The following is a 70426-nucleotide window of genomic DNA, read 5'->3' as shown; positions in this document are numbered from 1 at the left end:
CATTTCGAGTCTCAAAGACTCGGTTTCCATAGTTTGATCATGTCAGAGGTGGCGTTTTTTCTACGTGGCGTTTACCTAGAAATCGAGGCTTTAAGACGCGACTTATAAGCCAACCCTTTACAAATCAAGTAAAATGTTTTACAAATCGAGTCCTCTCTCACTGCTTTCTCTTTTTTTTCCTTTTCACCATTCTCCCCCTCTCTCCTCTCTTGCTTGATTTGCAATCCATTTTTTTTTTTTTTTAAATCTGGGTTTGCGGATTACATGTAGGTGGTGGTGGTGATGGATCCAGGCGGTAGTGGTTGCTGATCGGTGGTTTTGACGCTTGTTCTTCTTTGGGGTTGCTTTTTTTTTTTTTGGTGGTTGCTGGGGTGTATGTGGTGGTGGAATGATGGGTGGGTCTTGATTTTGGGTAGGTGGGTTGGGAGTGGTAGACGGAGTGGTGGCCGGATCATTTTTGGGTTTGCCATCGTGGGCCTACGTTTTGCTCGCCGTAGATTTGCCGCCGTGGATTTGGGCTAGCTCGTTATGGATCTGGGCTTGCTCGCCAGGGATCTGGGCTTCATCTATTATGATCGGTATCTCTCTCACAGAGTTTTTTGGATTTGGTGAACAACCCGGCGAGGTGAGGTGAGCTCTCTCTCCTATCTGATCTGGGTCTCTAGATTCTTTCTCTTCAATCTAATCTGGGTCTCCTCAGATTCTTTCTCTTCAGTTTTTAGTCAAAATAGAAAAATCTAGAAAAATTGTTTCATTGTTGAATAAATAACGAATGTGTTTCATTGTGCTGGGATTGTTGTGTTTCTGGGATTTCTTAAATGTTTTTTTTTTTGGGTATTTCTGGGAATGGCTTGTACATGAGAGACTTAGACTTAATTTTTTTTTTTTGGCTTATAAATTGAGTTAATCGAGTCTTAGAGACTTGTTTCTAGGTGGATGCCATGTGGAAGAAATGTCAAATCAAAGGTGATCTGAACAATGAAACCGAGTCTCTGAGACTTGATTTATAAGCCCTAAATCGAGTCTTTTAAATTCGAGATGTTAGTAAATTTTTTTTTTTTTTTTGGTAACAGTGTCTACTAATTATATTGTTTGGCAAACAGTGTTAATTTCCAATTTTGGCCAAGACAATGTTCAAAACAACCAAAATCCAAATGTGGGATTTAAAAAAAAATAATATTGATTTTCAAACAATTTTGTTAGTTAGCACGATTTCAAAACTATTTAGGAAACTAACACCTTGAGCGCAATAAACTCAATTTCGGTGTTCTAAATCAAGTACAATGAATTCGATTTAAACATAGAACTTGAGCCTATTGGACTCGATTTCAACATAGCATCGAGGGCTTTTGAATTTATCAAGAGTTTTTGCTTCAGACTGGTTTGTGGGTTTCGAGTTTCTGCACATTCATAGTGTGGAGATTAGCCTTTTTTTTTTTTTTTTTTTAGGTTGGTTTTCCATTAAAACTTTTCATATGTTATGTATTGGCTTGTGATTTATTCTTTTGAGTTTTTACTATGATTCTTTCAATTATTTTATAGTTCCATAAAATAAAATAAAATGTGTGTATGAGTTGTGTTTGATTATAAATGTGGGTTTTTCATATTTTCTTTAATGTGGGTTTTTGATATTGTTGTTCATTTTTACTTGATTTTCGAAAATATAAGCTACCCAGGTAGTTAAATAGGTGCTTTTTTTGGTTTCTGGATTTGGACATTCTAAAACTCTTAGGTGGTGTTCGGAACATGCACTTAAAAACATGTGTTTTATTGTTTGAAAATATGTGTGGAAATATGTGTAGGTGAAAAAGTATGTAGAAATACGTGTAATGTTGTTTAAAAATTGATAATTGTTGTTTGAAATGGTGTACCAAACACCCCCTAAGTGTTTGTAAGTAATGTTTTGAGAGTATTTTTTGATGGGTTAAGCTCTTACTATTTATATATTAAGCTGTCTGTTAGTTGGGAAACTTTTTTTTTTTTTTTTTCTTGATTGGGTTCTGAAAATTGAATGTGCTATCTTGACTATAGATAATGGATTCTAGCCAAAACTGTGTATTGGATAATTGAATTGAGTGTTGTCATAGTTGATCGACAAGAGGAGGATCAAGTAGAACCTACTCATGGAAGTCCAAGCAGATCAAGCACTCCGCAAGGACATGACAAGCAAAATGTAGAAGTACCAAAAGTTGGCATGAAGTTTGATTGTGATGATAGTGCATATGAATTTTACAGAGTATATGCTCAACGGATTGGCTTTAGTGTAAGGAAACAATTTGTAAAGCAAGCAAGGATGGGACAACTTAAAAGGAGAACATTTTGTTGCTCAAAAGAGGGTGAGCGAAGTGTTAACAAACGCTGAGAACATGTATCTTTTCACCACCCAGTTTCATGAGTGGGTTGTTTAGCACAAATGGCTTGTCAACTGCAAAAGGATGGTATGTTAGAAGTTGTTTCTTTTCATGAACAACATAATCACGAGCTTGCTTCTTTGCCAATAAAGCATACGTCAAGATCAAACCTTACTTTACCTAAATGAAATCACTGATTTTTATTTTCTATATTTATTTTCTATTTTTCTATGTCTCTATAATTAGAGAGAAATTAAACCTGCTCAAAAAGCTATTGCAGACAATGTAGAGAGGCCTGGAATATCAGTAAAACAAGCTATTGATTCATTGAGCATGCAAGCTAAGGGTGGTGAAAATCTTGAGTTTGTGAATGTTGACTATAAGAATTCTGTACATAATGAGGGGGATGGCTTTGAAGAAAGGAGATGGTCATGTTGTGATGGAGTACTTTAATAAGATGCAATTAGAAGATCCTTTTTTTTTTTAATTTCAATACAACTTAATGATGATAATCAAATCATGAACATTTTTTGGGCTGATGCTAGATCAATAGTTGATTATGGACATTTTGGAGATGTATGTTTTGACACAATAGAGTGCCTGAGTTGAATATTGTCACTCTACTTCAATACCAGCCTAGATCATTCGTGGTCAATCCGGTTTGGTTTAGAGAGATTGTGGAGGAAGTATAGGAAATGGGATTCAATCCTTCCAGGTTGAAGTTTGCTCTGGTAGTATTTGCATTACGGGCTATGAGCAAATCAACATGGGAAAGAAAGGTTGAAGTTTATAAGAAATGGGGTTTGCCTGAGAATGATATTTTTTTGGCATTTGGAAGGCATCTATGGTGTATGATGGCATCTGAGGAGACGATTATGCGGGTAATGGATTTGCTTGTCAGCAAGATGGGTATGGATTCTTCCCTCTTTATCAAATGCCCAGGACTTGTTTCATTGAGCTTGGAAAAGTGGTCGATTCCTAGGAGTTTTATTTTTCAAGGTTTGTTATCAAAAGGTTTGGTGAAGAAGGACTTCAATATATATCCATTGTTTGAGTGTCCTGAAAGGACATTTGTGTAGAAGTATATTATGCCTCATAAGGAGGAAGATTCTGAGCTATTGAAGCTATACAAGGAAAAAATGGATTCTTCAAAATGAGAAGAGAATAACCTTGTTGGATTACGTACTTTAGTTGAGCTCCAAGATTGCAATTAATCCATTTTCTTTTTACTTGTAATATGAATTCTCTTTTATTTTCTGACCATTGAAGCTTGAGTTCTAGAACGAGATGCATAATCATCTGCTATGCTATTGTGATATGTTATTGCTTTATTTATTGGAATAGCTCTGCAACTAATTCTATTGCTGAACTTTTGTAACTAAAAATATGAATAATCTGTGGAGCTCTTGTTAGTGAATTTTTATTTCTTTCATTTTTTCCCAATAAAAAGGCATCTATCTCCTTGAACATGATCTTTTTATGCAATCGTATTACTTGATGGTGTTGTAATGTTGGTGCATGCAACTGCAAGATAGATTTTGCTTTTTCAATTTGGTTATACTGAGTTTATAATAAAACTATGGTGAAGTCTCACGTCTTATATATTGTGTGCATTCCAAATTACCTAGCTGCATTTTGTATTAAATGTTTATGAGCAAATTCTTTTAGGATTTACAGAGCTGTTACATTGTTTTGATTTTAGAGCACTTACGAGGTGCTTTGAAAAATAGTATCACATTCAATGAAAAACACTCTCTTTACCTCTCTCTCTCTCTCTCTCTCTCTCTGTTTCTCTCTAGAAGAAAAGGTAAATAGAAGATTATAATTTCATTGAATCAGAATCAATTAGAATATACAAAGTAGCTTTGCTTTTATATGTACAAGCAAGCATAAAAGAGAAAAACAGAAAAAAGTAATTTCTAAAACTAATTGATCTGTGAATTAAGGAGTTAGTGGTTGCAAATGCAGAATTAGTTAATGCTCAATGTACACGTGTCTGCATATTGCTGCTCCTTATCAACTAAACTTTGCTGCATCTTATCTTTACTAACCTCTTCCATGTGAACCTCACGTGCCTTAACACTTTTCTTCTTATTTTTCTTCTTCATACTCCCCCTCAAGGTAGCCACTACTGCTCTGCTTGATTGACTACCTTGCACCTCTATTGATTCTGTAGCAGGTTTGTAGATATCTATCATTCCTAACTTTGCTACCAACTTTGAAAAAACTAGAAATCCTAGGGGTTTAGTAAATATGTCTGCATTTTGATTAACCCCTGCAATATGGAAAGTTTTGATGATGCTTCTCTGTATCTTTTCCCTAACCAAATGACAATCTGTTTCAATATGTTTGCTGTACTCATGAAATACAGGATTGACAGCTATGTGAAGAGCTGCTTGATTATCACAATACAATAGTGCTGGCCTTTTGTGCTCTATATGAAGGTCCTTCAACAGCTGCTTCAGCCACACAATCTCACAAGTAGTTGAAGCCATGGCCCTATATTCAGCTTCTGCTGAACTTCTTGAAACAATACCTTCCTTCTTTGACCTCCAAGAGATTAGGGACTCCCCTAGATAGACACAATAGCCTGTTATAGACCTACGAGTGTTTGGACATCCAGCCCAGTCCGCATCATAGAATGCCTTTAAGTGCAATTTTGTATTGCTAGAAAGAAAAAGACCTTGCCTTGGTGATCCTTTGATGTACTGAACAATCCTAAAGGCCGCCTTCAAGCGTGGCTCTCTTGGTTTACTGAGGTATTGGCTGAGCAAGTGTACTGCATATGTTATGTCTGGTCTAGTCATGGTAAGGTACATTAGCCTTCCAATAAGTCTTCTAAATTGTGTAGGATTAGAACCAGCTAAACCAGTGTCTTGCAGAATCTCTAATGCATACTTCCTTTGGTTTAGAGCTATTCCTGTCTTGCTTCTAGCTATTTCTATCCCCAAGAAATATTGGACAGGTCCTAGGTCCTTGAGCTTGAACCTAGTGTCTAGCATGCCCTTCAAATGAGTAATATAGGACTCATCATTTCCTGTCAAGAGTATGTCATCCACATATACCAACAGTGCTACAAAAACAAAACCTTTAGTAAAGGTAAAAAGTGAATAGTCAGCTTTAGATTGAACAAAACCCAATTGCAAGATAGCATTAGAAAGTTTGGCAAACCATTGCCTGGATGCCTGCTTCAAACCATACAAAGATTTGTTTAGTTTGCAAACTAAAAGACCTTGAACACCCTGAACAAACTCCCCCTTACCTTCTGTCTCCCCCTTGTTGTGAAATCCCAATGGAAGGGACATATAAACATCTTCAAGAAAGTCACCATGTAGAAATGCATAGTTGACATCAAGTTGAAGGATGTGCCATTGTTTCACAACAACTAAAGTAAGAACCAACCTCATAGTAATGAACTTAACCACAAGAGAGAATGTCTCATTATAGTCAATGCCTGCCTTCTGTGTATACCCTTTGGCCACTAACCTGGCCTTGTATCTTTCAATGGTGCCATCAGAGTGATATTTCACTTTGTAAACCCATTTTGAACCAATAGCAACCTTACCAGATGGAAGAGGCACAACAGACCAAGTATTGTTAGCTTCAAGAGCTTCAATCTCTGCATGCATGGTAGTCCTCCAATGAGAAAATTTCACAGCTTCATGATAGAAAGCAGGTTCAGAGTTAGGATTGGAAATTGCTAAAGCAAAGGATTGTACTTGGTTGAAAGTTTGGCATAGGTGAGATGACACCTAATGTCATAAGGCTGGCCAGCAGTGGGAACAAGAGAAGAAGACTTACATGAATAGTCTTGTAGGTAAATAGGGGGTTTATGAGATCTGGTAGACCTTCTAAAAGGTGGAGCTATGATGTCAGTAGGATTAGATGGCTAAGCTATGATATCGTTAGAAATAGGAGCTGATTGTGTACTAGAAGAAGGTATATCAGAAACAAAAGAATCATGAAGTTGATTAGGAGTAGAGGCAATATTAGGAGATGTAATAGGTGTATCAGTCTCAGGATGAACAATAGGGGTAGAATCCTGAATTGGAGGAGAGTCATCATACTCAAAATGCTCAGTAGTATCAAATATAGGATCAAATTCACAATCCAAAACAGGTTTAGGAAAAACAAGGAAATCTGAATCTACTTGAACAGAAGCAGAGGCAGAAGGGAAAAATTGTTTCATGAAAAACAACATCCCTTGAAATAAAGGAGGTATTAGTGTCAATATCCAGAACTTTATATCCTTTAATGCCAAATGGATAGCCTAAGAAAACACATTTCTTAGCTCTAGGAGCAAATTTGTGCCTATTATGAGAAAGAGTAGAAGCAAAACACAAACAACCAAAAACCTTTAAGTGAGTATAAGAAGGTGGTTTTTTGAAAAGCATTTCATAAGGGGTTTTGTGATTCAAAGGAGAAGAAGGTAACCTATTGATCAGATAAGCTGCTGTTAACACACAATCACCCCAATTTAAAGGCAGATTGGACTGAAACCTCAATGCTCTTGCTACATTTAAGAGGTGTTGATGCTTCCTCTCAACAACAGAATTTTGTTGTGGAGTTTGAACACAGCTCAACTGATGAATAATTCCTTTTTCTTGATAAAAATATTTCATCACAAATTCAGCTGCATTGTCTGATCTAATGATCTTAACTTTGAGGTCAAATTGTGTTTTCAATCATAGAACAAAAATTTCTTAAAATTGATTGACATTTAGACTTGAACCTTAAAAGATAAAGCCAAGTACATCTAGTGTAATCATCAACTATTGTTAAGAAGAATCTATAACCATAAACTATAGGAATAGAAAAAGGACCCCAAATGTCAACATGAATTAAAGCAAAAGCACAATCCACAACATGCTGACTAGCAGGAAAGGGTAATTCCTTTTGTTTTGCCAAAGGGCAGACCATACAAGGTTCATTGTTATTACAAGAAACAAATAGGCTCATTTTTATTCAATATGTACAATTTCTGATCAGAAGGATGACTCAATCTGATGGGCCAAAGATCAGTTCAAACAGCTGATGCAATGGAAGGTAAAAAAGCAGTAATCTGAGAAGAACACTGTGTTGCAGTGTCTTGAAGAAAGTAAAGTCCTTGAAGTTCTTTACCCAGACCAATCATCTTCCAGTGAAGAAGGTCCTGGATAAAACACATATCACTAAGAAAGATGAAACAACAAGTCAAGGACTTGACCAATTGACTAACAAAAATGAGATTGAAATGAAAAGAAGGAACAACCAAGACATTTTCAAGGATTAAATGTTTTGAGATAATGACAGTGCCAATGTGACTTACTAATGCAGTCTCTCCATTAGGTAATTGAACATAAACAGAATGAACAAAATGATCACTAGCTCTAGTATCCAATATCCAAGCATTAGTAGAAAAAGCTAGTCTATTAACTTTCTGGGAAGAAAAAATGTAATGTGAAAGGTCTAAGATGGAAGCACAAGAGGAGGTTATAACCTTACCTGTGAAATTTGGCATTAGAGGGTGCTGAACCATGGCCTAAGAGTGAAGACCTGTAGCTACCACATTGGCTGCCTGATGAGAACTTCCAACCTGAGATCCATCCCAAGACTGACTGTTCAAGAAAGCCATTAGCTGCTGGCATTGTTCTTGAGTGATAGGGCACTTCATGGCCTAATGCTCCAGTGAACCAGTGGTGGACATGGAACCAGAATTTGACATGACTAATTGATCATTTCCAATGAAATTGGAAACCTGATTTGCTAAAGATGATTTTCCTTTTGGCTTATATCTAGGCGGATGGCCATGTAACTTGTAACATTTGTCAATAATGTGCCCTTGAATGCCACAGTGACTGTAAATTGGCCTTTCCTTTCGATTGCTATACCTATTCCTTGAATTAAGCTTAGCACTTACATTAGAATACAAAGCAACCACTTCAATCTCAGAGGAGGAGGATGAACTAATGTTCTTTTGCATTTCCTCAAGAAGAACCATAGAATACACCTTATTTAGATCAGGCATTGGATTAGCCATGAGGACTTGAGTTCGAATTGCAGCATAGTTCTCATTCAGTCCCATTAAGAACTTCATCACACAATCTTTCTCAAATTTTTCAGTCAAAATCCTCATTGCTGCACAAGAACATTCAGGCAAAGGATCACAATTCATCAATTCATCAGAAAGTGTCTTGAAGTTAGTGAAGTAATCACTCACCAAAAATATTGTTCTGAGAATTGTGAAAAATTGCCTTCTACAGTGAGTAGATCCTGGCAGCATTGCCTTGAGCAAATCTGTGCTTCAGATCCAACTAGACCTGCCTAGCAGTCTCGTTGTACATCACACTAGATTTGATGTTCTTGTTCACAGAGTTGTATATCCAAGAAAGAACCATTGTGTTCGCAAGAGTCCAAGATTTGTACAGTGGAGAATTGGCTTCTAGTTTGCTGATAACACCATTGATGAACTCAATTTTGTTCTTGGTAGTGAGAGCAATAACCATTGCTCGTGACTAGGATGGATAATTGACACGTCCAATCAAAAGCTCAGTGACCAGAATAGAACTAGGATTATCACCACTCTTCAAGCAGTATGGATTAGGATTCAATTCATTAGAATCCGAAGAATCCACTGGATCTGGAACAAGAATCAAAGAAGCTTGATCAGCGGAAGCCACTGGATCTAGAATGCACTGCTTTCAGATGGCTACAAGAAAGAGCAGCACCAAGTGCATCGATTTCTTTTGTTATACAGAAGAAAAAAAAGTTTTGCAAAAGTACCTGCTTTGTAAACTGTTTATCTTAATGCCTAGAGTCAAAACCATCTCAACCAAGTGGACAAATACAGCAACCAGCTTTCTCGGGGTGAAAGTAAGTTGGGAGAGGGTTTTAAATTCATATTTGCAAATTACTCAATCTTTCAAGAGGTCTAGCTGGACCATGTTTTGCCATCACATACTTTGGCTTTCAATTGGACAGTTTTTAATTACACCATCTTACGCTCTTACTGAGATATTGCTGCTAGGCAAGTTTTTAGTTGGCCCTTTTATAAGATATTAACCCCATCTTTTCTATATAGCTAAATTTTATTTCGAGTGGAAAACTTTGCACAGTTCAAACCCTTGTTGGAACACCTGCATAATGCAACTCAAGCATGCCGATCTGCCTGAAATAGTAATGAAGAGCATGGGAGTCTTTGGTTGTGGCTGAAAACCTAGAGCTCGAAGAAGAGTCATTCTAAGGGCTTCGGTTTTATCCAAAGATTTCAGTATGACTGCTATGTTTGAGGGTAATGAAAACTTGTTCAAGTTTGTGAATTATTAAATAGGAAGTTCCGCATCTGCAGAATGTAAAACATGGATATTACAAAATTGGGAGCTAGTTAAGAGCGAAGTGCATATTGCAACAATTTCATAATGATCACAGTAAACCCAAATTTGTTTGCATTTACTTATTGTTACTTAAAAATCCCTTTGAATTCTTCATCCTCAACTTGCTTTAGTCCAAGTCTGACTGCAGCTAATAGAGAGAAATTTGTGCTAAATAAGTTAGCATGTACAAAAACAATGCTGTGATTTTTCTGAACTAATGAAGTACTTACTTCTATTCAGACAATTGTTAAGAGGGAGAGATCCTTGGATACAGCTGTTAAGAATTGTTTAAATCATGGATCCAAGTGCTTTATGTTTCCTTTGTTATGTTTCCCAAATGCAAATAATTTATGTGATTGTTTACTTGGTCTAATTGTTTTGATTGTATTGCATGATCTTAGCTATAGTAAATGCTGACATTTTGGATCCTCAATTTCTTCTCATGATTGAACTTTAATTTTTAACAATGTAATGACCAACTAATTATTGATATCTCTATTGTGTACATTTTTTTCGAAAATTTGTTTACATTGAATATATAGAATTTTTTATATTATTTAAAAATTGTGTACATTGATTGTAAAAAATTGTATACATTCTTTGAAAGCTTATGTACATTGAATGTAACATTCTTTGAAAAATTGTATACCTTGAATGTATATATTTGAAAATTTGAATATACAAAGTTTTGTACATTCTTTAAAAAATTTGGTAGTTGAATATGCATAATTGTGTACATTTTTTGAAAAATTGTTTATGTCAAATATACAAACTCATGTAATTTTTTTGAAAATTTATGTATAATAAATGTACCAAATTGTGAATATTCATTGAAAAATTATATGCACTAAATGTAAGAAAATTAAAACTTGTGTACATTTTATGAAAAAAAATGTATACGTTGAATTTACAACATTATGTATATTTTTTGAAACTTGAGTATGTTGAATGTACAAAATTTTGTCAATTCTTTGAGAAAATGTGTATATTGAATATATAATATTGAAATTTTTTGAAATATTATATACGTTGAAAAAACAAAATGATGTAAATTATTTGAAAATTTAAGTACTTAAAATGTATAGTATTGTGTGCATTCTTTGAAAAATAATGTGAATTAAATATTTAAAATTGTGTACATTGAATTTATATAATTGTATATATTTTTGAAAAATTGTGTCTATTAATTATAATTGTGTACGTTATATTAAATACTGTGTACATAATATTTATAGAATTGAAAAATTATATATTGAATTGTGCACATTCTTTAAAATTTTTTGTAAATTGAATATATAACATTATACACATTATTTGAAAATTTGAGTAAGTTTAAAGTACTATATTGTGTATATTTTTTGAAAACTTGTGTACATAATAATATACATTTTTTTGAATAATTGTGTACATTGAATATATTGAATTGCGTTTTTTTTTTTTTTTAATTTTGTGTTAATTTCATATACAAAACTGAAAATTTGAGTATTTCTTTGAATTTTTTATTTATTTTAAAAAGGACTTAATTACACCCTTTAAGTTTAACATGTCTTCAATTTTGTCCTTTAAAGTTTTGTTTTTTGTTTTTTTTTTTTCCAATTCCATTCTTTAGTTTTTTTTTTTAAATATTTAATATTTGAGGGAGAAGAGATTTAAATCCTTAGATGTCACAATTTTAGTCCCATTTGTTGGACTACATAGCTCTTGACTCAAGTATACTGCCCAAATCTATATAGTTTTTTTTCCCCCACTTTTAAAAGTCTAAAAAATCAATTAATTATAAATAACATAACAAATTATATAAATAGACAAAGAATTAGAGAATCCATTCAAACTCAAGATTGAGAGTTCTTTACGTAGGGCCAAAATTGGGAATTATGCCCATTTTCCTAACTATATAGTTAGTAAGCACAGTTTCAAAAGTATATATTTTTCTAACATCTCGAGTTTCAAAAACTCGATTTTGGGCTATAAATCGAGTCTCAAAGACTCGGTTTTCATGGTTTGATCATGTCTGATGTGACATTTTTTCCACATGGCGTCCACCTAAAAATCGAGTCTTTAAGACTCGATTTATAACCCTTAAAACACTAGAGAAAAAAAAAAAAAAAAAACCCAGAGACAGAAACATGGGTTGTAGTAAGTCGAAGATGGAGATCGGAGTGGGTGGCTTTAGATCGGCATGGGACCATGGGTGGGTGGGTTTCAAGTCAGCGTGGGTGGCTTCAGCTCGGCGTGGGCCGTGTGTGGTCGTGGGGCCGATATGGCGAGAACTTGGTTTGTCACATCTCGAATCTAGCGGTGTTGTCCGACAAAGGAGGAGGAAGAGAGCTCGGTTGATGACAGCGAGGAGGAGGAATTGCGGCGGACTTGGCGGAGAGCTTCGACGAGCTTTGTGGAGTAGTTTCTTTGCTTCGATTCGGATCTCCATTTGATCGTCTCGGGTTTTGGATCCAATTCCGGATCTCGCGTCTCAATTTTTCTACACTTTATTCACTTCAACTCTTCTTTTTCTAGACTTAAAATTTTTTTTGGCTTATAAATCGAGTCTTAAAGACTTGATTTCCAGGTGGATGCTACGTGAAAGAAATGCCAAATTAGAACACTAAAATTGAGTCTTTAAAACTCAATTTATAGGCTTAAAATCGAGTCTTTTAGACTCGAGATATTAGTAAAAAAATATAATTTTGTAAAAGTGCTTAGTAATTATATCGTTTAGAAATTAGTGTAAATCCCCAATTTTGGCCTTTACGTGGCATAGGTCACAAACGACGTCAGTTCTGCGTGTTCTTAGTCAAAAAAACATAAACCTCTTTTCAATTCCACAGGAGGGTTTTAGTTAAAATTACTCCCAGCTCCATTTTTTTCAGTTTTTCTACTACCTGTGGAGTTCAAAAATTCAGTCAGGCACAGAAGTCATTGCTTCTACACAACTAAACAGGTGCGTTTTTCAATCCCCATGTTTAATTGTCTCTACAAAACCATTCTAAATGGTGAGAAACACATTACTAGTAGATCTCCAACACCAATTCACAAACTGGGTTTTCTTCAAAACCCATCTTTATCCTTGAAATACTATGTCTCCAGCACTTCAAATCAGCAACCATTTGCTGTCGCTTACCTCATAAACTCACTTGGGTTCACACCAGAAGCTGCTTTATCAGCTTCCAAATATGTTCATTTCGAAACCCCAGAAAAAGCAGATGCTGTGGTTAAGTTTTTGAAGAACCATGGGTTCTCTCAAACCCAGATCTCGAACCTTGTTAGAAGACGCCCAGGACTGCTCAAATGTAATCCTGAGAAAACCCTTTTGCCCAAAATGGAATTCTTTTCTTCTAAAGGGATTCCAAGTCCTGACCTGGCAAAAATGTTTAGTGGGTTCCCTGATCTTTTTAGAAGAAGCTTAGAGAAACAAATTATCCCTTCCTTTGATTTGTTTAAAAGTTTGCTTCAGTCTGAGGATAAGACTCTTCAAGCTATACAGCGATGTTCGGGTATGTTTACATATTATCTTGAAACTTATGTGGTGCCCAATATTAATACATTGAGAGAGAGCGGAGTGCCTGAGTCGTTTATCATTTCTATACTTCAAAAACAGCCAAGAGCATTCAGGGTTAATCCTGTTCAGTTTAGAGAGGCTGTGGAGGAAGTAAAAGAAATGGGATTTAATCCTTCGACGATGAAGTTTGCCAAGGCAGTACATGCTGTGCGGTCAATGAGCAAATCGACATGGGAAAGGAAGCTCAATGTTTATAAGAAATGGGGTTGGACTGAGGATGAGGTTTCTATGGCATTTAGAAGCCATCCATGGTGTATGACTGTGTCTGAGGAAAAGCTTACGAGGGTAATGGATTTTCTTGTCAACAAGATGGGTATGGAGTCTTCCCTCATTAAGAAACACTCGATACTTTTTTCTTTGAGCTTGGAAAAGAGATTGATTCCTAGGGGTTTGGTTCTTCAAGTTTTGCTATCAAAAGGTTTGGTGAAGAAGAATTTTAAAATGCATGCGTATTTTGAGTGCCCTGAAAAGACATTTTTGCAGAAGTTTGTTATGCTTCATGAGGAGGAGGCTTCTGAGCTGTTGAAGCTATACAAATGATCATTGGATTCTTCAAAATGAGAAGAGAATAACCTTGTTAAATTACTTGCTTTAGTTGAGCTCCAAGATTGCAATTAACCCATATTAATTTTTTATTGTTAATGTGAGTTGTCTTTTATTTGTTTGAACATTCTAGCTCGAGTTCCAAAATGCATAATCATCTGCTAGGCTATTGTGATCTGTTCTTGCTTAATAAATGGGCATAATTCAGCAAGTGGTTACATGGCTGAAATTTTGTAACTAAAATATAATTTATCTGTGGAAATTTTGTCACAGAAATTTAATTCCTTTCATTTTGTAGCTATAAAAAAGACATCTAGCTCCCTGATACATGCTCTTTGTATGCAATTGTATTACTGGATGGTGTTGTAATGTTGCTGCATGCAATTCTGAGACTGATATTGCTAGTTCAAGTTGGTTACACAGAGTATATATTGAAACTATGGTGAAGTCTCATAATTTGTGTGCATTCCAAGATACCTAACAATTTTCTGTTTAACATGTTTGTAAGCAAATTTGCAGAATTTTTTTGTTGTTTTGATTTGCAGAGCTCTCATATGGCGCCTATCTGGAATTCTCTGCATGTTCAGATGGCTACAAGAAAGAGCAGCACAGGGTACATGGATTTCTTTTGTTCTACAGAATTTAAAAAAAAAAAAAAATGCAAAAGTACTTGCTTTATAAGCTGTTTTTCTTAATGGCTCGAGCCAAATTCATGTCAGCCAAGTGGACAAATCCAGCAACCAGCTTTCTTGTGGTGAAAGTAAGTTAGGAGAGTGTTTTGAATTCGTGTTTGCAAGTCACTAAATCTATCATGAGGTCCAGTTGGACCATGTTTTACCATCACACCTTACTCTGACTTTTGATTGGACAATTGTTATTTTAACTCTTACCAGGATTTATGTGGCTAGGCAAGTTGGCATTTGTTTATTTCAACCCTATCTTTTATATACAAGCAAATTTTATTATAACTGAAAAATTGTGTACAATTGAGATCTTTGGAACCAAACTTTGTATTTTAGTTGAAAATGGACCTGCATAATGCAACTCAAACACTCCAACCGACCTGAAATTGTATGAAATGAACGAGTATTGGAGTGTTTGGTTGTGGTCGAGAAGCCACTGCTCAGAGAAGAGACTCATTTTAAGGGCTTTGCTACTCATTCTTGTTCGTGAACTGTCATATAGAAGGTCCTCCCATCTGCAGAATATATACAGATAAAACTTGGATGTTACAAAAGTGGGAGCTGGTTAAGAGGGAAGTGCATAGTGCAGCAATTGCATAATGATCACACAGAGACCTAATTTGTTTGCATTTTTTATTTGTTAGTTACATTTTTCATCCTCAGACTTGCCTTGTTCCAAGTTTGAGTGCAGTTAAGAGAGAAAGAGTGCGCACATGCAAAGGGGGGAGGGGTGGGTTGTTGTGGAGCTGGGGAATTTTTTTGGCTAGAGTAAAGACTTACTGCTGTTAATGCAAAGTGACATGAGTTGTAGATGAAAACAGAAAGGTGTATTACAAGTTGTTCAGATATGAATTTGTGATAAATAATTTAGCAAATACAAAAACAGTATCGTGTGTTCTTGAGCAAGTGACATATATCATGTGGAGTTGTTTTAAAATAAATAAAGTGCTTTCTTGTATTTAGACAATTGTTAAGAGGGAGAGAGACTTCAATGCATCTGTTATAATTGTTTACATCATGGATGTAAGTTCTTTCTGTTTTTCTTATTGTTTACACATTGTTCTTGAACTTCATTTAGTCATGTGTAAGGGTGCAACTAGTTTAGGCTAAAGTTTAAATCCTTTTCTGTTTTGTCTAGAGAAATCCAATTCTAATTTATGTGATTGTGTTGCATGATCCCAGCTATTGTAAATGCTTACATCATGGATCCTCAATTGTTTCTTCTCATGATTGATCTTTCATTTTAACAAGACGTACTGATTATTGCTATCTTGAATACTACCCTGTAACTAATTTTTTGTTTGGCTGTCTGTTTTTTATTTGTAAGTTGCACTCGTATTCAGTGGGTCATGGCCTCATCTTTCGCCTTACTCTTGTTAGGTAAGGAGGGGCCATTTGAGCTTAAGTTATTCTATTCTGCTCCAATTCTACATGGAAGCTGCTGTCGTATATGGCGTGCAATTCATTTTCTAAAAGCCAGCATTTTGTTAAAAATTGTTTGCTCATGTTTGTGAGTGAATTCTCTTAGAAGTGTAACATCTACTTCGATTTATGGAGCTTCTATATGGTGCTAGTTGGGATGGATAGATGTTCCCTGATATTGGTGCTATTTTGGATTGTTATGTCGGATTCATCCCTTTGTGTGTGAACGTATTCATTTTCTTTTTCATTGACAGGTTAAGAGAGGTGGAGAAACGCAGATAACGCTCTCATGTGCATACATTTATTAGCTTGTCGTATTAAATATTTTATGTTATGCATGGAAAAATGTAATATAACTATTTTAAAAGAATGTAATGTAAAATTTATAGGTTAATTATTTTAAAAGAATGTAATGTAAAATTTATAGGTTAAATAGTGACTATATAAAACTTATATAATCAAAAATAGTGAATTTAAAATACGTTATATGTTTCATTACATAAAACTTATATATATACACACACACATGAAGGTATAATCAACATTATGCAATTTATTTAAAATAATAACGTTAAAACAAATGAGTAACTGCTCAAAAGATTACATTTGTATATTCATACCTTCCATTTTTAGGAAGACTTTTACTTAAATTAGTCAGACTAAAGTGAACTGAAATGCTATGTTAATGTGGCTTAATAGGAGTGTAATAATAATAAGTGTTATCCTTAAGATTTTAGATATTACAAATTTGATATATATATATTTTAATAAATTTGGATTTAGAATATGTGCTCTCAATCCAAGCCCATCTTCTCCCATCCATTTTGTAAGTGCACAAAAATGGACTGAAGTGGACCACATAGGACTAAAGTGAATCGAATAGGACTTAAGTTGTCTGAGTAGGACTAAAGTGGACCGAATAGGACCAAAGTCGACCGAATAAGACCAAAGTGGATAGAATACATTGAAGTGGACTGAATAAGAGTAAATGAATAGAATAGGACCAAATTCAACCGATTAAAACCAAAGTCAACCGAATAAGACCAAAATGGATAGAATAGGACCAAAATTGACTAGATAGGACCAAAGTGCACCAAATACAACCAAAGTGGATTGAATAGGACTGACTAAGACCAAAGTGGATAGAATGAACTGAATAAGACTGAAGTGGACCAAATGGACTGAATATGACTAATTTAGACTGAAGTGGACCGAATAGGACCAAATTTAACTAGATAGGATGAAAGTGGACCGAATAGGACCAAAGTGAATTGAATACGAACGAATAGGACCAAAGTGAACAGAATGAATCGAATAGAACTAATGTGGACCAAAGTGGATTGAATAGCACCGAATAAGACCAAAGTGGACAAAATAAGACTAAAGTGAACTGAATAAGACTAAAAGTGGACAAAATGGACCGAATAGAACCAAAGTGGACCAAATTGGACTGAAGTGAATTGAATAGGACTTGAATAAGACCAAAATAAATAGAATAGACCGAAGTGGGTCGTATAGGACCAAAGTGGATCGAAGTAGATTGAATAGGAACCAAAAATGACCCAAGTGACGGAATGGACCAAATAAGCCCAAATTTGAAAAATTGAAATAATGAAATTATAAGTCAATTACAATGACAATTACATTTTGTACTTTTTTAGATCATTGTAAACTAGATTGTTTAACCTAATTAATTAACCAAGTGAATACTTAGGTTTATTATTCAAATCTAGGTTAAAACAAAACAATCATATCATGCAAAGCAGCAGAAATATAAAGAACACAAAGATATGATGACCTAGGAAAACCAAATCGGTAAAAAACCTGAGGAGGATTTAACCTAGCTATCCTCAAGGTAAAAAGAAAATTCACTATGAAAGAATTAAAATTTGTACAATAGAACTTAAACCACTAACATTCTATTGCTACCTTGAGTAGAAAACTTACTACCATGACCCCATGATAGCTTCGAGTCAACGGACTACTTCTTTCCTTGATCTATAGCAACCACAAGTTCTCCTACTTGTGACTTTGAGACTCCATTCAAAGGTTTTGGATCTTCTTGAAAATTCTTTATGCAGCAACTGAAACCACCATCAAGTTCTTGATGCAAATCTTGATCTTGATAGCTCTATGTGTGTGTATAAAAGTAAACACCTCTCGAATCTTACAAAAGATGCAACACACAACTCAACAAAGACCTTAGAGAGCTTTTGGGTACAAAACCCTAGATCTACAAAAAAGGCACAAGATGCACTCTAATCTCTCTGAAAAACCTTATAAAAACGTGCTTATGGTTTCCTTTATATAATAGTAGTGTTTTACTTGAAACTCAATACGTTTAAGTAGAGTTTGGGCTGAAATAGAATTCTAGAGATACATGTTTCGATCGTTTGCCTGTTTCTCGATCGATCGAACCAGACAGTTTCTAAATTCTTCTTTCTACAACTTACTTGTTCTTGAATCTTGACTTGAATCACCTTGAGCACTGTCTAATAATACCTATAGACTCTAAGATCTATATCTAGACAAGTTTTTGTTCACGATTTACCAATTGTTCTAAACTTTTAGAACCTAACAATCTCCCCCTTTGACAATTCATGACAAAACTTACACACAATATGAAATGCTTAAATACAAGAACAACCCAATACAATAAAATGCCCAATTACATCACAAATCCCAATCTAAGACTCCTAACCTAGAAGTTGCAATAAGAAGTAGAAGGTCTTGATCAAAATGTACCTGTCTTTCCTGAAAACACTCAAAAGAACACATCACCGCATGTGTGGAAAGAAAGACATATAAAAAATAATATGATACGTAATATAAAAATAAAAGTAAATTCTAACTCTTCCCCTAAGTTAGATACATAAAAAAGTTTTTATATTCTCCCCCTTTGAAAAACAATTTCAACTCCCCCTAAACAAAACAAATAGGATTCCCACATTCCCACATTTCATCTATTTCTCCCCCCTTTTGTCACGTATTGACAAAGCCAACTCAAACAAAGAGTAAGCAAAAAAAATATGCAACAAAAGTCAAGAGAAAATAGAGAATCAAGGAAACAAATGAAGACCAACAACTTCCCTTATGAACACTTGTTAAGGAAAACAAAACAAGTTTTGGGAAAAACAGTTTTGGGGAAAATTTAGAAGGTGGGGAAAAGTAAAAACACACAAACCTAACCTTTTAAAAAAAATAAGTTGAGGATACGCATAAAGAAAAATATTCTCTCTTTCAATAAATGCAAACTTGACACTATGTAACCCATAAATAGATGGTGTTTGAACTCAAATCAATTAGAGAAAATATTTGAACAATTATTATCCATCATATCTCAAAAAAAATTTCCTCAATTTTCAACATTCACACATCAAGAAAAATAGCATATACTAAAATGTACAAAGACTCAAAAATTAATCAATCAATTTTTAAATCAAGTTGAGTACATAATTTAGCAAAGTGTATGCATGTTATGTGTGAAAACAATGAGAGATACGATTGCAAAATTGCAAGATGGATACAAAAAATAATGCAATGAATGTGAATCCTAAAAATAAATGATGCATGAAAAAAATTTGGTCAAAAACTTAGAAACTGAAAAATTTTCAGTTTTGATTGGTCGAGCATTGATCAAAAACCAATCAAGTCAGGCAGAGAGCAATGATTAAAAATCAAGGGATTTTCAATCGGTCGAAAAACACATTCGATCAATCAAAATTCTGGAAAACTGGATTTTTTGAAAAACTGCAGAAGTTTATACAAAAAACACTCAACCTAAATAATTTCATGAATGAAATACATGAGAATGAGTTTAAAAGTTTTTCAAAAAAAAATATGAGTTTTCTACCCAAAACTTCAAAACAAAGATTTATAATCGTCAAAAACACAATTTTTGCCAACCTTAACCATATTTTGCATCAAACACCATAAAAAACATAATCTTGGATGGCCAAACCAAATTCACACAGAATATCATGTACTAAGTTTAGCAAAGACTAACTTGTGTAGTGTGTGCAATTAGTAAAAGCATGAGATACATGTGAGGTGATAAGTAAATAGTGATCAATCACAATTTTTATAAAATTCATCACATAAGTTTGAGAGTGACTATCACCTAAAGAGTTACATCATAGAGCTCTTACATCTCCTAGAAAACAAGCTTGCAATCATGTAAGTTTCTTATTTTGCCTCATAATGTACACACCAATTTTATTTCCATGTGAATTTATTATAGCCTAATAATGTACACACCAATTTTAGCATTAATCCGAAGCTATACCTTATGTTTTTTTTTTTTTTTTTTTGGTGCATGTGCTACACTTTCTCGAGCACAAAATCTTATGATATGCATTAAGGTGTTCATGATTGGCTAGTAAACAGTGGTGAGATGGTTATTTATGCATTTCTCTTAGGATTTTTTAGTCCTTACAATCAAAAGCATGTGACTTCAAAATCAAGATCATGTGATCAAAAACTATAAACAACTCCCACACAACATGCACTACATAGCTAAAACTAGTAAAGTGCAGAAAAATAAGCTCATCTAAGCTAAAGAAGGTACATAGGCATGTTATGCAAAGATAATAGGCCAACCTCAATTACATATTCATGATGTGTAATGCAAAAGAAATAAAAATCTTTTTGGTTTCAAAAAATCTTTATGACCAAAACTAAAGCACACATTATGCTAAATGAATAAAATGCAAAAATAATGCATGACAGTTCTTAACTAAGTTATAGAGGGTACACAAACAAGAAAGATCAATTTTTTAATTAACCCTTGAGTACATGTACAAACTAGTACATACTCACACAAAATTAGAAATAGCTTAGCACTTATATAACACATACTATTCAAGTCTCTCCACAATGTCAAGCATGTTTTAAATCAAGAGAGAGATATTATAATTGATGTAATCCTTAAAACAAATAAAACAAGACACAAAATAAAATATTTTTGTCTTTTTGAAAATTTTCAATGTTTTTGGATTTAAAAAAAAAAAAAAAAACAAAACAAAACAACCTAAGAAAATAAAACAACAAAAAACTAAAAGAAAACATGTCCACAAATAATTGAAAGAATTAAATCAGGGACAAGTAAGTAACACTCACCTTAGCAAATCTTTTCTCACCCATATAGCACGAGTCTTCGGCTTTATAGGTGAAAATCCATGAGAAGCAGAGTGTATTTGAGAGATTACACCAATCTTCTGAGAAAAACTGAAATCCTGCAAATTCCTTTCACAAGGCAACAAGCTTAAACTTTTCAAAAGAATATGAAACAATTTGTATGGACTTATGGCAGGAGAAATATCATCACATATCCTAGATTGGAATACAACATTTTTAAATTTCAATTTATGACAATTAGGATGAATGTGACCAAAGACACCACAAAAGTGACAAACAGGAACAAATTTAGGAACATCAGTATTCCTAACAGCAAATCTAGTCTCAAATTTTGGTTTTTCCCTCAACAAAGAACAATTTGGTCTAATATGACCAACAACACCACAAAAGTGACAAGTAGGCACAAAAACAGATTTATTATACTCTCTAACGGTAGGTTTAGACATAGGTTTAGAAATTTTAGCGTCTACATCAAAATTTTTACATTTGTCTAACCTAACAAAATAAGCATTTTTCTTTATAATTCCTCTTGAAAGGAGGGATGTAAACTTTCTCAGTTTTAGGCTTAAGAGAAACAGACACTTTTGTTATCCACAGCAAGCTTGGTATTAGTCAAATTTTTAATTTTAGCTTTAGATTTAACTAACTCTTGTTCCAAACTTTTCATCTTCTCATCTTGAGAGGAAATTTGATTTCTCAAAAATTCATTCTTTTTATTAGACTCATCTAATCTAACAACCAATTCCTCTTTTTTAAGATTAGCCAATATTAACTCATCCTTGAATTTCTTAGCAATTTTCAACGATTTAGATAATTTCTTACGAAGAGTTTCACAAGTATTAATAAGATCAACATAAGCAATAGCATCTTCTATATTCAAATTATCACAAACATGAGCAGAAAGACACTTCAAATTATCCATGATAGCAAGGATCAATGATCAACTCTTAGATCAAAAGATCTAACACAAGAGCTAACCCGCTTTAATACCACTTGTACATTTTTAAATCCCTGTAAACTAGATTGTTTAACTTAATTAATTAACTAAGTGAATACTTAGGTTTATTATTCAGATCTAGGTTAAAACAAAACAATCATATCATGCAAAGCAACGGAAATATAAAGAATACAATGATATGATGACCTAGAAAAACCAAACCGGTAAAAAACCCGGAGAGGATTTAACTTAGCTATCCTTAAGGTAAAAACAAAACAAGTGAATGCTTAGGTTTATTATTTAGATCTAGGTTAAAACAAAACAATCATATCATGCAAAACAGCAGAAATATAAAGAACATATAATGATATGATGACCTAGGAAAACCAAATCGGTAAAAAACCTGGGGAGAATTTAATTTAGTTATCTTCAAGGTAAAAAGCAAATCCACTGTGAAAGAATTGAAGCTTGTACAATAGAACTTAGACAACTAACATTCTATTGCTACCTCGAGTAGAAAACTTACTACCACGACCACATGATAGTTCCGAATCCACAAACTACTTCTTTCCTTGATTTGCAGTAACCACAAGTTCTCCTACTTGTGATTTTGAGACTTCACTCAAAGGTTTTGGATCTTCTTGAAAGTTCCTCATGTAGCAACTAAAACCACTATCAAGTTCTTGATGCAAATCTTGATCTTGATAGCTCTATGTATGTGTATGAAGGTAAACACTTTTCAGATCTCACAAAAAATTCAACACACAACTCAACAAAGACCTTAGAGAGCTTTTGAGTACAAAACCCTAGATCTACAAAAGAGGCACAAGATGCACTCTAATCTCTTTAAAAAAACCTTATAAAAATGTGCTTAGGGTTTTCTTTATATAATAGTAGTGTTTTACTTGAAACTCAATACGTTTAAGCAGAGTTTGAGCTGAAATAAAATTCTGCAGATATGTGTTTCAATCGGTCGAACCAGGCAGTTTCTGAATTCTTCTTTTTGTAGCTTACTTGTCCTTGAATTTTGACTTGAATCACCTTGAGTATTGTCTAATAATACCTATAGACTCTAAGATCTATATATAGATAAGTTTATGTTCATGATTTGCCAGTTGTTCTAAACTTTTAGAACCTAACACATTTCTAGTAACATTTTTTATGAAAGCATAAATAGCAGTGAAACCTAAAGTTAAAGTTTAAAAATGAGTTCGACTGGTAGTGAGTTAACTATAAAAGAAGCGGAAAATTCCATATAATATTTCCTAGGATTAGGGAAGATTACATTGCTCAACATCATGTTTTATTTATGTAGAACTAGCCTTTTTTAGTGAGAGATACTAATGCCGATGTTCAGTTGAATGGCCTACATGAGCAAGAGCATCAAGGCAGTGGTCTGTGCTTATCAAAAAAAAAAAAAGATAGTGGCCTATGCAACAAGATATTAAATTAATTTTTGCCTAAAATTTGTTATAGTTACTTAAATATTGTATTTTACACATGAGATTCTCAATTAAATTCAATCATGTGAATTTATTAATAAATGTGGCACATCTTTTTGAAAAGAGAATTAAATTCAACTATATAATTTATTAGTCAAAACAATCCTACCAAAATGATTAAATTTAGAATCTGTTTGGGATCTACTTATTTTGCTAAAATTGAAAATTTTTTTGTTGAAAATACTGTAAATAAAGATAAAAGTCAGTTGAAAAGTACAATATGACCTATGAATAGTATTAAAAAGTACAATAAAAACTATAAATAGTAACAAAAATAAACTAAATAGTAAAATAAATTGATAAAATTAAGCTATGTCAAATACACACTTAATTAGGATAAACTAAAAATGACCGTACCAAGAAATTGTAGTTAAACTTTTATCCTTTAATAATTATTTTTTTTGGGTCAGTGAAAGGTCCATCATGGCCAAGCCCATCTGATCCAAGTCCAGTACATAAATTTGTTTAAATAGCAGTTTTCATGTCTTTCAAAAGACAATGTTCAAAACAACCAAAATCCAAATGAGGGCTTTTGAATTTATCATGGGTTTCTGCCTTGGACTGGTTTGTGGGTTTCGAGTTTTTGCTCATTCATAGTGTGGAGATTAGCCTTTCATGGATGAAGACAGAGAGATCAGCCTTTTTTTCCGAGGTTGGTTTCCATTAAAACTTTTCATATGTTATGTATTGGCTTGTGATTTATTCTTTTGAGTTTTGACTATGATTCTTTCAATTATTTTATAGTTACATAAAATTTTTTTTTGTGAATGAGTCATGTTTGATTATGAATGTGGGTTTTTGATATTGTTGTTCATTTTGACTTGATTTTCGAAAATATATGCAACCCTAAATGGGTGCTTTTTTTGGTTTGTGGATTCAGACATTCTAAATCTCTAGTGTTTGTAAGTAATGTATTGAAAGTATTTTTTGATGGGTTAAGCTCTTACTGTTTATATATTACGCTGTCTGTTAGTTGGAGTACTCTTCCTTTTTTTTTTTTTTTTTTTTGATTGGGTTCTAAATATTGAATGTGCTATCTTGACTATAGATAATGGATTCTAGCAAAAGCTCTGAATTGGAAAATGAATTGAGTGTTGTCATAGTTGATCAACAAGAGGAGGATCAATTAGAACCTACTCATGGAAGTCCAAGCAGATCAAACACTCCGAGTAGACATGACTAGCAAAATGTAGAAGTACCAAAAGTTGGCATGAAGTTTGATTGTGATGATAGCGCTTATGAATTTTACAAAGAGTATGCTCAACGGATTGACTTTAGTGTAAGGAAATAATTTGTAAAGCGAGCAAAGAGGGACAACTTAAAAGGAGAACATTTTGTTGCTTAAAAGAGGGTGAGCGAAATGTTGACAAACGCCGAGAGCAAGTATCTTTTCGCCGCCCAGTATCACGAGTGGGTTGTTTAGCACAAATGACTTGTCAACTCCAAAAGGATGGTATGTTAGATGTTGTTTTTTTCATGAACAACATAATCACGAGCTTGCTTCTTTGCCAATAAAGCATATGTCAAGATCAAAGAGAGAAATTGCACCTGCTCAAAAAGCCATTGCAGATGATGAAGAGAGGCCTGGAATATCAATTACACAAGCCATTGATTCATTGAGCATGCAAGTAGGGGGTGGTGAAAATCTTGAGTTTATGAATGTTGACTATAAGAATTCTGTACATAATGAGGGGGGGACGGCTTTGAAGAAAGGAGATGGTCATGCCGTGATGGAATACTTTTGTAAGATGCAATTAGAAGATCCATCTTTTTTTTATTCAATACAACTTGATGATAATAATCAAATCATGAACATTTTTTGGGCTGATTCTAGATCAATAGTTGATTATGGACATTTTGGAGATGTTATATGTTTTGACACAACTTCTCGGACAAATACATACAGTTGACACTTTGCTTCATTTGTTGGGGTTAATCATCACAAACAAACAATTATCTTTGGTGCAACTTTACTTTATAGTGAAACAATAGAGTCATTTAAATGGTTGTTTGAAAGTTTTTTGAGTGCAATGTCATGGAAGCAACCAAGAACTATACTTACAGATCAGTCTGCTACAATGGCTAAAGCAATAGCTGAGGTATTTCCTGAATCAAATCATCGCTTATGTGTATGGCATATTTATTAGGAGGCCACTGTGCATCTAAGTCATGTATTTGATTCGTTTCAAGAATTTGCAAATGATTTTAGTGATTGTGTGTATGGTTATGAAGATGAAGATGAATGGCTTGTTGCATGGGATAATATGCTTGAGAAATATGCTCTTGTTGATAATAAATGGTTAGGTGGGATATTTGATGTGAAGGAGAAATGGGCTATGGTATATGGTCGACATATGTTCACTGTTGATATGAAAAGCACCCAACGTAGTGAGTCAATGAACAATACGTTGAAGAAATACTTGAATGTTAAACTTGATTTTGTGCGTTTTTCGAAACAATACTCTAGAGTTTTGGCTGATAAGCGACATCAAGAACTACAAGCAGAGTTCAGAATGAGACGAACAAAACCTGTTTTATGAGTTGATTTAGAGATGTTGGGACATGCTGTAGAGTTTTACACCCCAGAAATATTCCCAATGTTTCAAGATGAATATTTGAAGATGGGGGATTGTAAAATTTACCGGGTTAATAAATTTGATACTATCAGAGAATACAAAGTCACATATAGGGAGAGAACTCAAGAGCACCTAGTTAAATATGAAGCCTCAACGACTATTGTGGAATGCAATTGCATGAAGTTCAATTTCATAGGAATTCTATGCGACCATGCCTTGAAAGTTCTTGACAAGAAAAATATTAGGAGACTTCCAGCCCATTATATATTGAAAAGGTGGACAAAAGATGCAAAGGTTGGTTCTATCAAGGACTATCGTGGCATTTATATTAAAGGTAATACTCAAGAATCGATAGGAAAGCGCTACTCTCATTTGAGTAATAAATTTCATGAAATTTCCACACTTGCAGCAGAGAATGAGATGATGTATGAACATACCAAAAGATGTTTTGAAAATTTATTGAAAGATTTGCAAGAGATGAGAAAGAAATGTTATTCCATTAGTATGGAAGGTCGCGTAGAGGTCCATGGTGAAGCTATTCATGCAGATGTATTACAATGTAATAGTGGATTTGACTCCCATAAGGATATAACTTCTCAAGATTATGCTGTTGGACACTACTTTAAAGATTTATATGGTTTAAATCAGGTATACATATTCCTTATGTTTTTTGTTACAACCTAAGCGTTAGTCCCCTCCTCCCCCTCTCCATACATAAACATGTTTGGTGGCATATTTGTAGGTTTCATCACCTCCTGATATTATCCAAGAAGAGCACCATATTGGCAACAACTATAAGTAGGTTGGATTTAGAAACCAGCTTTTTTGGATGGAGATTGGAGACCAAAATGGGTGGCGTTAAGAGTACAAGTTTATTTGACCGAAATTGGAGACTATTTTTGACTGTCAATTGTTAAGTAAGTTGTTAAACTTACTTCTTCTTCTTCTTCTTCTTTGTGTTTGTGTGTGTGTCTATTTCATTTAGATTTGCAATTGTTTTGACAAAATGTTGCATGTGATGTGATCATTTACCACACTTTTTTGTTTTGTCACAAAAGCTGCTAATAGTTTTGTTCTGGGCCAATACAATTGTGCTGGTTGTAACCAAGATTTGAACAAGATTTTCTTTTTCTTTTTTTGGGGGCAGAAAACTATTATATTTATGAATAAATTTTATTTGATGCTTGCCAAACTGAGATAATATCCTATCCTAACTTGCCAAAGTCACAGAAACAGTAATGCCCTTACTTAGCTCATTGAAACTGTCTTTGCATCTCAAGGGTGTGTTTGAATCTGTGTCAATGGTCTTAGATTAGAGATAAACACCTTGAATCCTCAAGGTGGTTTGTATCCCTTGGCTTAACATAGGTTGAGCCTTAAAGCTAGCCTCTACCAATAATTTTATTTTACTCAACAGCTCTTGCTAAGCATCTTTTTCTAAGGGCTAAAACCTACAAGTGAGATGTAATAACATTCACTTCGACAATATAAAAATCGTAAAAGCCCAACTTGTGCCATAAGTGAAGACAAGTTGTAATAATTCCATCTAAATGAATCTTTTAACGGAAATGTTTGTAATCTTGAAGTTATTCTTTTCATATTTTAATTTGATAATTGTAAACGCAAATATCTTTAAAGGTGTGCATAGAAGGTTATAATCAAGAAGTATCTATTATGTGCAAAATCGTTAACTGCTATCAAGGAGTTTTAAATTTTAAGTTTTTCCTTCAATTCTTTTTGTTTAGATCGATGAAGAATAAATAGAAAACACCCCAAGACAGAAAAACCTCATAGCTTCTGAAGGAGAAGGAGAAATGTAAAATAAAATAGAAACTAAACCACTCCACAGATCTGAAGGCCCTTCCAACAATCTACTAGACAACTACCATTCCTATGGCAATATTTTTCCACCTTTTGATTAACATTAGTTCCATTGCTACACAATGGAAATTCTTTAAGCTGGAAGCCTGTCCTTAGAAAAATTATTAGTCTGATAGACCAACAAATTTGATAAACAAGTGAGCTAACCACAGCTGAAGCTTCACATTTTATGACTTGTAGGCACAGATGACTCCTTTTCTGTCCAAGCTCATTTCAAAAATAGTTGTGTTGTATTAAATGACCAAGGGCCTTGATCTAGAACCTTCTATCTAGTCTCAGTGTAATCGAACACATGCACAATTACACCTGTTTCCAGCATGTGACTGAGGACTAGCTCCCTCTTTGCTTCAACAGTGTTCCTAATTAGGCATGAGTATTAATGCATAGGGCTTGGTTCAGAAACATGGACCTCTTTTTGTTCTTCTTTTACGATTTCAACAAACATCCTTGATATCTTCCTGCCATCACTTTCCTTGTTGAGATAAGTACATCCAAATGCAGCAAGAATCCAAGCACGGAGTAGGAAAACCCCAAGCATAACCACAAGCATTGAGGGTCAATTCTTTCAGTTTAGAGAGGTTGTGGAGAAAGTAAAGGAAATAGAATTCAATCCTTTTGATGATGAAGTTTGCCAAGGCAGTACATGTTTTGTGGTCAATGAGCAAACCAACGTGGGAAAGGAAGGTTGATGTTTATAAGAAATGGGGTTGGTCTGAGGTTGAGCATGAGATTTCATTGGCATTTAGAAGGCATCTGTGGCGTATGATGGTGTTAAAGACAAGATTATGAGGGTAATAGATTTTCTTGTCAACGAGATGGGCATGGAGTCTTCCCTCATTATGAAATACTCGGAACTTGGAAAAGTGATTGATTACTAGGGTTTTGGTTTTTCAAGTTTTGTTATCAAAAGGTTTGGTAAAGAAGGATTTTAAAATGTATACGTGTTTTGTTTGTTCTGAAAGACATTTATGCAGAAGTTTGTTATGCCTCATGAGGAAGCTTCTGATCTATTGAAGCTATAGCAAGGAAAATTGGATTTTTCTAAATGAGAAGAGAATAGTTGTTGGATTACTTGCTTTAGTTGAGCTCCAAGATTGAAATTAATCCATATTTTTTTATTGGTAATGTGAGTTCTCTTTAATTTGTTTAACCATCAAAACTCGAGTTCCAAAATGCGATGCATAATCATCTGCTAGGCTATTGTGATCTGTTCTTGCTTTATACATGGGCATAAGTCTGCAACTAGTTCCATTGCTGAACTTTTGTAACTAAAATATGATTTATCTGTGGAACTTTTGTCACTGAAATTTGATTTCTTTCATCTTGTTGCCATAAAAAGGGCATCTAGCTCTACATGATCTTTCTATGCATTTGTTACTTGATGGTGTTGCAGTGTTGGTGCATGCAATTTTGAGACTGATATTGCTAGTTCAAGTTAGTTATACTGATGATATATTGATACCATGGTGAAGTCTCACATATTGTGTGCATTCTAACATAAATAATATTCTGTTTAGCATGTTTGTGAGCAAATTCTCTCAAGATTAGCAGAATTTTTACATTTTTTTGATTTGTAGAGCTCTTATATGGTGCCTATCTGGAATGCACTGCATGTTCAGATGGCTACAAGAAAGAGCAGCACAAAGTGCATAGATTTCTTTTGTTCTACAGAAGAAAATAATTGGAAAAATACTTGCTTTCTAAGCTGTTCATCTTAATGGCTTGAGTCAAATTCATGTCAACCAAGTGGACAAATCCAGCTACCAGATTTCTTGTAAGTTGGAAGAGGGATTTAAATTTGCGTTTACAAGTCACTTAATATATCATGAGGCCTAGTTGGACCATGTTCTGCCATCACATCTTACTTTGACTTTCAATTGGACAGTTGTTATTTTAACTCTCTTAGCAGGTTTTGTGCAACTAGCAAGTTGGCATTTTTCCCTTTAATTAAATTTCAACCCCATCTTTTATATACAGCTAAATTTTATTATGAGTGAAAAATTCTGCCCAATTGAGATCCTTTTAGAACAATACTTTGTGTTTTACTTGAAAATGGACTTGTATCAACTCTAACATGCCAAGCATGTAATAGTATGAAATGAACGAGTATGGGAGTTTGGTTGTGGCTAAAAGCCCACAGCTCAGAGAAGAGAGTGATTTTAAGGGCTTTGGTTTTATCCTAATTCTGGTATCAAATGCTTTAGTAATAGAGATTTCAGTATGACTACTATGTTAGAGGGTGATGAAGACCTGTTCTTTTTCAAGTTTGTGAACTATTAAATAGGAAGTCTCGCATCTGCAGAATGTATACAGATAAAACTTGGATATTACAACAGTGGGAGTTGGTTAAGAGGGATGTGCATCATGCAGCAATTGCATAATGATTACACAGTGAACCCTAATCTGTTTGCATTTCCTTATTTGTTACTTAAAATCCCTTTGAATTTTTCATCCTCTACTTGCTTTAGTCCAAGTCTGAGTGCAGCTGAGACAGAGAAGACTTACAGCTGTTAACACAAAGTGTGACACAAGTCATTTATAACACAATCCAGAAGTAGTTTAGGTGAAACAAAATGGTGTATTATGAGTTATTCAGATAAGAGTTTGTGCTAATAAATTTACCATGTACAGAAACAGTGCTATGTGTGCTTGAGCAAGTGATATGTATCCCGCTACTTGTTTCTAAGAAAAATAAGGTGCTAACTCGTATCGAAACAATTATTAAAGAAGAGGAGAGCCTTGGTTGCGGCTGTTATAATTGTTAAATCATGGATCCAAGTGTTTTACGTTGCTCATATAGTGTTAGTTGAACCCATTGTTCTTGGACTTACTTTAGTCATGTCCAAGGTTGCAATTAATTTTGGTTAATGTTCAAATCCTTTATTTTTGAAAAAAAAAAAAATTACATTATAATTTATGTGATTGTTTACTTGTTCCCATTGTTCTTATTGTGTTGAATGATCCCAGCTATTGTAATTTTATGTAGTTACTCTTGTAGAAGCTCAGTGATGTATTGTTTGTTCAATTTGTCTCTCTTTTCTATTTTGTTGGTAATTTACACTGGCATTTGGTGGGTCACAACATCACCTTCGATCTTAATCTTATAAGAGAAGGAGATACCGTTTGAGTAAAAGTAATTGTATCACGCTCCTATTTTGTATGGAATATGCTGTGAGGTCTTGTATATGGAGTGCAATCCTTTCTATAAGACAGAATTTTGTTTTCTCATGTTTGTGAGTGAACCCTCTTAGAATTGTAACATCTCCTTTGATTTATGGAGCTTCTATACGGTGCTAGTTGGGCCAAATAGTTCTTCCCTCATATTGTTGCTGTTTGGATTGCTTATAATGTGAGGTTCATCCCTTTGCGTGTACGTATGTCCATGTTATGCTTTTTTTGTTTCTCTTTGCTGGGGTGGTGAGAGGGGGAGAAATGCAGGTAACTATCTCATTTGATTAAGGGAAATGACTCTTACACACAAACTTACATGCACTTTTTAAACTAAAATCGTAAAGTGACTTGATGTCATAATTTCAGTTTAAAATGCTTGTGTGTAATAAACATAACTCATTGATTAATAACTACACCTAAATCCAATTTGTGAAACCAAAGCACAAATATACATGGTGATACTATCGAGTCAATTGGCTTGTTGAGTCTCAAAAACCTATAACCGGCTTGGTGGAAATCAGGAGGAGGGAGCAAAACTCTTTGAATAGGCCTATGAAGAGATAGAATCCACAAGACCTGTGATTGGCCCAACAAATTTCTTACGAAAGGTCGATTGAAAATTGAAATGATAGACCCAATTCCTAACTCACTATAAGATGGGACACAAATAATCTCTTGCACCTCAGGAGCTAAAGTGGATGTCGAGATATTAAGGAATACCAAATATCTAAAAGGGATGGGGTCTAATCTTCTTATTCTTTGCCAAAGGTTTGTTGAAATCTCTTACAATTGGCCAAAAGTTTTGTACTCAATTGACATTTTATAGTGTTAGCAACAAAAACGTTCAAGATTTAAATTCTTCTTCCCAAATATCAAATTATCAAAAAAAAAATTAAAGTGTTTGATTGATTGATAGTGTTTGGCATTAGTCTAAATCTTATAAGTAGTTTTTGTTTTCTATCTTTTTTAAAGAAAATGAAATAGTGAGATTCAACCTTTACACGTCACAAATGTGCTTGGGATATCATTTGAATCCTAAGACGTGTCTTTACTCTTAGACTAAAAATTATATTATACATTTTTAGTTCTCAAATAATCTTTTATTTTTTATATAACAAAAATAATAATAACCCAAAATGGTATAGCAAAACAATCTGGTACCGTACCGAAGTATATTGGACAAATCAAACATATCCCAAACGGAAACGGTAGATTTTTGGGACAGAGGATATCAAAACGGTGCACTTTGGAGAGAAGAGAGAGAAGTAGAGAACCCTAATGCAAAGCTTTGGCCTTCGCGGTTTGGGAATCCTGCTTATTCACCCACAAGCCACAGCGGAGGTCTTCTTCTGAAACCGACTCTATACGGTAGGTGAGTTTTTCTTCCAGTACCGCTTATATGACATGTTGAATTTTCTCTATAAAGCTATTCACCATGCGAGTTGTACTGTTGAAACCCACATAGCGTTATTATTATCATCTGGCAGACTAAGATACATTTCAAGCACTTCAACTTCAAATCAACACTCATTCACTGTCTCATACCTCATAAACTCATGTGGGTTCTCACCAGAAGCTGCTCTATCAGCCTCCAAATATGTTAATTTTGAAAACCCACGTAAAGCAGACTTGGTCATTAGCTTTTTCAAGAACCATGGTTTCTCACAATCCCAAATCGCAAACGTCATCAGAGATCACCCAGGAGTGCTGGTATCAAATCCTCACAAGACCCTTTTGCCCAAATTCGAGTTTTTCCACTCCAAAGGCTTTACAACCTCTGACATTGCCACAGTCTTATCTAGAAATTCACCAATATTGAAACGAAGCTTGAAAAACCACATAATCCCTTCTTATGTTTTCCTTGAGAATTTTCTTGGAACTGATGGGAACACTATTACTGCTGTTACACGTTCTCCGGGAATTCTCACGGTTAAACTCGACACTCATGTGGTTCCTAATATCAATCTTCTGCAAGAAAATGGAGTTCCTGAATCAAATATATGTGCCTTGATTAAAAAATGTCCTAGACTTATTACGGCAGGTGCTATTCGATTTAAAGAGATTGTAGAGGAAGTCAAGGAAATGGGATTCAATCCTTTGGGGTTGAGTTTTATTTTGGCTATTTTTGCAATGAGGGGAATGAAAAAATCCACATGGGAGAGGAAGGTCAATGCTTATAAGAGGTGGGGTTTGTCTGAGGAAGAGATTCTTGTAGCATTTGGAAGGAGCCCACATTGTATTATGGCATCTGAGGATAAGATTATGCGGGTGATGGATTTTTTGGTCAACAAAATGGGCTTGGAGGCTTCCCTTATTGTCAAGCGCCCAAACCTCCTTACTCTTAGCTTGGAGAAGCGACTTATTCCAAGGGCTTCGGTTATTCAAGTTTTGCAATCGAAGGGTTTGATTAAGAAATTGTTTTACTTGCCTGCTGTGTTTGAGGATGCAGAGGAGTTGTTTCTGCAGAAGTTTGTGATGCCTTATGAGAAGGAAGCTTCTGAATTGTTGCAGTTATACAAGGAAAGATTGGTTTTCTCAGAATGACTACAGAATAGGATATGTATCAAGTAAGGAGTGATATGAAGTAGTTATACTGTTATAGCCCACATTAAGGATCAAGTTTCCCTTGTTTTGAGTTATTTTATCCATTAGAATCCGTTAATATTAATCTTGCTTTAGTTCAAGTCCAGAGTGCCACTAATTAAAATTCCAATATCTTGCTAAACCCCAGGTCCTTTTTCACTGTTAGCCTGTGCTTAAAGAATAGAATCATTCCATGGTCTTATGTTATTCAATTTCTGTTACTGAGACTTTTGGTCAAGAGGAACTTTTAGAGTGACTTGTTCGTTTGAGAATCCTGAAAACTTATTCTTGTATAAACTCACAAATTATTTGGAGCAAACTTCTTACCTATTGAATCTATAAAGTGAAATTGGATCTCTCAAGCTAACCAAGCAATTACTTGTTTCCATTGCACTGTTTGGTATTGAACTTACTTCAAATCAGGTCCAAGGTTGCAGCTGATCCAATCCAAACTGTTGCCAAGTGCTTGGTGTTTGTTTCACTGAGCTTGGAGAAGAGAACCATCTTAAGGGCGTTTGTTATGCAATTTCTGCCAACGATAGGTTTGGTTGCGCTCTTTTCTTTTACTAAAAAAAAAAAAAAAAGCTGATTTATCTTTTTGAGGATCCTGCAAAGTTATTTCTGCAGAGTCGTAAAATGGGTGACGCATGAAGGGACGTAAACTTTTCTTATTTTGTTGTACACCATATTTTGTAGCACCTTTAGATTCATTGTAATTTGCATATTACTTGTTTGTCAGATTATGGAGAAAATTGTTTGTTTATGATATGTTTTAGACTGACATTTTTACCGAGTTTACCAAGAATTATTTTAGAATCCTCATGAGGTGAATCAAGTTGTTTATTGAGCAATTGTAGCTCAGTTCAAGAAAATACTTATCTACTTTTTTTTCTTTTATTTATTTATTTATTTATAAGAAACAAGTCAAGCCGAAGAACAAGTTTAAACTCGACTATTAAACAAGAATAGATTATAAATTGTTTGTCTTTGTGAACATGTTCGTGAGTATAAGGCTCAATTTAAATACATATAATATTATTATGTTTATAAGTATTCATGTTTAAAAATATATTAATTTAGACTTAGTATTTGATTGTTTAAGTTTGTAAATAAAATTTCCATATTATTCATAATTTATCAATAATATAGATAGTTCATTTCATTGTAAAGATTATATATAGTTTTTAACAATACAAGTAGGTGAATCTAATTTTTGTAAATTCTTAAATGGCAATCAATCTATCTAATAATTCAAATAATATGACTTATTAATTACTATAATTTTTTTATTAATTATTATCATATATTTGTGAAAGAGTAAAAAACTTTAATATTAATGTTTGATAAGAAAATAATCCAAATTTAAAAAAGTAATTGTTTGTTGATGAAATCAAACTTAACTCACACTCAAAATTAAATTAAATTAACAATTTTCAACCTTTAATACTTGGCTTAGCTCATTTATAACCCCAATTATCACAAAAACCAAGATCTCAGTTGTCAAAACTATACAAATTATACATATAACTAATAAATAAAAAATAACTATACAAATAAAATCCTATCACTCCTCATTTGAGCGTTTATTTTAATTACTTATTCTTCTAAAAACTTGAAAATGATAAATTTAATCACTTAACCTTAATTCTAAGACTTTTTTTTATAGAAGAAATAACATATACTATTATAAAAAGGAATCAGCCAAAGTTGGCTAAGAGTACATCAATAAGGTGTGAAAGAACGCTTGTTGAGGGCCATTTGTGGAAGCCCAGGCAGACAGAAAAACCCAATAATGAGGGTCACAAAGAATTGACAAGATAAATAGCAAAAAACCCATTAGGCCCAAGCGGCAGGAATAATGGATCACAGACCCAACAAATAATAAATGGGTCTTGAAGAGGCAAGTAGGCTCAAAAAAGCCAGGAAAGAAAGAAATAGCATCCCATGGGCAAAATATGAGGTAGAAAAGTGAGAAAGGGCCGCCGCAGGCCCAAAGTAATGCAAACTAAGAGAGTAAGGGGTTTATGGCAGACCCATGAACCCCAAAGATAAGGATAAGGTTATTGGGCCAGGGAAACCCAATGAAGTTAGTAAAAAGCCCATGGGAGTGTGGAATTAGCAAACGGGTCGAGGAAACCCAAAGAAAGAAATCGGGCCATGGATGCCCAAAGGAAAGCCCAAAGGGACATAGGAGCCTATGAGTAAAAGAAAACAGTGCCCATGACAGGCCACTAAGAAAAGGGATAAACGGTTGGCCCAAAAAAGAGGTCCAGCAGGATTAAGTTATTACGCCAAAAATAACAATTCAACGTGGCAGACAATAAAGAAAATCAAAAGTAGGACAAAGAAATGTAAGGCCCATCATCATATGAAGTCCAGCTCCTGAATGGAGCGAAAAACCAAAGGAAAGCCCACATGAAAGGCCAGGAAACGCAGACGGAGAGCCTCCCGATCGCGGCAGACGCATGAGCAGCAGGTAGACTTTTAGAAAAATTTGAAAGGGAAGCAAGCGCAAGGCCCAGACACCACCAGCTTGTACCCAGCCAATATAGGACTTGGTGGGGCCATGGGCCAGAGGTAAGAGATAAAGGGGGTATGGTTTGGTGGTGGGGAGAGGGGAAAAGATCTATTTGTGGCTCCTACCCAAGCCTCTTTTGGGAGGTACGTACTACTGGGATGATAGACCACCCAAAAGAGGCAAGTTTGAGGGGGAACCATTGAGTGCATGCTCTGAGAATAGAGAGAGAAAGCATTAATACCGTGGTAGGAAGAAATGTTACGGTATACAGAGGAACAAAACAAACCTGCCTCTGTCTGGCAAGGGTGGATGTCGCACAGTCTTGGTGGTCGGCAAGTATGCCTAGACCAGACAAAGGTGGTTAAGAGGCAAGACGGTAAAACACTAGTCACGGCAGGCGCTATAAAAAGGCTCTTGCCGTGCCCTGTAAAGGGGATGGAAAAACAGAGTATATTTTTTTTTACGGAGTGAAAAGAAAACAAAAAAGAGCAAAAAGAAAATAAAAAAGATAAGAAAGAAAACAGAGAAGAAAAGAAAGGAAACTAAGAAAAAAGGAGAGTTAGTTCAATGGGCATACACCAATAGATCGGTTTCCCTCTCTCCCCCTTCAAATCTTACTTTCTTCCAAAACGTAAACAAGGACTCTTTCTTTTTGGGCAATAACCATTCAGGTTCGATTCCCTCAAAACCATTAATCCCCACGGCAGGATCTTTTTCCTGGGGGATTATTTGCATTAAGAAGAGGCGTTCTCTCCTCTTTGGTTTTGCTACGGCAGACTAAGCTTAAAACTTAATTTATGCCTATTTAAATTAGCCAGCATTATTTTCTTCATTTTTTCTCTGTAATTGATATCATTATGACTGTAATCATGCTTTATTAGCAGGGAATACATAGCCATTTATTTAAATAAGTCAAAGTACTCTGTTTTAGTTATTATTATATCTGTCTGCCGTAACTCGTCTACAACAGTTCTGCTTGCTGTAAATTTGCTCCTGTCAGACAAGACATAAGTTTGTGCACAAACCAGCCCAAGTTGAGTTACAATTGGACCGGCCCAGCTCCCTTACTCAGAAACACTAGGGCCCATCACCGTAGGAGGCAACCCAGCCCATTACCGCAGGAGGCAGCCCAATATACCATATACAAAAAAGGCCCCTACAACGCTTTCTATCTACACATGAAAACAACTAACATGTCTCATAATTCCAACATACTAGCCAAGTTTTCGCACGATATGCGGTATATTTTGTTAGTTTCCTCCAATATTTCAATAATTTACTTCTAAAAAATTGAAATATTTAGTGTTCTATTTTATAAACAAATCAGAAAGACAATAAGAGAGGTGTAATCATTTGATCATACTATATGTGTTTAAAATTTTGAAAATTACATGATATTGTAACTGATATAGATAAACCAATTTCATGCCTACTAACAAAAATGCAAATATCATTTTGATAAACCAAAATACAAATATCCTTCAATAATTGTTTTTAAAAGCTAATGTGGACCAAGCCATATCAACACTTTGTAAAAAATTTGTAAAATTGTTTGTATTTTTAGCATTACTCTTCTTTTAAGTATGGCAAGAATAAGCCACGGGTTGAGAAAACATGAGTTTTTTTTTTTTTTTTCACTTGTTCATCAATAGGGAGAAAATACTAAAATAGAATAGAATTTCATAATTTATTGTAATAAATAAAAGAGAACACTAAAACATGTTATATTAATTAAGTAAAATGGTTTTTTTTTTTTTTTTTTTTGGAACCATTAGATTGTTTAGAGATCTATAATAGATAAAATGTGTAACTCATGTAAAATTACACCAGGCGTAACTTCACTAACTTGAATCCGTCTATATATATAGAATTTTTTTTACATTCTTGATTGTTTGTTATTATTATTTTTTCTTTTATTGGACCTTGTTTCCAAGATAGCAAAACTAACTAAATTTGTGCAAGAGTACCATATTTCTAATCAATTTTTTATAATATAAATCTTAGAAAACTAGTATCAAAATTTCATTATACTTAAATAATTAATATAAAAAATATGTTTATATCATATTAGTAATATTTTTAATTACATAGAATAAATACTACAATATTGGTTATATATATTGTGGGGTCATGGGCCCAAAATCATACAATGGGGCATGGGGCTTTGGCCGAGAGCGTGGTAGTCCGAGTTCGAGGAGGAATATCTCCTCGGACCAGCTAAAGCATTGTCAGATATAAGTCCTAAATAGTCAAAATGACCTTCAAAGAAGTTCTAAAGGATAAGAACTCAGGAATATCTAAGGGAAAGCTGCTAACACCGCATTTATGTAGACAAGACCCCTGAACAATGCTATCTCGGTTACCGCAACTCACATAATGCTAGAAAGAGTGTCTGATGGGACAGGGACTCAAGTATAGGCTTGGATAATCAACAAGTGGAAGACCAAGATTGTTCAAAAGGGACTATATAATAGGAGAAACCCACCATGGAGAGAGGATCCTAGGATTAACAGAGAAAGTACTGTAGCAATCTCAAGAACTCCTGTAACCATTATCATTAAATATTTACTAGAACAAAGCTCCTCGGATTGTGCCGAAAACAAACTTTCTTTGATAAACTCAGTTCATTTCTGTTTGATTGTCACGAACACCATATTAACTGTTATCCATGCACTAAAGCCTAACTCTTTGACCCACTCTCTACAAATTTATTATACTGGGCTCACTGATCCAAGATTCCATATACCTTGGACTTGGGCTGCAAAACGTGTCCCTACATATATAATATCACTAAAAGAAGTTATGAAATCTAAATGGTTAGGACTAATTTTAGTGAATTCACAAATATTTAATTTTTTTTATGGCTTTTGTGTCAATTTTTGTCAAAATGAGTATTTGGATTGATGAAAACTGAGTTATATAATTTAATTTTCATCACCCAAAACCTAAAATATGTTCGACCCATGCAAGAAATTATTGTTTGGCATAATTTTTGAGTCATGTTCTCATTACTCAAAACTCAAAAAAAGTTGATTTTGAGTGATGAAATTGAGAACAAGATTTGGAGCTTCCAAATCATAAATTTTGAGTTTTAGTGGCAAAAGTGTAATTATGGTGTATTAGTGAGGCCCAATGGCAATGTGTTGATAGCAAAAGAAATAATTATTTAAATTCTTCTAATATAATTTTTTTTGATAAGTTAAATATAAATAATTGATGTATAACTAATTAACTACATTCAATATATATATAAATATATATATATATATATTTACTCCATTAGTTAATTCTCAATCGGTTTTTTGTGTAGGCAGGGATTGAACTCTAAATTTTTTATTCAATTATCAGAGACTTTATCAATTGAACTAATTGGAACCAACTATTAATATGTAAACCTAAATAAAGAAATCTAAAAAAATGCGTTACATGGTTGAACTTCATGTTCTCTCCTATGAGATTTCTATAATATAATAGATTTAAGGGCAAATTACAACTTACCCATCTGTGGTTTTACCGAAATTTAAATTGCCTATCAATGGTTTGAAATTTGACACTTTGTCTCACCTGAGGTTTGACCAAAATTTAAGTTACCTACATGTGGTTTGAAATCCTATGATACAATTGTCCTCTTAGATTATTTTTGATATTATTTCATCTTGAATTTATATATATATATATATATATATTTATATGTTTTTGAAGAAGTAAGACATAAAAGTGAAACAAAATTATATATTTAGTTATGTTTTTAACGGAGATGGATTACAAAATTCTAATTGGGCTAACCTCAAGTAGGTAAAATGTCAAATTTCAAACCACATATAAATAGCTAAAAACAAGTGAGTAAGTTGTAATTTATCCAGATTTAAAAATAAAAAATAAATAAACAAACAAAAGAAAACAAGAGGACAAAAACTCACTGGGCCAGTGATTTTTGAAGATACACGGTGAAAACTAAAAAAAAAAAAAAAAAAAAACAAACAAACAAACAAAAAATAAACAAAAAGACCATTTATCAGTCACACTCTTCTTACCTTTCAACTAGCTCGATTTCGATTTCCTTGCCTCTCCCACTCTCCCACTCTCTATCAGCCGCAGACTCTTTCTCTCGCTCTCTCAGCCAATGTAAAATCTGTAACTAGGACCACTACTACTCGATTGTCCAAGGGTTTTAAACGAAGCTCCGGCCTTTGGCTTTTGGTTGTCTGTGACTGAGAGGTAGAGATACCTAGGGGTGTCAATTCGGGTTAGCGTATCGGGTTCGTGTCGTGTTGAGGTAGGGGTATTAGACTAAATGGCTCAACCCTAACCCGACCCATTTAATAATCGTGTTAGGATCCTTCAACCCTAACCCGACCTGTTAATAAGGCGGGTTGACCTGACCCAACCCATTTGACACGTTTAATAAACGAATCGTGTTGGGTTGACACGAATGTAACACAACTCATTTCAACCTGCATAATATTAAATATAACATCTATTTATAAATTATTATTTTTTTACATCCCAAAAACCAGTGCATACACTTTAAGTCTTCGACCCACATTCAAAATAATATAGTTCAATAAAAAAAATAACATTCATCTAGAAATAAGTTCTTTACACTCCAAAAGAAGCGCGACTCTTCAACCCAAATTCAAAATAATATAGTTTAACAAAAATAAAATAACATAGTTCAACAAAAATATAATATCCTTGGAACTCGCCAAATGCTAAGTATCAATATTGAAAGAATTTGAGCAAATAGTAGACTAATCCTGACTATGACCACGATTATCATCCATAGATTCTTTGTTGATGTCCAAGTTCATAACATCTTCCACAAGCTCATCCAATTTCATTTGTACAAGTTCTATGCCAAAAAAAAAAAAAAAAGTATTAGTAGTTACAAAATATGATCATGCCTCAACAGTTTTACAAGAACTAAATAATAATAATGTAAGAGTAATAATAACTAATGAAACAAATAAGATTACCTTTCTCATTTGTAATTACTTACTTTTCTTTTTAAATTTAAAATATATGTTGGATATAAAAGGTTTTTGAAAAATCTAAAATAAAATAATTATTTATTTGTTATACGAGTTAAACGGGTTGTGTTAAGTGGGTCATTTCGGGTTTGACACAAATAAATTGGCGTGTCAAACGTGTCTATTGCGGGTTACGCGGGTTGACCCGCTTATGACACGTTTCTTATCGTGTCGCTTTCGGGTCAACCCATTTATGACCCAAACCCATTAAGGCCCAACCCTAACCCGAAAAAAACTGTGTTGAGTTCGTGTCGTATTCGCGGGTTGGGTCGAACATTGACACCCCTAGAGATACCCTCCCGCTAAAGTTTCGGAACCTTGCTCATTTATTCACAGCGGAGATTTTCTTCAAAAAATGGACTCATAGAGTGGGTGAGTTTTTCTTCCAGCACTGCTCATTATATTAGTTACAGTATGTTGAATTTTCTCTATAATGCTGTTCACCATTGTACTTCTTGTTGTACCATTAGGGCCCCTCAGAAATTTCACACTGTTGAAACCCACCTAGCGTTTTTATGGTTCAAATCTGTTAGATACATTTCAAGCACTTCAAATCAACACTCATTCAAGGTCTCATACCTCATAAACTCATGTGGGTTCTCACTGGAAACTGCTCTAACAGTCTCCGAAAATGTTAATTTTGAAACCCCCGATAGAGCTGACTTGGTTATTAGCATTTTCAAGAAATATGGTTTCTCACAAACCCAAATCTCAAATATCATCAGAGCATTCCCTACTGTGCTGCTATCAAATCCTCACAAGACCCTTCTGCCCAAATTGGAGTTTTTCCAGTCCAAAGCCTTTACGAGCTCTGACATTGCTATAGTCTTATCTAGAAATCCACAAATATTGCGACGAAGCTTGAAAAACTACATAATCCCATCTTTTTCTTTCCTTAAGAATTTTTTTGGAACCAATGAGGACATTATTAACGCGATTATACGTTTTTGGGTTATTCCCGTGGGTAGATTTAACAATTGTGTGCTTCCAAATGTCAATCTTCTGCGAGAAATTGGAGTTCCTGAATCGCATATAAGTTCCTTACTTAAACAGAAGCATAGTGCTGCTGTGACAAATCCAGTTCGATTTAAAGAGATTGTGGAGAAAGTCAAGGAAATGGGATTCAATCCTTTGAAGATTTCTTTTATTCAAGCTGTTTTTGCAATGGTGGGAATGAATAAATCCACATGGGAGAGGAAGGTCAACGTTTATAAGAGGTGGGATTTGTCTCAAGAAGAGATTCTTGCAGCATTCAGAAAGTGCCCCAGCTGTATTATCGCATCTGAGGATAAGATTATGCAGGTTATGGATTTTTACGTCAACAAGATGGGTTTCGAGACTTCCTTTATTGTCAATCGCCCGATACTCATTATTTATAGCTTGGAGAAGCGGCTTATTCCAAGGGCTTCGGTTATTGAAGTTTTGCAATCAAAAGGTTTGATCAAGAAGAATATACACTTAGCTAGAGTGTTTAGTTCTTCTGAGAACTCATTCCTTCAGAAGTTTGTGACACCATATATGGACAAGGTGTCTGACCTGTTGAAGCTATACAAGGGAAAATTGGATTTTTCAAAGATGACTACAAAATAGAATATATATAAGACAAGGAGTGAGATGAAGCAGCATTTTGCAACAGTTTGGAATTTGGATCAGTTGCAACCTGGACCTGATTTAGAGTAAGTTCAATACCAAACAGTGCAAATGGATCAAGTAATTGAGCTTGAATGATCAGATTTCAATATATAGATTCAATAGCTAAGAAATTTGCTCCAAATAACTTGTTCTGCGTTTTGAGACTTTTGGTCAAGAGGAACTTTTAGAGTGACTTGTTTGTTTGAGAATCCCGAAAACGTATTCCTGCATAAGTTAACTCCAAACAAGGGAAACTTGATTCATGATGTGGGCTATAACTGCTTCATCTCACTCCTTGTTTTCTCTAATTAAGCTTGGAGAAGAGAACCATCACAATTCACAAATCTGACTTATCTTTTTGAGGATTCTGAAAGTTGTTTCTGCAGAAATGTGTGAACTGCAATGAGGAAGCTCCTTGGCCGTTGAAGCCATATGCAGTGAAGTTGAACTTTCATGCCAATGAATTAGTGGTGTGAGGGAGGGAACCGTGGATGCAACAGCTATTGTAAAATGTTATGCAAAGGAACATAAATGCTTTTTATTTACCCGTTAGTGTAGTGTTACTTGATCCCTTTGTTTCATAACTTGCTGTATCTTTTGTTCAAGGGTGCTATTAAGCATTTTATTTTCCCCATGATTGAAGCTGAACTCGTACAAAAGAAGCAAGAATAGGGAGCGAGTCTTCTGACAAATGCCAAATCATTCTTTTACTAAGCATAGAAAAGAGTCATTTCTAAGGCTCTAGTTAGTCCATTTATGGAGACTGAAGTTGCACCATCTCTTGGCAAGGGTGGGGAATTTCAACCTCATCTTGAAATTGCCTAAGATGGTGGGAGTAACTTGTCTCCTATTGTAGTGGTAGTGGTAGTGAAACAATTCTTTATTGTCGTTTTGAGATTGAAGGGGAATCTTTCATGCGTGCACCATTACACTTTGATGAGTCTGTTTCTTTAACTTCACCAACTTCAAATGAATGGCTAGTTGCTTTAAGGGATGAGATGGGTTCCATGGCAAAGAATCAAGTAAGGAAGTTTGTTGATCTTTCGCTTGGGCATAAGACCATTGGAAACAAATGGGTCTTTAAAATTTAGTGCAGCAATGCAAATGAATCAACGATCATCTCAAGGCGAAAGATTTTAAGAGCTCGTCTAAATTTCATTATGCGAAAAATGAGAGTTTGAATCTTCTTCTCCCATTGTTGTACTAACAATTAACCTTAAAAAAGTATAAAATACGTTTGAGTGGGTAGGAGGCTAGCTAATAAGTTATAAAAAATAAAAATAAAATAAAAGAAGAAGAGAGGTTTGAGTTTGAGTAATAAAGGCTTAATAGGAGAAGCCTCCAATGAGATGGGCGAAGCTTAATTTAGATGGATCTACCCTTGGTAATACTGGACGTGCAGGTGGAGGCGGTGTTATCAAGGACCATGATGGGCATTGGTTGAAAGGCTATGCAAGGCCTCTTGGGTGCACTAACAGTTGTATGACAGAGTTGTGGGCCCTAAGAGATGGCCTTCTAATAGCTAAGGAAATGGGGATAAATAATCTCATCATTGAGTTGAATGCCTTAAGTATTGTTTTGCTTATGAACAATAATACTGCCAACTTCTTAATGGAGCCATTGCTTACTGATTGCAGGAACCTGGTGAGAGAGATTCCCAACAAGCAGATAGTTCACATCTATAGGGAGGCCAATCAATGTGCCGATGCGTTGGCCAAGCTTGGTGTTAGTAGTTTAGACTCTTTTGTTATCTTTTTGTATCCGCCACCTGTGGTGGAAAATATTTTAGCTTCTGATAAAGTTTGTTTACGCTGTAATAGACTTATTAATTCCTAAGTTTAATGATATATCCTTTGTTGACCCAAAAAAATAAAAATAAAGGCTTAATAAATAAAATAAAAACCTCGATATAGTACATGCTATAGAGTATGAAGGAAAACAAAACGGCGCACTTGGGCAGATACGAGAGAAAAAGAGAACCCCAACGCAGTACAAAGCAAGGGTTTTGGGTTTGGTTTTGGTTTTGGTCTTTTTTTTTTTTTTTTTTTTCCTTTGGTATTTTGAGTGAAACAAAGGTTTAGACTCTGGGGTTTCGGAATGTTTGCTCATTGATTCAAAGCGATGGTTTTCTTCTGAAATGGAATCGTCAAGTAGGTGAGTTTTTCTTCCAGCGCTGCTTATATATAACATGTTGAATTTTCTCTATAAAGCTATTCACCATGGTACTTGTTGTTCTACTTCTACCATTAGAGCCCCTCAGAATTTATACACTGTTAGAACCCACGTAGCGTTATTATTATCATCTTTCAGATACTTTTCGAGCACTTCAAATCAACACTCATTCACAGTCTCATACCTCATAAACACATGTGGGTTCTTCCCAGAAGTTGCTCTATCAGCTTCCAAAAGTGTTAATTTTGAAACCCCATATAAAGCAGACTCAGTCATTGGGTTTTTCAAGAACCATGGTTTCTCACAATCCCAAATCTCAAACATCATAAGAAGACATCCTGCAGTGCTGTTATCTGATCCTCAGAACACCCTTTTGCCCAAATTGGAGTTTTTCCAGTCCAAAGGCTTTACAACCTCTGACATTGCTACAGTCTTATCTAGAAATCCACGGATCTTGGAAAGAAGCTTGAAAAACCAGATAATCCCATCTTTTGTTTTCTTTAAGAATTTGCTTGGAACCAATGAGAACACTATTACCGCTATTAAACGATATTCAGCTATTCTAATTGTTAAACTTGACACTTTTGTGGTTCCTAATGTCAATCTTCTGCGAGAAAATGGAGTTCCTGAATCAAATATATGTGCATTAATTAAAAAAACTCCTATAGCTATTATGACAGATTCCATTCGATTTAAAGAGATTGTAGAGGAAGTTAAGGAAATGGGATTCAATCCTTTGAGGTTGAGTTTTATTCAAGCTATTTTTGCAATGAGGGGTATGAATAAATCCACATGGGAGAGGAAGTTCAGTGCGTATAAGAGGTGGGGTTTGTCTGAGGAAGAGATTCTTGTTGCTTTTGGAAGAAGCCCACATTGTATTATGGCATCTGAGGATAAGATTATGAAGGTAATGGGATTTTTCATCAACAAGATGGGTTTGGAGCCTTCCTTAATTGTCAAATGCCCGGGACTGCTTACTTATAGCTTGGAGAAGCGACTTATTCCAAGGGCTTCAGTTATTCAAGTTTTGCAATCGGAAGGTTTGGTCAAGAAGGATTTCTACTTGCCTACAGTGTTTGGGTGTGCGGAAGAGTTGTTCCTGAAGAAGTTTGTGATGCCTTATGAGAAGGAAGCTTCTGAATTGTTGCAGCTATACAAGAGAAAATTGAATTTTCCAGAATGATCAATGAATATATTGATAAACATGAGGCAAAGAATTAGATGAAGCAGTTGTGGAGTGCTCACATTATGTGTCACATTTCACTTGAGTTGAGTTACTTGATCCAATTACACCCTTTGGGATTGAAACTTACTCTAAATCACAATCAAGATTGCAACTGATCAAAATTCCAAACTGTTGCTAAAGGCCTAGTGCTTGTTTTCACTGAGCCTGGAGAAGAGAACCATCACAAGAGCTTTAATTTTGTGATTTCTGTCCTTTAGAGGTTTGGTTAGGCTGAGGTTCTTTCTCTCTCTCTCTCTCATGTTGTTGTTGTTGTTGTTTGGTGAGCTACTCATCCCTTTGAGGATCCTGAAAAGTAGTTTCTACAGAAAGTTGGAAACTGTAGTGAGGAAGCTCCCAGGCTGTTGAAGCTATCTTGATGCTAGGGGAAATTTGTAAGAGGTAGACTTCAGTGGATGCAGCAGCTACTGTAAAATGTCATGCTTCACCATTTATGTGGTGTTACTTGATCCCATTGTTTCAGAACTTGCTTTATTTCTTGTCCAAGACTACTAATCATTTTTGTTTGCATGATTGAAGCTTGGGGTTAAAACTTAAAACACTGACAAACCCATCATAGATCATACTATATATATATATCATCGTCATGGCATAAAACAATTTATTCTTGCTCATTTGTTCTGTATGTACTACAATTGTGCAAATAATCTTGCGTTAATCTGGTAGAAGCTCGGTGGTCTAAGTGAGATTGGTGGTTCAGTTCAGCTATCTGTAATTATGTATCCCTTCTATGCTAAATGAAAGCTGCTGTGGGGTCTTGCACATGGTGTGGAATCTCCTCAATGAGCCGACCTTTTGTTTAGCTAAATGAAGGCTGATTTTTCCTCCTTTTTAGCATCAATCAAATAGAGAGTTAAGCAACAACATTTGTTTAAAGAAAGCTAAATTAAACCTACAAATATAGATACAGAGGTCGATCTTGAACATGTCTAAGTCATCAGTGTACTTTGTTAATAAACACACCTTTGTTGTTAATAAACATACACCTTTGTTATTTTTATTATTACCATTTACATTTCAAAATTCTCGATTTCCCATTCATATTTGATTTTGTAGCTCATTTTCATTAGTCATTTGGTGACCCTTGATGCTATATAAGTTATCTTAAAGTCTTAATTGATAACACTTACATGACACTTAATGGTTAAAATACTATCAAAAATAGTAAAATGTTATTCAATGGAACAGAATTGCATTATGGGTCCTCGATTGTGTGGTGTTACTTGATCCTATTGTTTCAAAATTGCTTTATTTCTTGTCCAAGAGTGCTACTAATCATTTTTGATTTCATGATTGATGCTTGGGTTTAAACTTGAAAGCGTGTCAAACCCTTCATGTATCAACATCATTCTATAGAGTTGGACCCTTTAATATAGTGTGCGATTGACATCCTCTTATTTTAGCAAGAATATTTTATTAAATCCATTTTTTAGCAATAAATGAACTAGCTTAAAAAAAAAAAATTAATATAAACTTTCTGTGTGTGTATATATGTCTTTTTCTTTTTTCTTTTATTTTCTTTTTTGTTTGTTTTTGTTGTTGTTGTTGTTGTTTGGTAGATCCTGAAAAGTAGTTTCTATGGAAAGTTGGAAACTGAAGTGAGGTAGCTCCCCGGCTGTTGAAACTATCTTGATGCCAGGGGAAATTTGTAAGAGGTAGAATTCAGTGGATGCAGCAGCTATTTTAAAATGTCTTGCTTCCCCATTTGTGTGGTGTTACTTGATCCCATTGTTTCAGAACTTGCTTTATTTCTTGTCCAAGACTACTAATCATTTTTGTTTGCATGATTGAAGCTTGGGTTAAAACTTAAAACACTGACAAACCCATCATAGATCATACTATATATATATATATATATATCATCCTCACGGGAAAACAGTTTATTTCTTGCTCATTTGTTCTGTATTTTTTTGGCTCATTTGTTCTGTATTTACTACAATTGTGCAAGTAATCTTGCGTTAATCTAGTAGAAGTTCAGTGGTCTAAGTGAGATTGGTGGTTCAGTTCAGCTATCTGTATCACTTCTATGCTAAATGAAAGCTGCTTTGGGGTCTTGAACATGGTGTGGAATCTCCTCAATGAGCCGACCTTTTGTTTAGAATGAAAGCTGATTTTTCCTCCTTTTTAGCATCAATCAAATAGAGAGTTAAGCAACAACATTTGTTTAAAGAATGCTAAATAAAACCTACACATATAGATACAGTGGTCGATCTTGAACATGTCTAAGTCATCGGTGTACCAGTTTTGTTAATAAAAACACACCTTTGTTGTTAATAAACATACACCTTTGTTATTTTTATTATAACCATTTACATTTCAAAATTCTCGTTTTGACCATTCATATTTGATTTTGTATCTCATTTTCATTAGTCATTTGGTGACCCTTGACACTATATAAGTTATCTTAAAGTCTTAATTGATAACACTTATATATGACACTTATGGTTAAAATACTATCTGAAATAGACTTAAACGGGTGATATATCTTAATGACATTTATTTGTCATCTGACATTTAAATTAAAACGAAAAAGTTAACGGATACTTTGAGGATATTGATTTAAAAATAGGGGAAATTGCACTTTACCCACCTGTGGTTTGGCCCGTTTTAACAATGCCCACTTGTGGTTTAAAAGTTGTCACTTAACCCACCTGAGGTGAGCTCCGTTAGACCCTCGTTACCCACCTCTGCCCTTTTCGTTAGAAAATCTCATTTACTATATAAACCAAAATTAGAACACAATTAGAACCCTAAAAAAGGACTGAGCTCTCTCCTTCTCTCTACCTTCGAACCCTCAAAAATCCCCAAACCCATAATCCCTTTCTCTCTTTACTTTGATTGCCAAAACTTAATCCTCGAACACTTGCAAGCAAGGAGGAGGTGTGCTGAAGCTGAAACTTAAGTTTTCCTCTATATCAGGTATGAAATGGGTTTCTAGGATTTACCATTGTTGTGTTTATTCTTTTTCAATGTGTAACGATTGATGAAAGTGATTCAGATTAAAGTTTTTCTATCATAAAACTAGTGGTTTACCATTGTTGGGTTTTGTTCTTTTATAGTCGACATTGATGACTGTGGTCCCTAGGAATATTTTGGTTAGATGCATCTTTAGGTTGTCTGTGGTCCCATGGAGACAAATCGTTTAGTTGGTTGTGTTTTTTGTCTCTGACCCCACGTTACTTGGTGTTTGTTGTGCAACTGAAATTATTTTGCTTTTGTCATTGTTGCTCTCTATGCGTGTGTTGGTTATGTATTTAATTACTGTTGTTTGTGCATGTGTTTTAACTCCTGTAGATGGCTGCTGAAATTCGTTTTGATTTTACCATTCACCATAGTATGAATTTTGAGTGGAACCCTGGTTTAAAGTATGTAGGTGGTGAGGTATCTACAATGGCTAATGTTGATCCAGATCTACTAAATCATTTTGAGATACAAGACATTTGTGCTGAGGCTGGGGAACCCATTAACAGTATGATTTATTATTTAATACCTGGTGGTGACTTAGAGCAAGGGTTAAGGTTAATTAATTCAGATGATCATGTGACCTATATGTGTGAACTACATGCTGAATGGCCAACAAATGAAATCACACTTTATGTAGAACCTGAAGTTGAACAAATTGCTATTAAAGAACCTATAGTTGAACTAAATCAACCAGTTGCAGTAGACCAGTCATGGGAAATGAATGATGAAGATGATGATACTGATTGTGAGGAGGTGAACAATACTATTAGATCATCTATGGTTGACCAAAATGATGTTAGTGCAGAACCTATTAAGGGTTTAAGGGATGGCAATGTTGGAGAAGCTGTGCATGTGGATGACCATGCTACCCATGGACAAACTGTTGGTAGTGATCAAGCTGTTCATGTGGATGAACCTGATTGGCTAGATGAAGGGTATGAAGGACCAGATTATCCTGATGACATTTTTGGTGCTCAGAACAATGAAGTGCCCAATATGAAAGAGCATGAAAGAGATACTGAAAATGTAAACGAGGGAGATGGTGTGAAAGAGCCAGTTACATATAATGGGGAAAGACCAGAAGCTGTTGCCAATGATCAAGCTACTACAAGTGATCAAGCTGGTGATAATAATGATTGGGCTGAAAAAGCTCTTGATGATGATGACACTAGGAGCATAAATAGTTCAGAGGATGAGGATGAAAGGGTGAGATGTCCAGAGTTTAATGAGAAGACTGGCATGAGTAACCCAGAGTTATGCAAGGTTATGAAGTTCCCAAATGGGAAGGTGTTTAGGGCTTCCCTGAGGGAATATGCAGTGAGGAAGCTTATGGACATTAAGTTCAAGGTTAATGAGAAGACCAAAGTTTCTACCCACTTCAAGTATGAATGTGGTTGGAGGGTATATGCATCACAGATTGCAGGGGAGTTAACCTTCCAAATAAAGACCATGGTTCCAACTTGTACATGTGGAAGGACATTCAAGCATAACCAGGTCACTTCTACATATGTGGCTAGCAAATACTCGGATGATTTCAACAAAAAACCCTAATTGGGTAGTTTCTGGTGTGAAGCATCGAGTTATGCGGGATGTGTATGTGGACTTGAGCATAAATCAAGTGTACAGAGCTAAGAGGAAAGCTAGAGAGTTCATACTAGGTGATGAGAGGTTGCAGTATGGGAAGCTTAGGGACTATGCAGAGATGATAAAAGTAACTGATGTGGGGAGTAAGGTGATTCTGCAAACTGAGATTACTGAGCCTAACACACAACCTAAGTTCAAGAGGATGTATGTGAGATACAATGCACAGAAAGTTGGATTTTTGGGGGGGGTGCAGGCCACTTGTAGGATTAGATGCTTGCCACTTGAAGGGCAAGTTTGGTGGATATATATTATTAGCAATTGTAAGGGATGGGAATGACAATATTTTCCCTGTTGTATTAGGTGTAGTTGAGCAAGAAAACAAGGATTCTTGGGTGTGGTTTTTACAGACATTTGCAGATGATATTGGGAGGCAAGATGAGCTGAATCTGGTGTTCATTTCAAATAGGCAGAAGGTAATACAACAATTCACTTGTTTTTTGATACTACTGTTTGTTCTTAATCATTACATTTCTGCTTTTTGAAAGTTTTGTTTCTTTTCAAGATGGTGTTCATTTTTGTTCTTCGGATGTTTTTTTTATTGTATTTATGATAACCAGGGATTGATACCTGCCATGGAGATGTTGCTTCCAACAGTTGAACATAGATTTTGTGTGAAGCATATTTACAACAACTTTAAGGTAAATTTCAAGGGTTTAGAATTGAAGGTTGCATTATGGAGGTGTGTTGTAGCAACAACAATTAGGGAGTTTAAGAAAATAATGCAAGATATGAAGGAATTGGACAAAGAAGCATAGGAGTATCTAGCAGACATCCAACTAACCCAATGGACCAAGTCACATTTCACTCCAAGCATCTCTGATTGTTATGTGAACAATCTTAGTGAGTCATTTAATTCTATGATATTAGAAGTTAGGGATAAGCCTATCATTGCCATGCGAGAGTGGATTAGGGTTAGGTTGATGACTAGAATGTACAGTAAGAGGTCTGGGATTGAAAAATTCACTAGTGACATATGTCCAAACATAGTGCAGAAGCTTGAGCAATTGAAAGTTGATTCTAAGTTATTTTCTGCTATTCCATCAAGATGCTATATATATGAGGTTGATAATGAGTATGAGAGGCATGTGGTTAACCTTATAAGAAAGTGTTGTACTTGTAGGGTTTGGGATTTGACAGGAATCCCATGTAAGCATGGTATTGCAGCAATCTATAAGAACCTGGAGAGGCCTAAGGATTATGTGCATGCATGCTTTAGAAAGGATGCCTATGTGGCTGCATATAAGGAGATGATTACCCTACTACTTGGCCAAGATGAATGGGTTGAAACCAACCTTCTTGCCCCTGTTGCTCCAATTGTGTACAAGCCTACAAGCAGGCCATCAATGAAAATGAAGAAAGATGCAAATGAGCCAAACAACCCATACACAGTTTCTAGGTCATATAGACCTATAAAATGTGGGTTTTGCTATCAGGAGGGGCATAATTCAAGGAGGTGTAAGGCTGGAATAACTGGTGAGACATCATGGCAAAGGAGGTAGAGACTTAAGAGGCAAAAAAAATTTGTAAGTAAAGCAAGAATGTGTTCACTATAACAATTATATTACAAATCTATTTCTGATGCAAGACAATTTTGTTTGTAGGGACAAGGAACAAGCAACCAACCAACCAGCCAGATAGACACCTAGGCAACCACCAAGGAGGTTTGCAAGGCAACCACCAATGAGGTTTGCAAGACAACCAACCACTCAGGCAGCTAATCAGGCAACTAATGAGCAAACAAAGCAGTCAGCAAGATTAGCAAACAAGAAGGCCAACCAGGCAACCACCATTCAAACAAGACAGCCACCCAGATCTGCAAACAAGGCAGCCAACCAACAAGCAAGGCACCCACCTGGACCAATAAATAAGAAGACTAAGCAGACAACCAGTCAACCAACAAGTGCGATAGCTAGCCATTCAGCAAGAAAGCCAACCACCCATCAAGCAAGTCAACCAGTCAACCAGCCACAAAAGCAGCCACTAAGGCAACCAACTGAAACATCTGCTTCAACTTCAAGTAGACCACCACCATTTGCAGCAGATTCAAGCAAACCACCACCAAGTAAAGCACTCACAGCTCAATGGTTCTTATGCAGCCAGCCCACCTCTCGTACTCCTAAGGAAACATGGGACACAAAAAAACATCTATCTCAGGTATATACACAAACACAAACACAAACACCACCCTTTATACTTACATAAAATACTGGATTAGATCTTGATATGGAGTTTCTATGTATTTTGCAGCCTCGAAGGGGGTTGATACCACCAAGGGTAGTTGAGAGTAGTCATCTGTTCTCATATGGGAAAGGAGGTGGAATAAGAGCTTAGACATCTGGTACAATGTTCTCAACAAACAAGGGCAAAGGCAAGGACAAGGTCTTTGGAAAATGAAGATTGGAGAATGTGGAAGTAGAAACTTTACTTTACTTTTTTTTGTTATTATGCTTGTCTGATAGTGGCATGTCACTACTTTTTTGTTTTTTTGCTATTGTGCAGAACTTTATACTGTAAAGTTATTTTGTTATTGTCTTAGTGGGGACAGAACCACTTATTATGTAGATGAAATTTGGTAGTGTTTATCCATTAATGTTAGGTGGAGTCCACTTGTTTTTAAACAATGCTTATTATATATAGTATTGAATTGTACTCTTGGTTAGATGAAATTTGGCAGTGTTTAGCCATTAATGTTAGATGAAATTCGGCAATTTTTGAACAATGCTTATTAATATATATGTATGGAATGGTCTTACTTGAAAACATACACAATTGATGTAAACAGAATCTTGTGGGGTGCATGTCCTTGCCTACCCAATTGATGTACAACATACACAATCTTTATAAAGAAGAACAGGTTGCATACCCTATTCAAATTACAAGAACACATTACATAAATAACACATTACAAGGCAGCATGCTCTATTCAAATTACAAGATCACATTACATAAAGAACACATTACAAGGCAGCATTATACATTACATAAATAAGGCAGCATGCTCTATTCAAATTACAAGATCACATTACATAAAGAACATATTACACAAACAAGGTAGTATTACATAAACAAGAACAAATTACATAAAGAACACATTACATAAAGAACAAATTGCATACTCTATTCAAATAAACAACAACATTACATAGTGCCAAATACATGGAATACACTTGTCAAAAGTGGTAGTACCCAAAACTATACAATAACTACAACAACTTACCTTCAAGCCAGACACAATGCCTTTGTTCCAAATTCTCTCATCCTACCAGAAAACACATAAAAAATAGCAAAAAACCCCCATGACACAACAAGTGCAAATTTGTACTTTTGTAACTTCTCTTTAGCTATCCTCTCTCTCATCCTAACTTTTTCATCCCTTCGCTTGGCTTTGTTTTCCCTCTCAATAGCTGTTGTTTCCCTATCAATAGCCTCCTTTTCCTTTTCCTCTGCAACTCTTGCTTAACTCTTGCTTGATTCTTGTACATGTTGAATCTTGCAAGGACAATAGGTGCAACTTCGGATCCACACTTACATGTTTTGCCATCCAACCACCTAAAGTATTTACAAGTAGGTTCATCATCCTACAAACAAAATCAAATTAGGGTTATTCATAAAACCAACAAAACCAAAAAAGAAATAAATAAATAAAAACTAAAAAAGGAAAAAAATATGAAAACCAACTATTACTCACCACATCATAGTAGCTGCACCCATAAAACCTTCTCCCAAAATTGTTCAAGGTCAGAGCAGTCCGTAGCCGGCAACTGTCAGCAGAGCATGAATGGTGACCGGAACCCGAGTAATAACTTGAAGAAGACATGTTCGGGGATTAAGCTTAGGCAATCGGAGTACAGAGGGAAATGGGTTGGAGTTTTTTAGGGATCTTGATATAGCGGAAATGGGTTTGGGGATTTTTTAGGGTTCGAAGGTAGAGAAAGGGAGAGAGCTCAATCCTTTTTTAGGGTTCTAATTGTGTTCTAATTTTGGCTTATATAGTAAATGAGATTTTCAAACGAAAAGGACAGAGGTGGGTAACGGGGGTCTAACAAAGCCCACCTTAGGTGGGTTAAGTGACAACTTTTAAATCACGGGTGGGCATTGTTAAAACGGGTCAAACCATAGGTGGGTAAAGTGCAATTTCCCCTTAAAAATATTAGAAATTTTTTATGGAAAAGAAAAAAAAAAATAATTGATGACTTTTTATTCTTTCATGAAAGTTGTGTCAAAATTTTTCTAAAATGGGTTATTAGATCCCAAATAAAATTTCATAAAAAAAAATTAAAAAAAAAAAGGATAAGAGGGCCAATACAAAAATAAGGGCAAATTATAATTTACCCACTTGTGATTTGACTGAAATTTAAATTGTCTACCTGTGATTTAAAATTTGACACTTTGCCTACCTAAGATTAGCTCAATTAGATTTCTTTACCCCAACTTTGTTTAAACAAGGCTTAATATGTAATTTTGCTCCACTTTTATGTTTCTTTTCTCTAAAAACACAAAAAATATACAAATACAAGGTCAAATAAAATCAAAAAGAATCCAGCAGAACGTTTACATCATGTGATTTCAAATCATAGGCAAGTAACTTCAAGTGGGTAAAATGTCAAACTTTAAACCACAGACAGGCAACTTAAATTTCAACCAAACATTAGGTGGGTAAGTTGTAATTTGCTCTAAAAATAAAATACAAAATGTCAAGATACTTTTAAGGGTCAAAGTGTCAAACATAGAAACCAACCTCAAACCTTGAAAATTATTCTTTAGAGTCCGTTTGGCAAAAATTATTTTTACCAACTTATTTACTATTCAGTTTATTTTTACTACTATTTACATGTCTCACTGAACTTTTTGTACTATTCATGAGTCTATTATTTTCAACAAAAAAAAAAAATTTAACAGAATAAGCGGATACCAGAACACCCTTTCCAAATAACAATAAATATCAAAAAATTTAGTTAGTTGTCACGTTTCAAAACAATACTGAAAACTAACATTTCGAGTGTCTAAAACTCGAGTTCCAAGATAAAACTTGAGTTTTTAAGTCTTGATTTGTAAGCGGATGGGTCTAATGTGGAAAAAAATCCACGTGGAAATCGAGTTTTAAGGACTCGATTTCTATAAATTGCAGAAAAACGCCGCTATAGGGCTTTAAAACATCACTATAAGACTTAAAAACGCCACTATAGGGCTCCCAGAACTTGGTATGGGGTAATCACACTTATAAAAAAAAAATTGCAGGAAAATGCCGCTATAGGGCTTTAAAACGTCACTATAAGGTTTAAAAACGCCACTATAGAGCTCCTTGAACCTGTATGGGATGATCACACTTATAAAAAAAATTTACACGAAAACGTCGCTATAGGGCTTTAAAACGTTACTATAGGACTTAAAAACGCCATTATAGGGAAATTTTTTTTTGATGGAACTTAAGTCTTAAAGACTCGAGATCTATGTGGCATTTTAGTCCAAATCATCCAGCCAAACACTCGCAAAGCGAGTTTATAAAACTCGGGTTTTAATATGGATCTCGAGTTTTTAAAACTCGAGATTCTATTTTTAAAAAAATTTTGAAACGTTGTCTAACTTACTATCTTGAATCCCTATTAACAGCTATTCTGCATATTCCATCCGGATACCAAAACACGAGGTATTGTGCATAACAGATGTCTTCAGCCATTCAAAATAGTAAGTTAGGCAACGTTTGAAATAATAAAGGAAAGTAGCATCTCGAGTTTTAAAAACTCGAGATCCATATTAGAACTCGAGTCTTTAAAACTCAAGTTTCATACAAAAAAAAATTTAACCTATAGTGGCGTTTTTAAGTCTTACAGTGACGTTTTAAAACCCTATAGCGACGTTTTCCTACAAAAAAAAAATTTATAAGTACAGGTTTAAGGAGTCCTATAGTGACATTTTTAAGTCCTATAGTGACGTTTTATAGACTTATAGCGGCGTTTTTATTCAATTTATGGAAATCGAGTCTTTAAAACTCGATTTTCAGCTTGATTTTTTTTACAAATCGAGACTTAAAAACTCAAGTTTTATCTTGGAACTCAAGTTTTAGACACTCGAGATTCTAGTTTTCAACATTGTTTTGAAACGTGACAATTAACTAAAATTTTTAATATTTATTGTTATTTAGAAAAAAAATTCACCAAAACGCCCTTAGTCAAAGAAAAAAACGTACACCAAAAATATGTTTTCGAAAGTACGGAACAAATCAAAACGGTGCAGTTGGGCAGAAAGGAGGGAGAAAGAGATCCCAAACGCAGTGCGCAGCTTTTGGCCTTGCGGGTTTCGGAATCCTGCTCATTCACTCACAGGCCACACCGGAGGTTTTCTTCTAAAACGGACTCATACACACGGTAGGTGAGTTTTTCTTCCAGTACTGCTTATATAACATGTTGAATTTGCTCTATAAACCAATTCACCATGGGAGTTACTGTACCCTTAGAGCCCCCCAGAAATTATACACTGCTAAAACCCTCCCATTGTTAACATTAAGATACATTTCAAGCACTTCAAATCAACACTCATTCACAGTCTCATACCTCATAAACACATGTGGGTTCTCACGGGAAGGTGCTATATCAGCCTCCAAACGTGTTAACTTTGAAACCCCAAATAAAGCAGACTTGGTCATTAGCTTTTTCAAGCACCATGGTTTCTCACAAACCCAAATCTCAAGCATCATCAGAAGATACCCTCCACCGCTGCTATCAAATCCTCAAAAGACCCTTTTGGCCAAATTGGAGTTTTTCCAATTCAAAGGCTTTACAAGCTCTGACATTGTTATGATCTTAACTAGAAATCCAAACTTATTGAAACGAAGCTTGAAAAACCAAATAATCCCTTCTTTTGATTTCTTTAAGAATTTGCTTGGAACTGATGAAAAAACTGTTATTGCTGTTAGACGTTTCTCGGGTATTCTTGTCGATAAAGTTGACGCTCATGTAGTTCCTAATGTCAATCTTCTGATAGAAAATGGAGCTCGTGAATCAGGTATATGAACCTTAATTAAAAATTGGCCGAGAGTTATTACGACAGATCAAGTTCGATTCAAAGAGATTGTAGAGGAAGTCAAGGAAATGGGAATCAATCCTCTGAGGGCAAGTTTTTTTCAGGCTGTTTCAGCAATTAGGGGAATGAATAAATCTACATGGGAGAGGAAGGTCAACGCTTATAAGAGATGGGGTTTGTATGAGGATGAGATTCTTGTAGCTTTTGCAAAGAATCCCTGCTGTTTCCGGGCATCTGAGGATAAGATTATGAGGGTGATGGATTTTTTGGTCAACAAGATGGGTTTGGAGGCTTCCCTTATTGTTGAACGCCCTTCACTTATTAGTATGAGCTTGGAGAAGCGACTTATTCCAAGGGCTTTGGCGATTCAATTTTTGCAGTTTGAAGGTTTGGTTAAGAAGAATTTTTACTTGCCTACGGCATTTGAGTATGTGGAGGAGTTGTTTTTGCAGAGGTTTGTGTTGCCTAATAAGGAGGAAGCTTCTGAGTTGTTGCAGTTATACAAGGAAAAAATGGATTTTCCAGAATGACTAGTGAACATATGATGATAAATATGAGCCAACGAATGAGATGAAGCAGTTGTGGAGTGCTTATATTGTGTGTAATGTTTCACTTGTTGAGTGAGTTACTTGATCCAATTACACTCTTTGGTATTGAAACTTTCTCCAAATCTGATCCAAAATTGGAACTGGTCCAAATTCCAAACTGTTGGTAAAGGCCTAGTGCTTGTTTCACTGAGCTTGAAGAAGTGAATCATCACAAGATTTGGTTAGGCTGAATGTTTTTTTTTTTCTTATTTGTTGAGCTAGTTATCTTTTTGAGGATCCTGCAAAGTAGTTTCTAGAAAGCTGGGAACTGTAACAATGAAGCTTCCTAGCTGTTGAAACTATCTTGATGCTAGGGGAAATTTATAAGAGGGAGAGATCAGTAGATGCAGCAGCTATTGTAAAATGTTATTCAATGGAACAGAATTGCATTATGGGTCCTCGATTGTGTGGTGTTACTTGATCCCATTGTTTCAAAATTGCTTTATTTCTTGTCCAAGAGTGCTAGTAATCATTTTTGTTTTCATGATTGATGCTTGGATTTAAACTTGAAAGCGTGTCAAACCCTTCATGTATCAACATCATTCTAAAGAGTTGGACCCTTTAATATAGTGTCCGATTGACATCCTCTTATTTTGGCAAGAATATTTTATTAAATCCATTTTTTAGCAACAAATGAACTAGCTTAAAAAAAATTAAAATAAACTTTATGTGTGTGTATATATATATCTTTTTCTTTTTTCTTTTTTTGTTTTTGCTGTTGTTGTTGTTTGGTGAGCTACTCATCCCTTTGAGGATCCTGAAAAGTAGTTTCTATAGAAAGTTGGAAACTGAAGTGAGGTAGCTCCCCGGCTGTTGAAACTATCTTGATGCCAGGGGAAATTTGTAAGAGGTAGAATTCAGTGGATGCAGCAGCTATTGTAAAATGTCTTGCTTCCCCATTTGTGTGGTGTTACTTGATCCCATTGTTTCAGAACTTGCTTTATTTCTTGTCCAAGACTACTAATCATTTTTGTTTGCATGATTGAAGCTTGGGTTAAAACTTAAAACACTGACAAACCCATCATAGATCATACTACATATATATCATCCTCATGGGAAAACAGTTTATTTCTTGCTCATATTTTCTGTATTTTTTTTTTTTTTTTTTTTTGCTCATTTGTTCTGTATTTACTACAATTGTGCAAGTAATCTTGCATTAATCTAGTAGAAGTTCAGTGGTCTAAGTGAGGGTTCAGTTCAGTTATCTATATCACTTCTATGCTAAATTAAAGCTGCTGTGGGGTCTTGCACATGGTGTGGAATCTCCTCAATGAGCCGACCTTTTATTTAGCTAAATGAAAGCTAATTTTTCCTCCTTTTTAGCATCAATCAAATAGAGAGTTAGGTTTCGTTTGGAAGTTCATAAGGGAATGGAATGGAATGGAATGATCATAAGGGAATGAAAATGAATGGAACGGAATGAAATTTATTTAAGGGAAAAGAATGGAATAGAATGAAATTAAGTGACCTTGATTGGATGTTTTAAAATAAAAGAATGGAAAAGAATGAAAATGAATGGAATGTAAATAATCTTATTCGGAGCAACATGAAAGGAATGGAATGAAATCATTTTATGACAATATTACTATTATACCCCTACTTTAAAATAAATGGTTGAATATATAATGATATTTTTGAGTATTTTAGTAAAAAAATCATTAAATTTAATTTCATTCCCTTCCATTCCTTTCAATTTCAGGGGGAATGAAAATTTGAGGTTTTAAGGGAAAAGAGAGGAATGAGTGTTCCCTCCTACTCATTCCATTCTCTCTCACTTAAACTTCTGAACAAGGGATGGACTTTTCATTCTTCTTATTAAAACTCCCAAACAAGGAAAGAGAATGAAAGAATATTCTAAATTTATCCTTTTCATTCATTTCCATTCCATTCCCTTCTCCCAAACAAGGTCTTAAGCAACAACATTTGTTTAAAGAATGCTAAATAAAACCTACACATATAGATACAGAGGGCGATCTTGAACATGTGTAAGTCATGGTGTACCAGCTTTGTTAATAAACACACACCTTTGTTGTTAATAAACATACACCTTTGTTATTTTTATTATAACCATTTACATTTCAAAATTCTTGTTTTGGTCATTCATATTTGATTTTGTAGCACATTTTCATTAGTCATTTGGTGACCCTAGAGTCCTTGACACTCTATAAGTTATCTTAAAGTCTTAATTGATAACACTTATATGACACTTAATGATTAAAATACTATTAGAAATAGACTTAAAAGAGTGATATATTTTAATGACATTTATTTGTCACCTGACTTTTAAATTAAAAAGGGAAAGTTAACGGATATTTTAAGGGTATTAATTTTTAAAAATATTAGAAATTTTTTATGAAAAAGAAAAAAAAATTGAAGAATTTTTATATTTTTTAATGAAAATTGTGACAAAACTTTTCTAAAATAGGTTATTAGATTCCAAATAAAATTTCGTAATAAAAAGGAAGGAGATAAGAGGGCCAATAATATATAAATAAAATACTTAAATGTCAAGATACGTTTAAGGGTCAAAAAGTGTCAAACACAGAAACCAACCTCAAACCTTGAAAATTATTCTTTAGTCAGAGAAAAAAAAAACCAAAAATTTGTTTTTAAAAGTACGGAAGAAATCAAAACGGTGCAGTTGGGCAGAAAGGAGATCCCAAACGCAGTGCACAGCTTTTGGCCTTGGGGGTTTCGGAATCTTGCTCATTCACTCACAGTCACACTGGAGGCTTTCTTCTGAAACGGACTCATACATACAGTAGGTGAGTTTTTCTTCCAGTACTGCTTATATAACATGTTGAATTTTCTCTATAAACCAATTCACCATGGGAGTTATTGTACCCTTAAAGCCCCCAAGAAATTATACACTGCTAAAACCCTCCCATTGTTAACATTAAGATACATTTCAAGCACTTCAAATCAACACTCGTTCACAGTCTCATACCTCATAAACACATGTGGGTTCTCACGGGAAGGTGCTATATCAGCCACCAAACGTGTTAACTTTGAAACCCCAGATAAAGCAGACTTGGTCATTAGCTTTTTCAAGAACCATGGTTTCTCACAAACCCAAATCTCAAGCATCATCAGAAGACACCCTCCACTGCTGCTATCAAATCCTCAAAAGACCCTTTTGCCCAAATTGGAGTTTTTCCAATCCAAAGGCTTTACAAGCTCTGACATTGTTATGATCTTAACTAGAAATCCACACTTGTTGAAACGAAGCTTGAAAAACCAAATAATCCCTTCTTTTGACTTCTTTAAGAATTTGCTTGGAACTGATGAAAAAACTGTTATTGCTGTTAGACGTTTCTCGGCTATTCTTGTTGATAAAGACACTAATGTAGTTCCTAATGTCAATCTTCTGAGAGAAAATGGAGTTCATGAATCAGATATATGTACCCTAATTAAAAATTGGCCAAGAGTTATTACGACAGATCAAGTTCGATTCAAAGAGATTGTAGAGGAAGTCAAGGAAATGGGAATCAATCCTCTGAGGGTAAGTTTTGTTCAGGCTGTTTTAGCAATTAGGGGAATGAATAAATCCACATGGGAGAGGAAGGTCAACGCTTATAAGAGATGGGGTTTGTCTGAGGATGAGATTCTTGTAGCTTTTGCAAAGAACCCCTGCTGTTTCAGGGCATCTGAGGATAAGATTATGAGGGTGATGGATTTTTTGGTCAACAAGATGGGTTTGGAGGCTTCCCTTATTGTCAAACGCCCTACACTTATTAGTTTGAGCTTGGAGAAGCGACTTATTCCAAGGGCTTCGGCGATTCAATTTTTGCAGTCTAAAGGTTTGGTTAAGAAGAATTTTTACTTGCCTACGGCGTTTGAGTATGTGGAGGAGTTGTTTTTGCAGAGGTTTGTGTTGCCTAATAAGGAGGAAGCTTCTGAGTTGTTGCAGTTATACAAGGAAAAAATGGATTTTCCAGAATGACTAGTGAACATATGATGATAAATATGAGCCAACGAATGAGATGAAGCAGTTGTGGAGTGCTCATATTGTGTGTAATGTTTCACTTGTCGAGTGAGTTACTTGATCCAATTACACTCTTTGGTATTGAAACTTTCTCCAAATCAGATCCAAAATTGGAACTGGTCCAAATTCCAAACTGTTGGTAAAGGCCTAGTGCTTGTTTCACTAAGCTTGGAGAAGTGAATCATCACAAGGTTTGGTTAGGCTGAATGTTTTTTTTTTTCATTATTTGTTGAGCTAGTCATCTTTTTGAGGATCCTGAAAAGTAGTTTCTAGAAAGCTGGGAACTGTAACAATGAAGCTTCCTAGCTGTTGAAAATATATTGATGCTAGGGGAAATTTATAAGAGGGAGAGATCAGTAGATGCAGCAGTTATTGTAAAATGTTATTCAATGGAACAGAATTGCATTATAGGTCCTCGATTGTGTGGTGTTACTTGATCCCATTGTTTCAAAATTGCTTTATTTCTTGTCCAAGAGTGCTAGTAATCATTTTTGTTTTCATGATTGAAGCTTGGGTTTAAACTTGAAAGCATGTCAAACCCTTCATGTATCAACATCATGCTAAAACAGTTTATTCTTTCTCAGTTGCTCTACCTTTAGTAACTAGTCTTTACTAGTGAAAATAGAGTTGGACCCTTTAATATAGTGTGATGCGATTGACATCCTCTTATTTTAGCAAGAATATTTTATTAAATCCATTTTTTAGCAACAAAAGGACTAGCTTAAAAAAAAGAAGAAATTAAAATAAGCTTTCGTTTGTGTGTGTATAAATATTTCTTTTTTTTCTTTTTCTTTTTTTGGTCTCACCTATCAAAAAAATCAGCTACTGGAAAATACTGCCAAACTCACCAATGGTCATGCTGTTAAGTGTTTAACTGATGATATTTTTATTTGTTTACTAAATAGGTGTCAGACATTCTATGACTCTTAGTGTTTGTAAGTAATGTATTGAGAGTATTTTTTGACGGGTTAAGCTCTTACTGTTTATATATTACGCTGTTTGTTAGTTGGAGTACTTTTTCTTTTTTTTTCTTTTCTTGATTGGGTTCTGAATATTGAATGTGCTATCTTGACTATAGATAATGGATTCTAACCAAAGCTTTGTATTGGAAAATGAATTGAGTGTTGTCATAGTTGATCAACATGAGGAGGATTAAGTAGAACCTACTCATGGAAGTCCAAGCAGATCAAACACTCCGAGTCTCCGAGTAGACATGACAAGCAAAATGTAGAAGTACCAAAAGTTGGCATGAAGTTTGATTGTGATGATAGCGCTTATGAATTTTACAAAGAATATGCTCAACAGATTGGCTTTAGTGTAAGGAAACAATTTGTAAAGCAAGCAAAGACGGGACAACTTAAAAGGAGAACATTTTGTTGCTCAAAAGAGGGTGAGCAAAGTGTTGACAAACGCCGAGAACAAGTATCTTTTCACCGCCCAGTTTCATGAGTGGGTTGTTTCGCACAAATGACTTGTCAACTCCAAAAGGATGGTATGTTAAAAGTTGTCCAAGCCCGTTGTAAATTAGAATTTGTAGGTGGTTGCCAGGATGTTCTGTTTGAGATGGGTGGTATGTTGGTGTCAACAGGGGTATTATGGTTACCCAGAATGTCATTTAAATGCTCTTGGTTGGATTCCATTGTGGCAGGGGAGTTAACAGGGGTTTGGGGTACAATGGGTGGTTCAATATGTATATTCTGAGAGGGTTGGATATTTTGGTCCATGATGTTAAGGTTTAGTACGTTAATTGCTGTCTGTATGATGGAAGTGGGATTGACTTGAATCAGATTAGATGGTAAATTGGTTGCATTTTGGAAATGGGATGTGCTAGGTGTACTGGGATCAGGGTATTCATTATATAAGCTTGATGAGGGTTTTAGGTTACCTGTCCAAAACGAACTTGAGTAGTCCATCTTCTCCGATGATTATGAAAAGCACGAAGTTCATTTGTGAACTGAGGTTGAAGCCCATCAAACCTGTACTGGACTTGATATGGTTCTTGTATTCGAAGCCTCTGTCTAAACAACATTACCTCCACATCAGGCAAAAATGGCCCATTACCATCAATTTTCAAAATAATTTGCCTAGAAACACTGTTTCCAAACTATATAGCAATATACCACTTTTTAGGTACTCGAGCTTGGCAAGCTCGAGTACCATGTTTTTTTAATCCACTATCGCCCCATATTCAAGGAGCCCTATAGTGGCGTTTTTAAGCCCTATAATGACGTTTTTGGGCCCTATAGCGGCGTTTTTAAGCCCCATACCAAGTTAAGGGGCCCTATAGTGACGTTTTCGGGCCCTATAGCGGCGTTTTCCTGCAAAAAATTTTTTATAAGTCCCCATAACAGGTTCAAGGGGCCCTATAGTGGCGTTTTTTGGCCCGAAAACGTCACTATAGGGCTTAAAAACGCCACTATAGGGCTCCTTGAATATGGGGCGATAGTGGATTAAAAAAACATGGTACTTGAGCTTGCCAAGCTCGAGTACCTAAAAAAGTGGTATATTGCTATATAGTTTGGAAACAGTGTTTCTGGGCAAATTATTTTGAAAATTGATGGTAATGGGCCATTTTTGCCTCCACATCATCCAAACTATGAGAGCAATGCCCCATTGTATGCCCGATTAGCCCACATCTCGTACATAACTTGTGGAGACGCTCATAACGACACTGTATCAAGACCCTTGACCCATCATCCAAACGGAGCATGAACCCAACAATCAATGGTAGCCACGGATCAATACGAACCTTGATCCTCATGAAACGAATATTCCTAGGAAGAGTATCTTTCCAATCCACACGCTCCACTATGCCCATCATCTGCCCCATTCTCTCCACTAACTCAGGGTATTGGTACTCTAAAGGCAATCCGTGGAACTGAACCCACATGGAAATGAAGTTATTTTGCAAATTCCCTAATATTAGATTAGGTCTCCATCTTTCTACCACCAAAAGGGCACCATCCACAGCCCAAGGTCCTTCATGGCAGATGTGGTGAAGATCCTCCAGAAACTCAAAATGGAAAATGTAGAAGTAAGAATCCCTACTAACAATAGTTACATTCCCTATGATCCGCCATACATGGTTGATAATGTGTTGTAAACGATGAACAGAGAATTTTCTATAGTCCATTATAAACCCAATGGCACAAAAGTTCCAGAATTCCCTTTGACTTGCAACATCCTTTGCATCAGGTATAACCAAAGGACCATGCCTTGCAAAAGGCACCTCATCTTCATCACTTGATAGTAGATCAGGCTCCATTTCTTCTTCAAACAAATCAATACTGAAATTGGAGTCACTACTGTCAGTCCATTCATACTCTTTGACGTTGATGTTGTTGTCCATTAAAAGATGGTCACTGGGAGTACTAGGAGGAAACTGGTTACATGCACAGTCTCAAGACAGGAAGACACTGATTACATGCGTAGTCTCAAGACAGAAGATAGTCATAGAATGACGTAGCTAGTGAGATATTAATACTTTAAATGAGTAGTAGTACGATTTAATTAATTTTAAATGAGTATTAATACATTTAAAAAATATATATATATATATATATATATAAAGAGGCCCATTAATACTTATATATTTTGATTAATGCTACAGACACAAACTATTTCACAACATTTTTACAAATTGTTGATGTGGCAAATTTTTACTCGTTCTAACATGGATCGATCCATCACTAACATCACATTTTTACTTATAATAACTATTTGGAAAATTCTAAAGCCACATTAGCAGTTTGTAATAATATTGTAAAATAGTTTGTGTCTGTAGTATTACTCATATATTTTCATGAACACATGCTTTAAAAACTCATGAAATTAATGAGTTATATATGGTAGAATAAAAGTGAATATTATCAGGAAAAAGATTAGACATTAAGGGTGTGTTTGGTTCTTGTAAAATGTTTTCCGGAAAATATATATTTTCCAGAAATGCTAATTTCTGGAAAAGGAAAATGTATTCAGGCTGTTTGGCTATCTCGGAAATCATTTTACGGAAAATCAATTCCGGTGTTTGGTTCGTCCAAACATTTTACGGAAATCATTTTACGGAAAATCAATTCCGGTGCTTGGTTCGTCCAAACATTTTATGGAAAATGCTTTACGGAAAATCAATTCCCATGTTTGGTTCGGTCAAACATTTTACAAAAAATGAAATTCGTTTTTTTACAGAAAATCAATTCCAGTGTTTGGTTTGTGGATCATTTTACAGAAAATATGAAATGTGTTACAAATTCAAGTACCTGCATTATCTAAACAAACCTGTAACAGTACAAAACTAATCATCCACTTCAACATCAAAAATAATCATTCAAATTCAAGAACCTGCATTGCCTAGACATATCTATAACAGTACAAAAATAATCATCCACTTCAACATCAAAAATAATCATTTGAATATACCCATAATATTTATATAAAAACAGTCACATCAATCGTTCACCTAAAATCATTACACCTCCATGGTGTACAAAAATGATACCTATTCGTGGTATCTAAATAGTACAAATAGATAATTTGGGCAATTGTATCGTCCCAAAAAAGACTACATATATAATACAATGGTAGGTCAATACTAGTACTACAACAAAAGTTAATTCCTAAATCTACCATCACAGTCAACATGAAATAAACAAATTAAATTTGTGCGAACAAAAAACCATCTAACCACAACTTCCTCAACCTAGCATTCTTGGCTAGAAATCCACGAGCTGTCTTCTCATTTTCACAAAGATGGTGGAAGGCAGTTGCGAGCATATCTTCGCTATATCCATCCGCCATCATAGTCATTACCTCATTGTATAGAGCTGTGTAATCCACCGGACCCCGATTGATTTCTTTCAGAGCCACAGCTATTTCCTTCAACTGATCAGATAGATCAGTTAGCACACTATCATCAGCATTAGAAGGTGCACGCCCTCTTTTGCGGGACTTGGAAATTCCCGACCCAGTGGTGGATGACTCAACTGCATTCTTCCCTTTCTCAACCACACCTTCCTCCACATTGTCTGCAACAAACTCCACACTATCCCCATTGTCTGGCTCATTTTCAATATCCACATAAGACTTAGAAAAGCCACCCGTGGCTGTGTCCTTCCCCACAACAATCGCTAATTCATCATAAAAGTCAATTTTTTTGTTTAGATATTCTGCATGCTTTCGATGCGCCTGTAAGGGAGAAAGGAACGTATATAACAATGCAATAATAACTTCACTCATAAATTCAATATAAAAGGCTATGAAATAACAATTAAAGCAAAGACTCCATACTTTTTCCTACATTTTCTCAGTAATCAAACAAGTAATGCAAGAAAACTCTCAAATAAGGATTGAACAAGTCAATACATTGTGTTACTATTATGCACACTTCACTGCTGAAAGAGCCCAATTAAAAAAAAAAAAAAATTACAACAGCAAGCACAAATCTTTTGGTCAAAAACTTTGTTTTCTTTCCTTCACTTTTTCCTGGCAACCAAATAGAAAGATCAAAGAAAACAGTGGGTCCTTAATTTCCTATTATTCCCAAGTCATTGTTGAGAAAAGCCCATTACAAAAATAACCTTAAAAAGAAAGTATCAATCTTTTCTTTACTTTTCCAACATTTTATTAGCAACCAAACAGAGAACCAAAGAAAATTGTAGCTCAGACACATATACACATATAGATAGATGAAAACACATAGGTATGTATAGATATAATACATAGCTAAGGTGACATGAAAGTTATATTTGAAAAACCTTATAAAAGCAATGGAATCCTAAAAAGAATGACACTATAAATTTCATATAAAAGGCAAAAACATATATTATCATCTATATTAAGAAAATATAGTTGGAAGCCATACCATAACTTCTTCTTGATATGTTTTAGCGTCGCAAGTTATCATTTTCAGATTATCGTCCCAACCAAATCCATTCTTCTTTCTAAGAGTTTGAATAGTGGACCACATGGTCCTTAGAGTTCGCATCCGGTTGTCAACATAGGACGGGTGGCACTCAACCCCGAATTGGGCCGTTATCTCCTTCGCTACAAGAGCAAAGGAGCCGGCCCTGAAAGTACTAGAGGGCTTATTGCCCTTTGTAGCCTCCTCTGTAAGTATCCTAAGCATCATTTCATGCATGGGTGGCAGCCACCTAAATTGCTTGTTGTTGCTAACTTTCTCTTTGCCCTTTGACATTACTACATATGAAAATAGTATAGTAAGAGTAGCATTTAAAAATGAGAGTAGCATTTAGTAATTATGCTTGGAACATGAACAACAAATCAAACACACATACAACCACGCTTATAAATGTGCATAACAGAATGAAACATGCTAACACTGGAAATGACAATGTAATACCATCAAATAACAATGTAATGTTGAAAATACTTTTTCATTACACCACCAAAAGTCTATAGTAAATACATTGTCTTTACAAAAAACAAAAAGAAAAAACACACTACAATCGTAGAAATCTAAATAAAGTACTACTCTCCACTCCTGGTATAATCAGACCACATGGCTTGGCATATCTCATCTCTCTTAGCATTCCACGATCTACTATCTTCGACGGACTCCCGACGTGATTGTGTTTCTTGTTGATGGTCACTAGACTCTACTTGGTTCATTACATCTTCCATAATATGGTCATCTGGTTCAACCCCCATAATGTGATTATGAATCACACAACACGCTAACACTACTTTCACTTGGGTTGGGAAAGACCAAAATGGTTCTGCATCCAACACTCGAAAACGTTTCTTCAACACTCCAAACCCTCGCTCAATGGTAGTTCTCAATGAAGAGTGTCGAAGGTTGAACAATTCTTGCGCATTCTCAGGAGGACGATCACTAAACTCTTTCAAGTGATATCGCACACTCCGATACGGTGACAATATTCCATTTTTATTACCATACCCAGCATCACCAAGATAATATTTACCTACATATATTAAAAAATAAAACCAAATCACTACTATGCTTAGGAAAACGCACAATATTTATTAAACTAATAAACCAAAAAGGTGAAGTAATCGTATAATACCATTGGGAATTGAAAATCCCCCTGGCCTAGCAAATGCATCATTTAACAAACGTGAATCATGTGCACTGCCTTCCCATCTAGCCAATACATAAGTGAACTTTAAGTCAAAACTAATGGCAGCTAACACATTTTGCGTGGTTTCATCTTTGCGACCACGAAATCTTCCTTGTATTTCAGGTGGCACAGATGCACGAACATGTGTACCATCTATTGCTCCAACACAATCCTAATTTTCGACAGATATAATGGTTGAAAATTACATAAATCTTCACAATTTACAAAAATGCACAAGTCGCAATATTTACCTTAAAATATGGGTAAAACCTTCTGTTATTCCTTATCTCTGGGGGTGTATCTTCGCTACGCAGTCTTATTAGAGCTCTATATAATTTCAGGACCCCCCTAAGGATGACCTTGAAGTATCTATGAACAGTCTCAATTGATCTATAGATCCGACTACCCATTACATGAAACCTCACATTATGACCAATAATATGTAAGAAAATGAACACTTGCTCCGTAACAGACATGTGAATAGTCGGGCGTACGTGCTCCCCCCTCAGTGAGGATGTGACATAAGTGGTGGAAAGCTATAGGTTTCATCCTAAGTTTATTCACACAATGTCTCTCAGTTCTATGCAGAATACTATTTATGTATTCCTCTCTCTCGGCAGCATGGTTAACATAAGGCGCCCTAGGCAGTTGTCTACATCTACATCGCAATTTCCTTAACAATGCAACCCCCACAAGGAGGACAGATGCAACTGAGGCAAGAATTGCGGCTTTGGTTTTTTTCTTCATCTAACAAAATCACAAACACTATGGTCTAAGAGGTATGTAAACAAGCATGCTATTGATTACACAGTAAATAAAAATAGCCACAAACAGAAAACATCCA

At 35.0% G+C, this 70426-nt stretch overlaps 10 protein-coding genes across 13 annotated transcripts; 8 read left to right on the top strand and 2 right to left on the bottom strand.

The window, feature by feature from the left end:
• Positions 1–12484: 12484 nt before the first annotated feature.
• LOC126689110 (uncharacterized) lies at positions 12485–14147 on the top strand. The gene has a single exon (XM_050384163.1). It carries the CDS (start codon positions 12660–12662, stop codon positions 13797–13799), a length of 1140 nt encoding a protein of 379 aa, XP_050240120.1. The 5' UTR covers positions 12485–12659; the 3' UTR covers positions 13800–14147.
• A 9838-nt stretch (positions 14148–23985) lies between these two features.
• LOC126689107 (protein FAR1-RELATED SEQUENCE 5-like) lies at positions 23986–29231 on the top strand. Its single transcript, XM_050384160.1, has 3 exons — positions 23986–24134; positions 24531–26706; positions 26801–29231. Exons 2-3 carry the CDS (start codon positions 26035–26037, stop codon positions 26858–26860), a joined length of 732 nt encoding a protein of 243 aa, XP_050240117.1. The 5' UTR covers positions 23986–24134; positions 24531–26034; the 3' UTR covers positions 26861–29231.
• An 806-nt stretch (positions 29232–30037) lies between these two features.
• On the top strand, positions 30038–33900 carry LOC126690284 (transcription termination factor MTERF2, chloroplastic-like). The gene is made up of 3 exons (XM_050385396.1): positions 30038–30157; positions 32256–32482; positions 32598–33900. Exons 1-3 carry the CDS (start codon positions 30038–30040, stop codon positions 33652–33654), a joined length of 1404 nt encoding a protein of 467 aa, XP_050241353.1. The 3' UTR covers positions 33655–33900.
• Positions 33901–41655: 7755 nt separating this feature from the next.
• Positions 41656–42831, top strand: LOC126690282 (transcription termination factor MTERF15, mitochondrial-like). Its single transcript, XM_050385395.1, has one exon. It carries the CDS (start codon positions 41656–41658, stop codon positions 42829–42831), a length of 1176 nt encoding a protein of 391 aa, XP_050241352.1.
• Positions 42832–50834: 8003 nt separating this feature from the next.
• On the top strand, positions 50835–52395 carry LOC126690281 (uncharacterized). Its single transcript, XM_050385394.1, has 4 exons — positions 50835–51096; positions 51197–51309; positions 51454–51575; positions 51738–52395. Exons 1-4 carry the CDS (start codon positions 50835–50837, stop codon positions 52393–52395), a joined length of 1155 nt encoding a protein of 384 aa, XP_050241351.1.
• A 175-nt stretch (positions 52396–52570) lies between these two features.
• LOC126689751 (uncharacterized) lies at positions 52571–53562 on the top strand. The gene is made up of 2 exons (XM_050384937.1): positions 52571–53050; positions 53144–53562. Exons 1-2 carry the CDS (start codon positions 52577–52579, stop codon positions 53225–53227), a joined length of 558 nt encoding a protein of 185 aa, XP_050240894.1. The 5' UTR covers positions 52571–52576; the 3' UTR covers positions 53228–53562.
• Positions 53563–57091: 3529 nt separating this feature from the next.
• Positions 57092–58901, top strand: LOC126689106 (uncharacterized). 4 transcript variants are annotated; one of them, XM_050384159.1, is made up of 2 exons: positions 57092–57261; positions 57878–58901. In XM_050384159.1, exon 2 carries the CDS (start codon positions 57985–57987, stop codon positions 58444–58446), a length of 462 nt encoding a protein of 153 aa, XP_050240116.1. In that variant the 5' UTR covers positions 57092–57261; positions 57878–57984; the 3' UTR covers positions 58447–58901. The 4 variants fall into 4 exon arrangements, with proteins under 4 accessions (XP_050240116.1, XP_050240114.1, XP_050240115.1 ...); XM_050384157.1 differs by having other exon boundaries at positions 57810–58901; XM_050384158.1 differs by having other exon boundaries at positions 57092–57265.
• A 2362-nt stretch (positions 58902–61263) lies between these two features.
• Positions 61264–62901, top strand: LOC126689105 (transcription termination factor MTERF15, mitochondrial-like). Its single transcript, XM_050384154.1, has one exon. The coding sequence runs from the start codon at positions 61301–61303 to the stop codon at positions 62444–62446; it is 1146 nt and encodes a 381-aa protein (XP_050240111.1). The 5' UTR covers positions 61264–61300; the 3' UTR covers positions 62447–62901.
• Positions 62902–67045: 4144 nt separating this feature from the next.
• Positions 67046–68651, bottom strand: LOC126689104 (uncharacterized). The gene is made up of 2 exons (XM_050384153.1): positions 68346–68651; positions 67046–67669 (listed from the first exon to the last, which is right to left on the bottom strand). Exons 1-2 carry the CDS (start codon positions 68619–68621, stop codon positions 67139–67141), a joined length of 807 nt encoding a protein of 268 aa, XP_050240110.1. The 5' UTR covers positions 68622–68651; the 3' UTR covers positions 67046–67138.
• Positions 68652–68971: 320 nt separating this feature from the next.
• Positions 68972–69992, bottom strand: LOC126690280 (uncharacterized). Its single transcript, XM_050385393.1, has 3 exons — positions 69834–69992; positions 69529–69754; positions 68972–69342 (listed from the first exon to the last, which is right to left on the bottom strand). Exons 1-3 carry the CDS (start codon positions 69990–69992, stop codon positions 68972–68974), a joined length of 756 nt encoding a protein of 251 aa, XP_050241350.1.
• Between the last annotated feature and the right edge of the window lie 434 nt (positions 69993–70426).

Source organism: Quercus robur, chromosome 6 (assembly GCF_932294415.1).
Source record: "Quercus robur chromosome 6, dhQueRobu3.1, whole genome shotgun sequence".
Taxonomy (NCBI): Eukaryota; Viridiplantae; Streptophyta; class Magnoliopsida; order Fagales; family Fagaceae; genus Quercus; species Quercus robur.
This window is presented reverse-complemented; position numbering and strand designations above follow the sequence as displayed.

Bases quoted from the DNA above. Each gene is read 5' to 3' on its own strand.
- LOC126690282 (XM_050385395.1), top strand. From the start codon at position 41,656: ATGTTGAATTTTCTCTATAATGCTGTTCACCATTGTACTTCTTGTTGT.
- LOC126690281 (XM_050385394.1), top strand. From the start codon at position 50,835: ATGCGGGATGTGTATGTGGACTTGAGCATAAATCAAGTGTACAGAGCT. The intron at 51,097-51,196 runs GTAGGATTAGAT...CTGTTGTATTAG, and splicing joins GGGGGGGGTGCAGGCCACTT to GTGTAGTTGAGCAAGAAAAC. The intron at 51,310-51,453 runs GTAATACAACAA...TATGATAACCAG, and splicing joins TCATTTCAAATAGGCAGAAG to GGATTGATACCTGCCATGGA.
- LOC126690280 (XM_050385393.1), bottom strand. From the start codon at position 69,992: ATGGGTAGTCGGATCTATAGATCAATTGAGACTGTTCATAGATACTTC. The intron at 69,755-69,833 runs GTAAATATTGCG...GTCGAAAATTAG, and splicing joins GGTTTTACCCATATTTTAAG to GATTGTGTTGGAGCAATAGA. The intron at 69,343-69,528 runs GTATTATACGAT...ATCACTTGAAAG, and splicing joins GGGATTTTCAATTCCCAATG to AGTTTAGTGATCGTCCTCCT.
- LOC126689106 (XM_050384159.1), top strand. From the start codon at position 57,985: ATGGGAATCAATCCTCTGAGGGCAAGTTTTTTTCAGGCTGTTTCAGCA.
- LOC126690284 (XM_050385396.1), top strand. From the start codon at position 30,038: ATGAACGAGTATGGGAGTTTGGTTGTGGCTAAAAGCCCACAGCTCAGA. The intron at 30,158-32,255 runs GTATGACTACTA...AAAATGGTATAG, and splicing joins CTTTAGTAATAGAGATTTCA to CAAAACAATCTGGTACCGTA. The intron at 32,483-32,597 runs GTGAGTTTTTCT...ATCATCTGGCAG, and splicing joins AAACCGACTCTATACGGTAG to ACTAAGATACATTTCAAGCA.
- LOC126689110 (XM_050384163.1), top strand. From the start codon at position 12,660: ATGTTTAATTGTCTCTACAAAACCATTCTAAATGGTGAGAAACACATT.
- LOC126689105 (XM_050384154.1), top strand. From the start codon at position 61,301: ATGTTGAATTTTCTCTATAAACCAATTCACCATGGGAGTTATTGTACC.
- LOC126689104 (XM_050384153.1), bottom strand. From the start codon at position 68,621: ATGCATGAAATGATGCTTAGGATACTTACAGAGGAGGCTACAAAGGGC. The intron at 67,670-68,345 runs GTATGGCTTCCA...TCTCCCTTACAG, and splicing joins CATATCAAGAAGAAGTTATG to GCGCATCGAAAGCATGCAGA.
- LOC126689107 (XM_050384160.1), top strand. From the start codon at position 26,035: ATGTTGGGACATGCTGTAGAGTTTTACACCCCAGAAATATTCCCAATG. The intron at 26,707-26,800 runs GTATACATATTC...GCATATTTGTAG, and splicing joins ATTTATATGGTTTAAATCAG to GTTTCATCACCTCCTGATAT.
- LOC126689751 (XM_050384937.1), top strand. From the start codon at position 52,577: ATGAGGTTTGCAAGACAACCAACCACTCAGGCAGCTAATCAGGCAACT. The intron at 53,051-53,143 runs GTATATACACAA...TGTATTTTGCAG, and splicing joins CAAAAAAACATCTATCTCAG to CCTCGAAGGGGGTTGATACC.